Here is a 72089-nt window from a genome sequence, read left to right as displayed (position 1 = left end):
AAGAAACACAGATATTCTAAGAAGAGGGGGGAACCAGAAGTTGAAGTAGACAGAAAATGGGTTACCTTCATAAAGTGTAGAAGAGAAGCATCCTATTTGATTAATGAGAATATTAGAAGAAAGGGTGCCTAATGGATGTCAGAAGTAAATAAAAAGAATAGAAGAGCAGCTCAAAAATTCTGGAAGCATCTAAATGCAATGAGTAATAAGACTCGGCTAGAACAAAGGTTTATTGTTACAGATCAGGGTATTCTACTAGAAGGGGACGAAGCGATAAAAGACATAGGAACAAGGATGACAGTAAGATTTAAAGAAAGAAATAATGCACATAATTTATCGAAGGAAGATAGACTGGTTATTTCAATAGCTTCACTTGAACAAAGCGAGTGGGAAAGGGCACAGAAGAAGGTTCCTAGTGGCACATAAACAGGACCAGATGGTATTCCGACTACGTTAATAAAGAAGCTAGGACCAAAATCCAAGCAAACATTAATACAAGTAGTGAATAAAATGATAGTGGATGGGAACGTCCCCGATGAATGGCGATTAAGTAGAATGAACATGATATATAAGCGAAATGGGGGCAAAGCTGACGTAACTACCGTCCCATAACAGTGACATCTGTGGTTTACACGGTGGTGATGCCGATTATAAAGGACAGATTGCAGGCTTGGGTGGAGAACGAGGGGGTGCTAGGCGAGCTACAAAATGGGTTCCGGAAACAAAGGAGGTTGGAGGACAATCTGTTTTCATTGACGCAGTGTATAGAGATTGCTGAAAAGAAACACAGGCCCCTATGGCTAGCATTTCTGGATATTACGGGAGCCTACGACAGCGTTAATTGAGAGTATATGTGGGACATACTGGCCCCATTTGATGTGGAAGGCGGATTAATTAATCCTTGAAAAGATATATATAAAGGTACCAGAGTGCTTATAAAATGGGAGAAAAATGTATCAGAGCCTGTAGAGATACAGCGAGGGCTTAGGCAAGGATGTCCTCTGTCTCTTTTGTTGTTCATGTTGTATCTGCAAGGGTTGGAGGCCAAGCTAGAATGGAGCGGAGTAGGCTTCAACCTCTCTTTTTCAAGCAAGGAGAATTGATTAAGCAGTCATTACCGGGAGTAATATACCCCGATAAATATAGTGCTAATGGCTAACAAGGAATATTTACAGAAGTTGATAGACATATGTGGTACAGAGGGTGAGAGATTAGGTTTCAAGTTCAGTAAGGAAAAATCTGCAGTCATGATATATAATGACGAGGTCGGCGCACATACAATACCGGAGTTCACGCTAGAAGTAGTGGATGAGTACAAGTATCTTGGGGTGTGGGTAAATAACTGTGCTGAGTATCTGACAGAGCATGAAAAATATGTATTGAATAAAGCTAGTAGGAATGCAGCGGTAATGAAAAATAGGGCACTGTCGAATTGCAATAGGTATGAAGTGGTAAAAGGGATCTGGAAAGGGGTGACGGTTCCTAGCCTGACTTTCGGTAATGCGGTCTTGTGCATGAGACCAGATGTTCAAGCAAGGTTAGAAATTAAACAACGTGGTGTAGGGAGGCCAGCTTTGGGAGCACATGGCAATACACCAAATCAGGGGGTACAGGGTGATATGGGATGCGCGTCATTGGAGAGCAGAGAAGCTAGCAGTAAGATAGCATTTGAGGAGCGATTGAGAAAAATGGGGGAAAAGCAGTGGGCTAGGAAGGTATTCAGATACCTTTATATAAGGAATGTTTATACGAAATGGAGAAAGCGAACTAGAAAATTGACTAGAAAATATCTGGACAGCAGTAGGGGGCAAATAAGCAATTATCGTTTAAGAAAAAGGTTAAAGAAACAGAGAGGGCTCTGTGGAAAACAGGGATGCTGACGAAATCAGCTCTGGGAACCTACAGAATTTATAAGCAGGAAATTGCCAAAGAAAATATCTATGATAACTGTAGGGGAAGCTCTCTGTTGTTTAAGGCGGGGCGGGAGTTTTGAGGACTAAGACATATAGAGTCAGGTACCATGAGATAGACACGTTGTGCGCTGCGTGCGGAGAGGTGGAGGAAACGGCTCAACTCTTGATACTTTTCTGTAAAGGGCTTCACCCTACTGCGGAAAGCAGCGGGGCTGGTTTATCCAGGGTATTAGGGTTTAAGGACAGTGAAGGGAAAGTAGATTTTAAGCAGGTAGAAGTAGCCAAGCGAAGGTTTTCTGATTGGTGGCTAAAAGCAAGAGAACAGTAAAATTTCATAATTCACGGCTAGGTGGCTTGAGCCACCGCCCGATTTAAAGGGCTCAGCCGTATCCATCGATCCGTCTAATCTCTGCACAGACAAGAACGACGCATCTCATAATCTGGCAGCCAGGTCATTTCTGCGGCTTAGTGCCATTCATCAGCACATTTTATGATAGAAAATACTGTTGTCTATGCAATTGAATTATTTTACTGCGGGACATGCACAATTAAGATCACATTCAAATAATAGCTGGAAGTTCCGGCATGAAATAACTGCCTCCTGTTGCCAATTTTTTATTTTCTGAATAAAGCAATCAATGAAAAGGTCTGAATGGCAAACTAAATATGTTTACACCAGCATGGTTAGAAAGGCAAACCTCATATCAAGCGTTTGCATATTTCAAGTGTGCGCTTTGAGTTGGTTGCTAATATCCCAGCACATTTATACTCCTTACTATTTACTCTAAAAGAATGCAACGAACATAAACAGAGTGCTTTTCGAAATATTTCTTTTGTTTCTCTTCTAAAGCGAATCTGGCTTTTCTTCTCATTTTTTTATTTTTGTTCACTTAATAACTACTCCACATCATACCTTTCTTGGTAATGAATTTGGCAGCCTGCTTCTGATGTTCTCTTATGTTGTTAGAAGCGCCCTGCGTATTGTGAATTCAGGCAACACTTAAACACAGCTCAGGAAAGCATGTGCATAGGTGTAAATTATTTGCATGTTGGCAGCAGCAGTTGAGTGAAGGAGGAGGCTGTAACAGATGACATTCACAGATTATGTTGTCACCTAACAAGAATTGTCGAATAGCCAACTCTAAAGGGTCCTATTCTGACCTCTCTCTATTTCCTATGGGTGGACCAAGCTGTACATGAAAAGCAGTGCAGGAAAAGACAAGTCACATATCTGTCATAAAAGAAACCAGTCCTTTTTTTGGGCAGAGTCACGTATTTAGTGTAAAGTTTTTGTGGTTAATAGCAGGCAGTTCAAACCGGTCAGAACTGAAACGCCAACCAATGCGCACCCTTTTGTAAACATTCAAAATGCGTTACGGTTAACTGGTTGATTACTGCTCAGCATCAAATATTAAGTACTCCTTGAAATTTGCATTCTCATGAGATTATTTTTAGTCATGTAGAGTGAAAATGAATATTGTACTCTTCCTTTTGCTAATTCTTGTATTTTGTGTCTTGCTCTTGTTTCTGCTGCTTAATGGAGTGCAGACACCTAAGGTGTGTGGGAATGTTTTCTGCTTTGTAGTGATCCATAAGGCATTATTATACATGGATACAATAATTCCATGTATAATACCATGTGGTATTCTCGTGCGAAAGCTAAATTATCTACAATCGAATTTCTTTCTCACGCTGTTTCGGTTTCACAGCAGAACGATAACTGCGACATCAAATTATGCTCATAGGTCACGGGAGACATAAAGAAACTGGGACATATTCGCCTCTTTGTCATTTTAATTAGCTGCTATGCTAAAGGCAGCCGATCTCAACAGCTGGAATGACAACGAATGTCAGCGATATGCTGTTCTTTTCATTCCTCACGTGACCTATAAGCAGTTTAACGTCATATCCATTGTTCAGCGGTCGAAACACAAGCAGATTGACAAAAAATCACTTATAAATTCTACCACCTGGTGATTCATGCATAGTAGTGTCTTCTGCATCATTGTAGAGGAGATAACATGCCACCAGAATTAATTGTCTATATTATTTCAATGACAGGTCAGTTTAATACTGCACCGATCTCGCATTTGCTCTTCAAAACAATTTTGATCTCTTGATCATGGTAACTTTTTTTATTATGCTCACAGCACTTGGACAGCTGTAATGATATCCTTTGAGAATGCTACATAAAGCCACTTAACGCTTTCTATCTTAATTCCCGTACACTGAACATGCAGCTTGCCTTTTGCGGTGGCTAGAACTAGCATTTTGCACTTTATGCAGGGCATAAATGTATCAAATTTAAGGCAGGTTCATACTAAGAGGTATTAAAGGGGAAAGGCTAGGCAGTATTTGAGTCGGTACTCCGCTGTTTTTTTTTGTATTCTTGAAACATGCTTTCTTTCAGATGTGATCTTTGTTGCACATGTGACGTGGAAAATAATTTTAATCTAAAATTAATTGTCGCAAAATAAAATGTGCTGATACTGCTCACATGCCACACCTCCTACCAGTTTTCATCATAATTGCGGCAAATTACTAAGGCTCGCTAGGGGCTTCAAACATTTAGTTCCATAAGCTACTGTAAAAGTTGCGAATTGAAATAAAGTTACTTTATTGCGTACGGTGTGCTGTTGCTGTGAATTTCTTGCATGTTTACAGCATTAACAGTTGTTACAACATGCACTTACGGGCTGCTTTCCTTTCCACCTGGAAATAGAGATCAATGTGGAACCCCATTCCATTACAATGCTGTGGCCAAATGACTTACGGGATTTTTTCCAGATTCATAAGCGACACGCTGCAACAAAAAGAGTGGGAAAAAGCATTACTAAATAACTGCCGAAGAGCTTTCGGAAAACAGTCATTACAGTGCGTCTCTTGAAAGGCACTAGCTGAGCTCTGTAGGAATGTAGCGGCCATTTCATTATTGGAACTCATTACTCAAATCATATACAAAAACAAAAACATAACATTGGAATGAAATGAATGCATTCAAATGGATTTTTATAAAATTTCTTTAACTAGTTTCAAAATAGACTTTGTTTCTTTTAAAGGACATTAGCCGTATTCCTAGAACAGTGCGGTGACCAATTAGTGATTTAAAAACTGTACCCAAATTGCATAAATATTTAAAAGGAGCACATTGCAATGAAACCAGTTTGCTCTGAAGGATTTCTAAGCAGACTCTTCAAGGAGTTTCAAAAGCAAGTCATTAAAGTGTTTCTTTTAAAGGACATTAGCCGTGTTCCTATAACAACGCGGTAGCCAATTAGTTATTTAAACTCTGGACAAAAATTGCGTACTGATCTAAAGAAACACATCACATTCTATTGAGTACATTTTAAAAATTTTCGAAAGAATCACAAAAGCAATGTTTGTAAGGGAGGTGCTGGGCTAAGGGCAATGTGCTCGTAAATTGCTTTTACTTCCATAGAGCTTCGCTTCAGCGCAAGCAGTGGACGTGGAACGCAGTACCTGCTGCAAAATTTCGCTGCGTTTGCTCTGTAGACGACTGCTACGCGCGCTTCCATACACGAATGCTCTCATCTGCGGCGTGAGCTCGACAACGTCGAGTCGAGGTGCGCTGTCGTAGCAGCGACGGCGTGGGTAGCGCGGGTGTTTTCGCTTTGCTGTTTTACTTTGCCGACCGCAAAACATGTGTTTACAATGAGCAGACGGAACTATAAAACGCAGGACGGAAAAAATAAAATGTCGGCGCTTTAATTGCAGCTTGAGGTTATAACGAGGGATACAATTTTTCGAATACTACGCTCGCATCACGGTCGCAGTTCCAGCGACCAGACACGTTATCATCCTATTAAAAACTCTAGTTAGCACCCTAGTTAAAACCAAAACGCTATATTGGCACTGAACCCTTGCCTGGAAGAAGGCGTCTCCCTAAAATGCAGGGAAAACACCACTGTCTATCTTCTCTGCCAATCCGTTCTTCCTGCACCTAAAGGTGCCTTGTCTTCGGGCTGCTAGCAGTTGTTAAGTAATGGAATGTTGCTTGCTTGCTTTTTCATCTCGTTGACTGAAAAAAGGGGCCGCAAGATTAGTGCCTCGCTTCTTGTGACAATGTTGGGGGGCCGACATCCGAAAAAGCTTGCTCTGCAGAACCAGCTGCACGCAGCGCTTATCTCTCATGAGAGTTCTCTACAGGCGGGATAGTGGCTGGGGTGTAGCATGTAACATGTGTCTCGCGAAAATCACCAGTGTCTTTATAGGAAAAAGATGACAACGACGTCTGAATGAGCAGGTGAAGCACTCGCAGTGGAGCAAAGAAACACTTCCGCGCGCTGCGAACCCTTCTTAGTCTAGACCACGCCGCCACAGCTGGCGTCAATTTCGTGAAAATCACCTATACGTTATCATCTCGGAAGCTTGTTATGTTTGGTTCTTTTAGAGCGCGTTGTCAATCGTCGTTTGCGCCTTATGCGGTCAAAGTAAAAGACGTGCTGAGGACCCACCAATTTGCGGGCATAGTGCGAAAATTAGACCAAACCATATCCTTTCTGGAATGGCCATATTCGCGTGCTAAAACTTCTGTGGTCATCCAGATTTTTCATGGCGATCTAGGCTGAGGCCGATAGGCATTCTGATCCCGATGACTGCTGAGCGCACATGTAGCCGCAAAGCTCCAATTTTCTTTTGTTATCAGCACACGTTCTGCAACATGAACAATTTTCTAACTAGATATAATCTGCTCGTCTCCCGTCTTGGTGGCCGATAGTCTCAACTTGAAGGGAAGATATAGAACGCACGTGGTAAATATTCATTTCTGCAAGAGCCTGTCTTGTGTCCATTGGCCCACGACTGCGCGGCGAGCTTAATCATTTGAATGCATATACGCACACATGTGTGCACATAAATGCACCACGAATGCGCGTATGCATTCCACACGAACATGCACTTACCACAAGTTCTCCTTTGTCAAACGTCGGGTGGAAGCTAAAGAATGAGCGAAAAGTGAATTAAAAGCGAACGGATCTGTGAAGTGCAGGTAGACCACCGGGAAGGTTTAACTCCTGAAAATATTTAGTGTACGCGGAGGTCATTCTCTTTTAGACTCAGATTTCGACGCTTCGAGCAGCAGTTTTACTCCCGCGCCAGTAGAGGTTGATCGTTTTAGCACGCTGACGCGACAAATCACTTGCCCTCATGTACAGTTCGTTATTGCAGTGAATTTTGATGTCAACATTTTTATTGTGTTTATACCTTCCTGCTCTGACGAGAAAAGAAAAAGTTTATAGTAATGAATGAACGAATGAATTAAGAGCCACCCATGAAGTACGGGCTGCCCTTTAAAAACACAAGGATACCTAATTCCATTATGTGTTGGCAATGAGATCACATTAGCAGCTGATCATGCCTTAACAGGAAACGGTGGCACTTCTGGTCTGGTGACGTCATTTCTCCCAGGCAAAGCAGCGTGCTGTCATTTGGTGACGTCACAATCCTCCACCCAACGGGACTTCTCCGATGTGGTGACGTCACTCTCCTCCAGCAAATGATAATGCTCCGGCCTGGCGGCGTCACTTCCCTGCCAACGTATGTCAAAATACGTTACCAACAATATTAAATCATTACTGGTATGCATCACAAATTGCCATTCAACAACTATCCCATAAACGTATTACTGAACAGTTCATATAAGCTTCGTATACTGCCTCCACTACACACTGCACTGATGCAATATTCCGTTTCTTTTTCTAGTGCCAGTATTTTCCCATGTATGTTTCTTCTCTTTTTTTTTCGCTGTTGACTTTTGGAAGTAAAAGCATCGTTTGTCACTGCTCATGTGTGATGGGAGACTGAAACTTAGTCGCGCCGCAACAAAGCGGCTTTTTCTTCAGTCTCCTTTTTGTCGCTCTATTTTTTTATGCGAAAATAAATTTATTGGTTGGGTGACTGACTGATTGATTGATTGATTGATTGCTTGATTGATTGATTGATTGATTGATTAAACCAACGGGTGAATTTTGTGACAGACGGCGCATTTTGGCCCCATGGGGCTTCTAATGCGACCGCAGCAGAACTTAAGCCTGGAATCATCCGTGCTCGCGTGAACTGGTTCTCTTGCAACCGACTTGCGCGAGGCCCTGCTGCAGCGTTCCAATGAGAGCAGCTGGCGAGAATGGAAAGCTGCAAGCTCCATTTTGATGTAATTTTTCATCAAGAGGTTGCACGGGAGTGCACGGGAGTGCAGCACATTCTATGAACACAACCAGGAGTAAAAATAATATATTTAGGACGAATGCGCTTCACAGCAATGCTGTTTTTGAGTGCAGCTGCTGCAGTATTTGAACCACAGGCGGTCGCAAATAGAACATGCTGTCTCCTAGGAAAATAGCGCAAAAGACGATGTCAGAAAGGAAAGAAAACAACAGGACCAGCGCTAACCCACAATCAAAGGTTTATTCACAGGAAGCAATGAATATAAAGAGGGCAAACAATCAAGATAGCATAGCAAACACAGGAGTAGCTACGTGGAATCGAGTAACTGAACCGCACTCTCATGCAGGCATACAGACGGGCTGCTAACACACAATCTACTTTTTTTTTCCTTCAAAAAAGCCTCCATAATCTCTCTGGAGATTCCTGGATTCAACGTAGCTATACGTATGTTTCCTTTGCTACCTTGATTGTTTGCCCTCTTTATATTCCTTGCTTCCTGTGAATAAACCTTTAGTTGTGAGTTAGGGCTGGTACTGTTGTTCGCTTTCCTCGTCTTTTGCCCTATTTTCGCAGAAGTATGTATCACCAACTCGCCCGTCTTGGCATCGTGTGGAGCCTGCTGTGCTGAACGAAGCTGGCTGCGGGATTGGACTTGGGCAGCCCTCAGAGCTCCGCCGCTGCCCTCCTCTTCTGCTTTCCTCTGAGCGCTCTGAGCGCTGTGCTCCACTTTCCTTCTCTTGCATCCGGTTACACCGATGTTCACGGCGACGCCGCTCATTCCACGAACGGGCGCTCAAGCGTTGCGCTCTAAAACAAAGCCCGAAAACTTGCATAAAGTGAACGCCTAACAAGAAATAGATTTGAAATACACAGATATGTTTTATTGGCTCATCTCTCGGTGGCTACATTAATCCACAGGACGTTGCGAACCGAGCCTCACATGTAATGAAATATTGGGTGAAATACACCTAAAACCTCAACAAATAAAAATTAGCGCAATAAAAAAATCCCAGTGCATTGCCGCGAAGGCAACAGACATGCATGCTGCAGATATATGTATGTTCTAATGAAATCTGTAGAGAATTAAAAGAGATACCGAGAGAGACCGGGAAGGCCGTTGAGGTTAAGCACTCATAACCTTGTGCTGTTTTTTCATTTTATTTCCTATACCAATTGTCAAGACAGGCGCAATGGCTTATTCTCAACGGGAAAATAAATAACTTGCACGCAGACTTTCGTAAAACTCATTAAGATATCCTTGAGTCATCACGATGCGGTGCCGACTCACTTGCCTCTCTTGAACGAAAGACACAGAGGCGCTGAAATCTTAGAGCGCAGGCAGCAAGCAAAATGTCGGTACTGACAAGGCTCCGATCCGCGAGTGAAGATAGAATGCAGTCAACGAGAAGCGAGACGACGGTTTGGAGCCTTCTGTACCGAAAACATTGCAAGAAATCAGCGGAGGGCAAATAAATGCCTATTAATAATAATAATAATAATGGTTTTTGGTGGAAAGGAAATGGCGCAGTATCTGTCTCATATATCGTTGGACACCTGAACCGCGCCGTAAGGGAAGGGATAAAGGAGGGAGTGAAAACCGGCGCGGCTTTCCAAAAGTTTCGGTTTTAACGCCCATAGCGGGTTTGGACGAGCCACGCTCGTCATAGTCCAGCTGTCATTTTTGGCGCATGACGAATCCTGCTCGTCGTGTGCTTTCTGGTACTCTTATTACGATGTAGGACGAATTTGGCTCGGCGAAAGAATTTTTTTGGGGTTGCCGAGATATGGCGGCACCGCTACTGAAGATCTGAATGCTTTTTACTTGGCCTCAACAGAGACGCTTGCAGTGCACAAATCCACAGGGCGGAGCGCGAGAGCTGCGATGCCACCAACTAGAGTGATACTGAAGATTGCAATTTGTTTTATTCGTCACGTGAGGACAATGATAGCGAGGCACTCCCTTGCAGTGAAATAGAAGATAAAGACGACACAGTTGCCAGAGGCCATGAGTGTTGCAAAATTATTTTGAAAAAAATTGGCGATGGTTTAGCTCTGGTTAAACCTGGAGTGACGCGATAGCTACAGCTGGCCGAGTAGAACTTGGTCACGTGACCATCTACGTAGGAACTACGTGATCAGCCACAGCGCCGCGCCACTGGCAGCTGCTCTGCACCACTTGACCAACCACGTGGCAGCGTGGCGGTGTGGCCAAGCTGAAGGCTCGAAATGCTACCGTAATGTAGCTATCGCCACAAAACTCCGCTGCCCCACCACATCGTGCGGGAGAGCTTGAGTGGGACATGGTTTACACCAAACGTATTGCGCTAAAAAATGGAGACAACACTTACAAGGCAGGACTGGCGCCAACTTCGAGATAAGTTTATTAATGGAAAAACCACTTAATAACCGCAAGAGCAGGGAAAAAGATATTAGTGACAAGTACTAGTGAGAACATTGTCAATAATTGCAAGCCGCCATTAAAGGGTGAACAGGGTAAAAAAACAAGGATAAAGGAAAACAACCGATGGTTGTGATTCTCTGTATCATTGGCTTTCGCGCAACCTAGAGAAAGTGGCCAGCAGGTATAATATCAATGTGGTTCTTTGTGCTCCTTGCAAGCTGTCGCACGTTTCCACCTTGAACAAAGAAAGACTGGTTACGCACTGAAACAAGGATCACCAAATCCACGCCACAGAATGCGCGGCTGATGATGTGTACCTCCTGCTCTAAGATGCGGCCAGGAATATATCGTCAGACAGGTCAGTGCTTTAACGAAAGAGTGAAGCACCACAAGATTGCTATAAAAAATGGTTACGGCAGCCACATGGGCAATTACTGCAAATGCTGTCCCTGTTTTCACAGCATAAAATTCATTATAAAGTCTAAAGATAGATTAGAGCGTCAAATAATCGAAGCATATTACATCAAGCAGACGGGTCATATCTGCATAAGCAAGCCATCTGTGTCGCTGTAACAAGAGGAGATCAGTTTTCTTAGTAGGTAATTTCAACATTGTAAACATTGCTTTGGTCCTTTCGGCACCTGGGTCTTTATTGTCACCCTTTGCATGTCTTTGCTTGTTTCTTTTTGCCTGCTCTTGTGGTTATTAAGTGGTTTTTCAATTAATAAACTTAGTTGGATGGCGCCAGTCCTGTCTTGTGTGTGCTGTCTGTTTTTCTCCGCCAGTACGCTTTTGCGTAAACCATGTCATGCTGCAAGCAACGAGCTCAAATGAAAGTATTGCTGAGCAGGACCTCGTGGAAGAAAGCACTGTGTGCGATTCCGTGCTTTGAGCTTTGCTGCACTTATGAAAGCCTGGAATGGGAAGATCTAAGTGAGTTTGACAGTGCGACAAAGATTTCGTGACGTTCATAAATATTTATTTGGAAGCTTTTGCCTTGTATGCTTCGTTGCCATTACATAGCCAATTTCCACAACGCAATTATGCATATTAAAGATTTCTACATAGAAGAAAAACGATTTTTACGGTCTTTTTATGCTCTATACCAAACGATTTACAATGTTCTTGAATAAATAAAATGACAATTTTGGTACCACTTCCTGGAAACAAGTCTCCGTAAGAAGGTTAAAAGCTCGTAAAAATGCGATATTAATGACAATGCAGTATTCTGCTTAACCGCAACACAATGAGATATATAGATAAGGATCGAGGACACGAGTATGGGGATCTATCTGAGCGAAATAATTATGCCCCCTAAAGGTAATTACTCCGCCCAACGTTTTCCGGCAATAGAGGTGGAAATATGGAGCCAAAATCAGTCCTCTCTTTCGAGTCGGCGGCATATAGTCTCCACTTGCTATTTGTTTTCTCCCAAAATATAAGATATAGTCAATATTCGTTATTCAGGTGCTATTTCTAAAACAACCGCCAACATTTAACGTTACTAAGTCAAAGAAAAAGTTTTTTGGTTACAACAAATTCAATAGGCAAGTCTAGTTGAAGCTACCATAAATGGCGCCAGCTGCCGCCCCAGTGACGGTGTGATGGTACCGCGGGGAGAGAAACGCAGGACGCGGCCAGGCTCACCCGTCGTGCGTTTGAACTGTTTGGATGGAATTGCACCTGCACGAACGCTCCGCTTCCGTAGCATTCCCTTCATGCTAAGAAAAGCTGCCGTCTAGTGTAAAAAGCTAATTATTCATTTTGTTAGTCTACTAATTACTTCGCAAGTTTTTCCTGCTTGTGAGTGGACGCCGTGCCGACTAACACCACTGCAGAGTCAAAATTTTCATCACTGCACAACCAAAAATGTAGGTACCATTATTGTTTAAATTTTGGCGCTAGTAGAAAAAACAGCCTGCAAACGCAAACTATATATATAGTATAGATTTCTTACATTTCTGACTCCGTGACTAAGAGGCATTAATGTGCTGAATACGAGGTCATGGGTTCGAAGACCTGCAGTGACGCCCACATTTCTGCTGCAATGAAATGCAAAAAAGAACTATGTGCTGTATGATCTCGGCGCTCGTCACTGAGGGTCGAGTTGGTCGAAGTTGAAGCACATGCCTCCTCTTCGCCGTCTCTCATAACGTACATACAACGTCGGTACACTGACCTATGCTTGCTTTTCAATTAATTAATAATTGCGACCAGTGAACGGTACAAAAGTGTCTGCGACAGCTGCGAAAGTGTCTCTCACAGCTGTGTGGCTGAGCCCGTGACCGGAGGAGGCCGAGCTGTGTACGCACTGCTTACTTCAGCTCGCGACAGGCTCGGGAACTGGGCATTGAAGCTGCTCTACCACTGTACGAAAGGAGTAAGTCGATTTCGAAACAAGCTGTTAGCTGGTTTCAGCCGGAATATCGAATTATAACTGTTTCGTTGCCCGTTATGCTATCACCGGTGGCTGGCAAAGCCATATAATTGTTAGCTTTTCCACAGCTATTCTAAAATATACGGCAAGAGGAGATCATTTGCAAGACCCGAAGGGGTAACCGGTGCGGAAGTTTTTATTTTCGTTATAGTTAAACATGCTTTGTCGTGTTATAGTTTCACTTACTGGACTTTTCCCGCTAGGGTTGCATGAAGAAAAAAAGATGTGCAATGAGATTCCACAAATAGTTCCTTAAATTAAGGTAAACAAAACCTATATTAAGTAGAGTAACTTGAGCGCGGAAGTGAACACAGCTCTGAATATGTCAATCGGTACGCCTGTTGGGCAACACAAAACGAGCTAATTGTTGATTTTTTTCAATGATATTTCATACCACGGAGTTTGTGTATAACTACTGCCCAGAAAGGTATGAACCAGTCTCTTTTTGAGCTGGTGAATAGGTGTTACTATGATAATAACCAAGGCCAGAATTAAGAACAGGATCGAGAAAGGTGAACCGACGAGAACCCCTCTGTCGCTGTCTGCAGCCCTACACATGCTTCCCGGACTAGCTCAAGCTGCAGCCCTAGAGCTGGAATTGCTGTCAGTGTAACCAGGCTTTTTTGATATAATTGTTGAGTAAATCTGAGAAATCAGCTTTTCTTCTTCCCGCCAAACCCAATTATAACTTGGTGCGGGATAGTTGTTGAATCATCAACGAAAGCGGCAGCGCGAATCAGCAAGGGCAAAAAAGAAAGACGAGAACACAGGAAAAACGCATGAAGCAGCGCTTGTCTTGTGTTCCCGTGTCTCTCTTTCGTCCTTTTTGCATCGCGCTAACGCGTTCCATGATTATACCAAGCTAACTTTTTTATGTGTTCAGTAACTTTAATATATATATTTAAGCATATGCAGCTTCACAACCACAACTCTGTATTTTGCCTTTTTCTGGCGAGAGCATGCACAGGTAGGCTACATCACACTCCTGACGCTACTCTGGTCGAGGATGTTGGTGGAAAACGGTGCGTTAGAAGAGCAAGTTCTGCTTTCTTGCGCATCACTTGTAATTCTGAAGAGACTGTGGATTCCTGCAAGGGACTGTTATGGGCTGTGGTGCTCTAGGACCTTGTTTTAGCCATTTAAACTACGCGCGTTGCCTATACATCATCTTGGTGCGTGACCAAACACCGTGACCAAACAACTTTCGCAAAATTCGCGCTTGCCTCCGCCGCCCTCTGAAAAGTATCCGCTTTCTTCATTTCAAGAGATTTTGAAAACAGCGCTCCTAGCCAAATGATCTCGTCATTTGGTCTCGCAACTTTTCGCTTTTATACGTTTACTGCCTGGGTCCGAAGTGATGTCCAGGCCCCTATTGTTCGTCAGTTTACAAGCACTCGTTGCAACACTTCCTTCTGATCTAACGACAGGAAGCCAGCAATTTGCACACGCAACCAGTGAATAAAAACTTATTTCTTTATTTTAATTGTTTATAACATAGTGGAGGGCCGTGAGGTCCTAGCAGGAATGGATTACAGAAACAGATGCCAAATTGAGCAATAATACCAAAATGCGAACAAAACACGAGCAGCGAGAAATGGCATAGGCAGGCAAAAAAAAGAAGCCAGCAAAACAAGCTAAAAAAGCTAACAATGGTCACTTATCAGGTCAAGAGACCGTACACACGAAGCTGGTAAGCTGTTCTAATCACTGGTGGTTTGGGCAAAGAAAGAGTGCTGAAATAGGTTAGTCTTTGCAAAGTACGGGGTCAGAGAAAGGGGGTGATAGTGACGAGTTCGTATGGTGTTCTGTAGTAAAAGATAAGGGGAAGAATTTATTCCACCTTTATGGTTAAATAGCTAAAATAAGAATTTCAAACGAATAAACTTGCGCTGGGACTGAAGGGTTGGCATTGAATTTGAATGCATTAATGCAGAGACTGAACCTGTTCGACTGTATTGCGAAAACATGATTCGCACAAGTTTCCTTTGAATCCGCTCAAGTGCTTTTATGTTTGTGACAGTATATAGATCCCATACAGTGCATGATTATTCCAATTTAGTCCTTATAAAGGTTTCGTATGCTAGTCCCTTAACCTGAAGTTGTGCATCTTTTAGTTTATGGAGACACAGACGAAGTTTTCGTAAGGCAGACGAGCAATTCTTAGAAATGTGAGTGTTCCAGCTTAGGTTGTTTGTTAATTTTACACCGATATATTTATATTCGTTTACGTGAGTAATTGCTCCTGACCCGAAAAAAAAGAACATGTAAATGGATAAAGTTTTCTTGTACCACTTAGCTGGGCAGTCTTTTCAAAGTTAAGTTTCATGCCATATCGATTACACCATGGGTGAATATTATTACGGGACGTGTTTAGTATTGTCTGCACGTCAGCTGCCCGGATCTCATTAAAAATAATACAGTCATTAGCGTACATGTGAATCTGTACAGGTTCATCAACCACAACTACAATATCGTTGCAATATACAAAAACAGCAGCGGCCCAAGCACGCTGCCCTGCGGGACACCAGATGTGTCGGGAAGAGCAGAAGAATCATGTCCTGTATTAGTTCCGTACTGTTTGCGTTGTGTTAAATACATTGATACCCAAGCAATAATAAAATCTGGCAGTCCTATAAGTCCAAGCTTCTCAAATAATTTATTATGGGGTACTAGGTCGAAAGCTTTGCTGAAATCCCAAAAATTGAGCCTACCTGGCCGCCTCTATCCACGACGGAAGAAAGAAAGCGAAATATATTGTGACTAACTGAGTGTTCGTAGAAAACCCTTTCTTAAAGCCATGCTGGTGCTGCGACAGAATGTTATTTTCTTGAAAAAAATTTGAAATGAGGTTAGCCACGATGTGCTCCATGAACTTACAAGAGCATAATATAGATATGGGGCGGTAGTTGGATGAAGAAAGTGGGTAATCCTTCTTCAGGACGGGCACCACATGTACAGTCTTCCAATCGTCAGGTATGGACGCAGTTCTAATGGAAGCTTGAAATATAACTACGTGGAAATTGATCAGTGTTTCAGCGAAACGGCAAAGGAATGCGCCTGGTATACCATCTGGCCCAGGTGAAGATTTGACTTTAAGTCTGAGCAGCATGTTCAGCCCTCCTTCATGCGAAATCAAATCAGTGACATTCGGGAATTGTGACGGGAATGTTGAAAATGAAGGTTCAGCGGGCGTAGTGAAAGCACTGTGAAAATATTGGTTAAAGTATTGTGCAAAAATCTTGGGCTTAGTGATCACTGCACCGTTAGGAGATATTTGTTGCACATGCCTTTTGCTTTCCTTCATAAAGTTCGAGAAGCCTTGAGAGTCCTCAGATATGAAGTTCGGGGAGGAGTGTTAGAGTAAAAAGACTTTGCACGTATAATGGCGTCGGAAAGAGCTGCGCGAGCTTCGCTGAATGCATATGATGCTGTTCTTTTCTTGCGTAGGCGTTTGGCCTTCTGTTTGAAATGTATTATATGCCTGTTCCTCCATGTGGTATGTTTGGCCGTTTTCTTTATTTTGTCAGTTAAAAAATTACTCAAACGAAAATGGCATACATTCCTAAATTTGTTCCAAAGGACAGTACCATCATCATCAGAGAAGTCAGCAAACTGAGATTATAAGTAATCTAAAATGGCATCATCGTCAGCACGCTCAAAATTTGTCACTGTTTTAACCACTGGATCATTTTTAAGAGATCCGGGAGCAAGTGCTAGGAAAATAGACACCATTTTAGGATCCGATAAGCCGGAATCCACAGAAACTTCAGATTCACCAAAGCACAATCAAGAAAAACTGTCAAGAATATAACTAGACGAATTGCCCACACGTGTAGGCTTACAGATTATTTGAGCGAGATCATTGTCAAACATGGTATCTAACATAGTATTAGAATCAACTGCAGAGTCGGCGCTGGAAAGCAAACGGTCCCAGTCAAAGCATGGAAAGTTGAAATCCCCAACCACTATCATCTTATATTTCGTGTAAAGCGCCATATGGCTCCTACTCTGATGATCTATATAGTGCACACAATACGATCACATGCCCAATAGCTCCACCTTTAAGCATAAACATTCTACATCATCTAGGTCAGGAAGGCGAACGGTTTCTATTTCCGATTGCATTACTACAGCTACTCCACCGCCCCTGGTGGGTCTGTCTTTACGATAAAATTTGATCGCTGGAGGAACAAGATCGTCGTTGCTGACTGCACTGTGCAACCAAGTTTCAGTAATGACGGTGATGAGTGGATTATAGGTTAAAAAAGCTCCTTCAAGTTGGTTAGTCTTATTTACAAGACTCTTGGCGTTTATGTAAAGAAGCCTAACATGCTTATCCTGAATGCGTCATGTGGAAGATGCTTGGGGAGGTTCTCAAATTATCTGCCGTTCTAGTTTTGCCTCGTCCCACATAAATACATCGCTGTCGATGGAAAAGTTGTCATAAAGAAGACACACTTTCCGGCCTTGCAATTTCTAGAATTTTGCACTCTGCCACATCTTCCAACTTTTTAAGGTAGGCTGCGAGTAATCATTCTGAGTAGAAATATTAGAACCTTTGAGTTTGGTGCAATTTTTGAAGAGAGATGCTTTTTCTTTGAAATCCTGGAAAACGACGGTAACGGGTTCAGCTGACCTCCCCTTTCCCAGCCTTTAAATGCGACCAAATGACACACCGTTTGAATTGTGTTACATTATTATATATTGTGTTATAGCGTATATTATTATTATATTATTAAAACAAATGTTATAATGTTAGAAATAATGTTAGAAACTGTCGTAGGGGCTACAGTGCGTACCAGCGCCTGCGGATGCAGTGCAAATATGCACTTCAGCATGACTAGGCATCGTCTTGAGGTTGTCGGCTGGAACGCGACAACCTAGGGCGACATTTCAGTAGTGTTACTAACGCCGATAACCTCCGCGTGTTGGCGTTTGCCAAACATCCTGCAGGCCTTTCAAAATTCTTTAAAGGCATCAGCACGGGCTATCTCCGATTTAGTTATAACGCATCGCCGCTTAGAGTAAATTCATAGGTTTGAATTATTTCCGTAGCGTGAACATGTTGTCTAGCATGCGCATATTTTGAGGCGGAGGTGAAGTCACCTGTTTCTTCCAACGGTCCTGTCCGCTTCATTTTTAAGGCGATAGCGTTAAAAGCCCTGTTCTCCAGAAAATATGGTCTCGGCGTTACCCGCGCTGGCGTTGTCGGCGTAGTGAGCGAAAAATTTAAGGCGTGGCTCTGGTATGTGGCCCCCAGCGAGCAATATTGGAGGAAGGTGGTCCACCTATATCACCTCAATTTCTGGCGTCTTTAGGACCTGCCCACCTCATTTCGAGCAAAACTGCCCACCGTCGCCGGTGGCAGTAAAATTAATGATTGGTCGCTCGAGAAGCGCAGCATTGGACACACAAGGCTCACCGCTGGGAGCACCTGCCATCGCAGGGCAGTGGCGCATTGTTTATAGCTGCACCACTGCGCTAAAAGGGGTATGAGGACTCCCAAGGATCTGTGAATGTAAAGTAGAGAGCGAGCCTTTGTATGTATCGGAATTAACTTATTACGCACTCCTGTCATAGCCTTAAGTCTTAAGGCTCAGGTCTCCTCTTCAATTTTTTTTTTGTCGTAGCGCCGTGTACTGGGGCAAGGGAACAACGAAGCAACCTCGGTCGCGCCGCTCTTGCCGGAACGGCATTCCGGCTCCTAGCAATTCCGCGGCATGTTCCCACGTGCACAAGTTCGTTACTTTTGTGCACGAAGTGACCGTAAATGTCAGATTGCACCATTAAATTTCCAGCAAGAAGAAGGGTCTTCACTTTTGTGACACGATCGAGGTTCTCAGATGGTGTGCTTTTGCTGACGGTGGCAGCAGCGCATGGAGAGCCCGCATAGCGTACCGAGGAAGTTTCATGACCACAAAGAGCACTGAATGACTCTGACTACTTCTAATTGATTCAAAATTAAAGCGATTGCTCTCAGCCTTTCTTCCACCGTTTCGCTGTATGGCAGGAAATGACTCACTTTGTATTTGCTGAAAACTATCTCGACGTTATCGAGTCAGCTCGTGGAATATACGAACCCAATGCCTCACGTGACGTGGGTGAACGCGCTGATTTTATCATGGCAGACACGAGAAGAGGCATGCCTAATTGCTTTTTTTGCATGCTGTCTTATATAATACTTTCAGAACGTCGACGAACCGTCAAGGTTAAGCGGCGGTGGTACGGAGACTGTCTCATTAAAAATGACCACTAAAAACGGAACCAATGATCAACTACTGAAGGCGTTTAGAGAACCCAACTACGACGCAGCTGCGTACACAGTAAGTGCCAATGGTTGCTTCCAGGCAGTTTCAAACGCTCTCAACTTCTACAATGCAACGTTTAAAAATGCCGTTGAAGAGCCAGCAGAAGGCCAGGAGCAGCAGTTTCTTGACATTGGCTGTGGATGCGGCCGTGTGACCAGAGACCTTTTGTTGCCGAGTTGCCAAGGGCACACACGGAGGATCGTGGCTACCGACATATGCGGCAACATGGTGTCGCACGCAAGAACTCACAGCGCGCACCCCAAGATATTGTACGAGGAGCTCGACATTACGGGCGACGTGGCTGAGTTCGTGAAAAAGCACGCGCTGTTCGACCGGGTGTATTCCTTCAACGTGTTCAACCGAGTCACTGACCAGGCTGCAGCGTGGAAGAACGTGGCGCGGCTACTTCGACCTGGAGGAGAGTGCCTCCTGTACTACTCGGCGTGGTATGTCACACCCGAAATTTGGAGGATGCTGGCTCAAAGGACACGTTGGAGCAAGTTTCAAGAGGTAAACATGGAACTGGGAAGACGTTTGTAGTTTTGAAAAACTATGCTTAAGATAGTTATTATGTTATGACAGCTAATATTGCAAATGCTTGTTCGAGGTCAGGCTCATTGCGCTTCTCGGTTGCGCTGGAAGATTTGCGCAAGATAACGCTACCAGCCGCTGTATAAAAGAAAAAGCGCAACTGCAGAAGGAGTTGTCACCTCAGAATGCCATGATCAGGAACTCAAAAAACTGTGTTTAGTTGAATATTTTCCACAACAAGATCTTCATCATTAAAAATTTACCCGACGCTGAGAGCAGTTGGTGCCGTAATTTGCGCTCTCCAAACATTTAGACCCTATCAGTGGCCGGTTGCACGAACAGTTTACTCTCGAGTAAAATTTACCGCTAGAGTAAAGTCACATAGAACTAATTGCTTCTTCGCTAAGATAGTGATATTTCGCTCCATAGCGCTCCCCATATTGTCCCTTCCGTGGTGTGCATCATGGCTGCGCCCGGCAAAGTGATAATCGTCCGCTTCACAGCAGATTCGCCTTCGTTCGCTCTGAGCTCTTAGTGCGAACCAAAAACGAATGGCGGGTTAGACTATCGCTGCGTGTTTCGTGGTGGACGGACGGACGGACGGACGGACGGACGGATGGACGGACGGACGGATGGATGGATGGATGGACGGATGGATGGATGGATGGATGGATGGATGGATGGATGGATGGATGGATGGATGGATGGATGGATGGATGGATGGATGGATGGATGGATGGATGGATGGATGGATGGATGGATGGATGGATGGATGGATGGATGGATGGATGGATGGATGGATGGATGGATGGATGGATGGATGGATGGGCGGATGGGCGGGTGGGCGGATGGGCGGATGGATGGATGGATGGATGGATGGATGGATGGATGGATGGATGGGCGGGTTGGTGGGTAGATGAATGGATGCATGGATGGATGGATGGATGGGTGGGTGCGTTGGTGCAATGGCGTACCAGGTGGACTACAGAGTTGTTCTTTAATGCACAAGGAAAGAAAAATATGATCATTGTGTGCTATCTTTCATCAGCACATGAGCGAATTGACAGAGGTGGTTGCGCGCCTCAGTTCCGAGCATACATAACAACCGCTTGCAGTCACGTGTCAACAGTTCGAAATTTGTGCCTGTAGTGACGTTTTCGTTCGTATGTTCTGTCTTATTCGCGCAATTTAACCTTTTAATTAGCTGGATAAACTTGTCCGCATTAACGTTCTGCCACGATTAAGTATAGACTTCGCCACAGTGATGGTATCCTTTTTTCGTTTACGCCTACGTTTTTTCGCGTTAGTTTTATTCACCCTTTTATTTTTCTCTTTACTCAGCACTAAAGGTATTGGTTTGTGATTTCAGCTCTGGGAGAGCATGATTCCCGTGACTCAAGATATGTCCAACACAGAACAACGACTGGCGTACACCAGATCACTTGCTGAGGCAGCTGGTCTGACGGTGAGAAGCTGTGAAATGGTTAAATGCTCCTGCTCCCTGCAAGAATACATGGGTAAGTTTGACGAGACTCCATGACAAAGAAACAATAACGATTGACTTTGCGTCCTTGAACATACCATTAATGTGGTCGTGGGAGGTTCCGATCACCAAGCCATGCAACGACTAATCCGCTTGAGCGGCTTCTTGCCGACACTAGATTATTTTCTTGTCCACATCTTATATAGCTACGAACACCTCGAGCAATATGTTCGTCGTACAGGAAATAACAAGGCCAACATTCAGGGGCGGACTTTACTTTTAGTTGTGACAAAACAGCGCATAATTATAATATACATCAATCTGTATATAGACGGCAATGGTCTAAGCTTCCGCTGCCTGGCAAATCTTGCTTAATGTTTGTCCTGCACTCATACATAGTAGTTAAGACTGCCATAAAAAGCAATGGTGTGAGGTTTTGACAGCAAATAGCTGAAAATTTCGAACGTGTCGAGAGGGGATATGCGGATACGTTGATAGTATGGTGCAATATTACGATATGCGATAAAATCGAGTTCATAAGCAACTTGCTGAATAATTGCACATGTTGACAATTTCTTAGTATGTGCTGAAATTTGCTGACATTCGTCACATTACTGTGAACCGCTATGCCACGAATATGAACCACTATGCCACGAATATGAACACGACGAACACATACTTGAACATACCATTAATGTGGTCGTGGGAGGTTCCGATCACCAAGCCATGCCACGACTAATCCGCTTGAGCGGCTTCTTGCCGACACTAGATTATTTTCTTGTCCACGTCTTATATAGTTACGAACACCTCGAGCAATATGTTCGCCGTACAGGAAATAACAAGGCCAACATTGAGGGGCGGACTTTACTTTTAGTTGTGACAAAACAGCGCATAATTATAATATACATCAATCTGTATATAGACGGCAATGGTCTAAGCTTCCGATGCCTGGCAAATCTTGCTTAATGTTTGTCCTGCACTCGTACATAGTAGTTAAGACTGCCATAAAAAGCAATGGTGTGAGGTTTTGACAGCAAATAGCTGAAAATTTCGAACGTGTCGAGAGGGGATATGCGGATACGTTGATAGTATGGTGGAATATTACGATATGCGATAAAATCGAGTTCATAAGCAACTTGCTGAATAATTGCACATGTTGACAATTTCTTAGTATGTGCTGAAATTTGCTGACATTCGTCACATTACAGTCAACCGCTATGCCACGAATATGAACCACTATGCCACGAATATGAACACGACGAACACGCGAAAACCTCGAACACTGTAAGCTAATTGTGAATAAAAGCTCCCTAGCGCTAGATGTTGAAGCCAGGCCACTGGTTGTACCCAGGAGCGAGTTATACGCCCTGTGGCTTTTAACACGTGGTCCAAACATGAATGCAGCTACAAGATTGATTAGTTGATCTCTTTTTTTAAGCGAGATTTATTGCCTCAGGGCACCAATGGGCAAACGTGTGATCAAAGAAGCAGTAATGATTAAATGAATGGAAACTGGCTAGGTCATTTTATGAAGTCTAGTAGAGAGCGATGGTATGGTCCCTGCTTCCAGGCAATATATGAAGCAGGGCTGCTCGATGAAAGACCCGCTACCTTCAGTTGCCTGATCCTTGTAAGCTTGAGAGCAGGGAAGTCCCAGAGTAAGTGCTGAATGTCGGCATCAATGACGTCGCGTTTACATATGGGACACCCAGGCCGAGGAAATAAATCTCGGTGCTGAGGCCACTTCTGAATGACGGCAGGTGTGAGGGCAACCCCGACCCGGATCCTCCGAAGCGCAACCTCCTCTTCATGGGTAAGACCGCGGGATAGAGTTACCGCACACGAAGGGATGAGAGCACGAGTACAGCGCCAGATGAGTTCCTTTTTTGACGAAAGGAGGTTAAAGTTGTCCAAGTGAAGGGGCCGAGACAATCGTCAGCCTGAAATGAAGAGGGAGCTCGCTAAATCTGCCTGGCTTTGAAAGGTCGGCAGATTCCGTGGGACCCACTCAATACGTACTGTCTGCGGGATGCGTGCCGCGAGGCGGTGGATGTTTTGACATATTGTTGGGCAGCGGCTAACACGTCGTAGCAACCGGACTACTTGAAGGGCGGCAGAGCGGATGACACGCGGGCCGCAGAGAGCATAGTTATTGCGGCCACGGAGCAGATCGAGCGCTTCTTGAACTGCAACGAGCTCAGCACGAAAAGACGTAGGGGGTTCCGTAAGCTGAAACCCAGAGGTTTGATTTAGGGCAGATCTGCGCGGGCAGTAGATTGCTGTTGTTGCTTCGCAGGCTTGGATGCTTGCTTCTACGTAGACAACATTGGACCCTTCAGGCAGGCAAGCATCTTGTTCTTCAAATATTTGGTGAAGCAACGCTGCCAAATTAGCAGATGCTGGTCGGCGATTATCTGTTGGCTTGTTGTCGCTGAGCTGCACAAACTTGTGCCTCAGTAGCTCATAAATCATATTGAGCTGCACATTCTCTTGTAAAGCTATTACCGGCGTGATGCGTGGAAGGCATGTAATGGTCCTCATAGCTTCACTGTTCACGGCTTCAAGGCGATCCCATTGAGCTCTTGAAGGATCTTGAAATTGGGCTTGATAAACAATACGTGGCTGCAGAACTGCCCTCACCAATTGCGGTGCCACCAATGTTCGGAGAAATTCTAGTCAAACCCAATGTGTGAACACCTTGCCTTCTTGCCTCATAAAGCCACGCAGCCGCTGAACCTGATTGGTGAATTGTTCAGCCTAGGATTTTTACACTCGGGCTTTCTTGTAGTGGGGCGCCTGATAGACAAAGCCGGATTGGACCTGCAGCAAGCTTACGGCGTCTCCATCGGTTGGCGACCGACGTGTATGTTGTTTTATGCATCGAAAGTTGATGTCTGATCGATGATGCGCATATAGGTAACATCCAAAGCAGATTGAAGGGCAGCCGCCTGAGTATGCAGGTCTTGGTGAGCACACACCGTGATGTCATCAGTGTACTGCAGAAATTTTATGACAAGGATGTCAGGTAAGCTCCAAGCCAGCGGGGTGGAAGCATTATTAAATAACGTCGGCGACAGTACTCATCCCTTGGGAACGGCGCAGTAAGGGACAAATGATCCGACCGCTTGGTCGCACTCTCAGAGGGAGATAAGCATGTCAGTGGAGTCTAGAATGGCTGCATGACTGATTTTGTCATATGCCTATTCAACATATATTGCAAAAACGATACGCATATTGCGGCAAGGTAGATGACAAAACTGAAGATGTCAACATAGCCAACACGTCTTCTGTGCCAAAATATGAACGAAAGCCAATTTGTGTGAGGTGATAAAAACCGTGCGGCTCTAGCCACCGCGACAAACGTAGCAGTTAAGGAGATAGTTCGTAAGTTTCAAAAGTCCGTGGAAGGTTTCCTGGTTTAGGAATAGGAAAAACGACAACGGATTTACAGCTCTCGGGCACGACGCCATCCAGCCATACTTTTTTATGGTGTCTAATAGTTGAGAGAGTGCAGCGGTACTCAGGTTCTTGTACACCTCGTACTGAATATTGTCCGGGCGGGGCGCTGTTTTCTATTTCGCATCATCTATTGAAGCCGCCAACTCAGGCATAGAGAACAGACACGCAATTCCATTTGCGGCGACAGCAGATGGCATTTGATATGCATGCGCTGGGATATCCTGCCATACTTAAACTAGTAGCTGAAGAAGGCACGACATCGTATCTTGGAAAAAACTTTTGCGCTTCATTTTTAGTGAAATCGTCTGGCGACTGGTTAGCTGCGAAGCATTCGGTTGCTGCTGCGTCAGTAGAACGGCGACTATGTTCTATTGTACGGAACGTAAGCATGAGAGAAGCAGTCGAGGATTTTGCAGAAAGTTTTTCTACCATGCATGCCACTGCCATCGTGAGAGGTCGCGTTCATGTTTGCGTGTCTTAGCTGCAAGATAGTGCACTCGCGTGCGTGCCTGCGCCGAAGTAGAGTCTCGCGTAGCAGCCAGCTCGGCTTGACGGCGTGCCGCCCAGAAGTTAAGAAGGAAGAGGTCGAGTGCCGGTTAACCAACATCTGTCCAGGTGGAAGTTGTAGCACTGTTGAGCGCTCTTTGAATGTGCTCAACAAGGATTGGCGAATAATCTGTACAGAGATTGTGGAGACAGCAGGGAAAACTTTCCCAGTTGATGACTGAACATTTGTAGTGTAAAGGTCGGAAAAGTGAGGTATGGAGACCGATGACAATAAGGTAAGGATCGGTTCCCCAGCAGTCTGGCGCCATGTACCAGGAGGGAGTACGCGGACCCGACCAAAACGTCAAATCTGAAGCATAGGAAGCAGTGCGAGTTCAAAGCACTGGCCGTGTTGCTGTCCCAGGATTGTTGAGAAGAACAAACTGGGCATCTGTGAAGGCGTTCCGCACGCGCCTGCCACAAGTGCTCGAAGTGGGGTACTCCTAATCCTGGTGAGAGGTGTTAAGTCGCCTCCGACTAAAATTGAACATCCGGGGTACTGCCAACTGTCACTTAGTAACCAAGCAATAATAATATGGGAGGACGCGCCAACGACTGGTCTAACGTTTAATAAAACGACCACAACAGTTCGTTTCTTAAATTTTGAAGCCACTTCCACTACCTCTGGATATGGTGTGCACCAGTTTCCGAGAGCAAGGTGTACATGGGGAAAACCTGAGCCCATATATACCGCCGCCTTTCCCGGGGCAGCAGCAATGTGTACACGACGGTCTATCATTGAAAGAGACATGTAGGCACTGAAGCCTGAAATCGATGGCAAGGCCTTTGTTTCCTGTAGAAATAAAGCCCACACCTGCAGCTTATGAATTCGTAGTAAGGTTTTGAGCTCTGCCACCTTCGTGGAAATGCCTGTGCAGTTCCACTGCAGCACACCAGCACGAACGGAAGTTGCCAGTTCTTGCTACTAGCCCGAGCGCTGTATCATCACGGACGTCAAGTTGGACAACTGCTTGACCATAAACCGGAGCAAAAAAGTCGCAGATTTGTCGTGTGGCATTGCGGTAAACTAAGAAGAGGTGGCAGGAAATGACACAGGTGGGCGGGAGGAAGGCGATGTTGCTGCGCCATTGATAGATATGGCGGATGATTCCGCTGCCCATCTACGTGGAGCCAGCATTTCACGGTGTGGCCGGAGCTTGGTGACCTCCTCTCAAAGACGTTCGATTTTTTCGTTTACTGCGGTTATATCGTCCTGCCGTAGTTAGGGAATACTGCGCTGTTTTGTTGGCTGTTTTCGGAGGCGTTCGTTTCGCATATTACGTATCGTTGGAAGGTTGCTGAGCTGTAGGATCATGCGAGGTGTGCTCAGGAAGCTCCGGCCACTCGTGGTCATCCTACTGCAGAGCTGCGAACTGATTGGATGTCTGCAATGAAGTTATACTGTCAGCATTGGCCAATGCTTAGTCATTCGACGACGAGCCTTTTGTGTTGCCTTTTGTTTTGTCGGACAGATTGGAGATGTTACCTCGTGGTCGTCGAATTTACAGAGGCCGCATCGATAAGCCACTTTTCCTTCAGATGTGCCTTCACCGGCAAAAGTGAAGGGGCAGGATTTGCGCATATGCCCAGTAGGGGAGCAGTTATAGAAATATACCGCACTCGGTTTATATGGCCAAGGCAGTCAAATACACCCATAATAGTACAGAGAGGCTGGTAGTATAAGAGGGCCTTGCAAGGTGACTATGCAAGAGCGCCCCTGCAAGGCTCGCTCACGCCGGAGAGCAGTTTGATCCTCAGTGATGTCGACGTTGTAGACGATGAAACGCTGCAAGTGGAGCCTCCAACAAAATACAATTGTATTGGCACTGAGATTTCACTTGTGAGTGAAATACTCTGGAGCGTTTGCAGACGTTCTACGGCATTTGAGTCGGAAGCCACACAACAATGGTGTTGGACTTTGTGCTATTGAAGCCAAGAAAACCTTTCGTTCCGACTTACGCGTCCAAGTTAGCTTGTAGAATCTTGTTTGGCATATCCGTGAGGCTTTTTTTTTTGGCCAGAGATTTAATGGTCATTTTGTAAGGTGACGATCTGGGTGTAGATTCAACTGGGTTCTCGATCGTAAGAGAAGAGCGCTTGCCTTGAGAGCCATCACTTGACGAAGATGGAATTGGTTCACTGTCATTTCAGGGACGCTTGTGAGATGCACGAGGGCACTTTTGCGCGGGTAGAGGTGCCGATAAGTCCAATGGAATGCTCAGTTCATAATGCGGTTTTAGGCCAATCCGGAAGCGTGGAATGGATGGCCATTGGCCCTGGGGGCAGATCACTTACGAGCAGTTCAGGATTTCGGGAAGGCAGGAAAGGCGCATCTGCCGATGAAACGGGAGCACAAAGCTGGATCCGGCGCCGCGGATCAGGTGTCGACTGCGAGGCATGTCCTACCACGAGAGACGCCTGCAGAGCTACCTCTGCCAGCGTGGCAGCGGAGGCACTATGCCTAGCCTCAGTGTCCAGCTCAGCTGCAATCATGCATGGCTCCCAGGAGGCCCCTGACGCTGAAGGACGTCTGCAGCTTCTTCAGAAGGCGAGGATCCACTTGTCTTCAAATAGGGCGCGTATTAACGTGGATGGCGAGGTTTTTCTGGAGAGCGATGTGCAGCCACCTCCTGGGCTCTTGTTTTGACATGCACTTGGGTTTCCATGTCGGAACTGAGCAGCAAGGTCTCCCACGGGCGAGGGTGCGATAAATAGGCATTTATATTCTATTCTGAAGCGCAAGTGGGCGTTAAAACCACTGCAACTGGATTAGCCGCGTTCTCAGCGGCGGAAATGATATTCATTCCATCAAATCTTTCAAACTTCTGGTCAAAGCTTACGCACATATAAAAGAACTGCCGAGGATATAGTGCTTTTAGACTTTTTTTTTTCGTAAAACCTCGATGCAAAGACGTTTTTCCTTAAGATAAACTAGACACAATGAGCACCAAACTTAATGTGTAACGACATGCATTTGAAAAGGGTTGAGCCTTCATGCACCTGAAGCTTCTTCTATACAAAATCTGTTCGCAGAAATGATGACTGCTTTGATGCCGGGAAGCAACTCACTAACTGCTGAAGAGAGGTTGCTGCTGTCGCAGGATGCTGAAGAAGATTTGCACAAGTGGCTTCGAGGACGCAAACACCCGGTTTTAGCCAAGAATTTTGTCGTACATGCCTTAAAGCCAAAAAACGGGCTTGCTCCATAATATAAAGAAACGTTGTCAGTAGCACAGACATTATATTAAAGGGGGACTCTCCGTATGTGAAATTTGCTTACACTTGCAACTTTTTAAATGTACAGCTACAAGGGTATAGCAACAGCTAATCTGAAATGTTCCGCGATGTTTCCGAAAACAAGGCAGAATGGCTGTGGCACAGGGAAATAAGCATTTCAATAAAACAAACTACTTTGGTGACCTATAGAGTCGGTGCACATGCAGTTAGCAAGCCCTGAACGCGGACACAAAATGCTTTTTTCTGGTGGAATAAAAATTATTTTACGGTGGTATTCCTTCCATATCCTTAACTTCATCAGCTTTATTTCTAACAGCTGCCAAGATGCTAGTTTGCTACTTCCTGAAGCACGCCGACACCTCTAGTAATGACGTGTTCTTTCCCTGTTCACAGCATTTGAGGAAGTTTTTTTATCATTAAAACTAAAAATATGACCTGCTTATGGACACTAAATTTTCTATTACTTGCGATAGAAGTAACGCCAGATTATTTCATTAGATCGATTTGGCGATTTATATTTCCCGAAAGCCTTCTTCTTTGGAGAAAGTAAAAAAAAAATGGGGCGCGAATGCACTTCTCTGCCCGTCTATTGACTGTACTTGTACCAGATTATTCAATGCCAGCCATGTTGAGGCCTGCAAACAAAAACCTTTAAGATAGACCTGACGGGATGCGCGGCCCTGTGTACAGTACATACATGGCAGCATGCGGCCAACGTACATTAAGACACCAATAGGAGCACACCTAATCTTGCATACACCCCGAAGGGGATTCTGCTACATGCCAATGTTCGTGAGTTGTGACACCACGGGTTACTGAGCATCCGCAGGGTCATCTCCGTAGGTAGATGACGATGAGCTGTGCGTCACCATGAACCCGAACACCCGCGCTTAGCCGCAGCCAGGTCTGAAGAAACGGGGTCGTGGTAGTCGAGCCGATGCCAAGCATTTGGACATTTAAAGTTCCTAGGTGGAGGACGCACTACTTTGGGAACAGCTTCCTGTAGACGGAACCTCCAGTCTGACCCGACAAGGGGAAATCGGCAGTCGCCTTTTCCTATCCTCCTCTTCATCTTTCACTTTCCTATATTCTTTTGCACAACTCCCCTGTCTCTTAATCACTTCCTGTATTTTCCTTCTTCCTGTCGGCAAGGGTTACGCTTGTGGGACTAACTAGCCTGAGTTGCGTCTTTTTGGTTATAGTTGAGGGGCACAGCTTGCGTGGGCAGGGCTTGCTAGCAAGTTCCTGTCCCAACGTCTCGTTGGGCTCCATAGAGGGTGGCTGGCACTACAGCCGAACAATATAATTTTTTATGGCTCCTCCTCTTTCTACACAAACATGTCAGAACAGAATTCCTGCAAAAACTAAAAGAAATTTTTCCAAGAGGTACAAAGTAAAGTACCAGACAAGCAAGCGAGAATCATATCTTATTTCATTTTTTCCATATCGCTGACCCGTACACTGAGCCTTAGCTGCAAGATTACGAAGCTGGCCAACGGCGACTTTCTCCCCCAGATACGAGACGAAGCGCAGTTTTCCATGCTCTCAGATATAGTGCCCGCAGGTCCGTCAATGTTGTCAAAGGCGCTATTATCGAACACGTTTTCCTCATCCTGACTGAACAAGAAATGATATTTTTTTTATTCGAGAAGTGCGCCATGAGGCATAAGTTGAAAACGGAAGGGGGGTGGAGGAATGCATGGGATTGAAAGTTAAAAGAAGGAGTGAAGAACCGTTGCGTTGAGGTAGTCGCACAGGTTGTTAATGAAATAGTTGTCCATAGTCCACTTCACGTAGTCACTTTCGCGGTTCCACCGCAGGCCCACTTCTCTGAGGAGCCGTTTTCTGATAGCAGCCGTCGCTGGGCACGTCCATAACAAGTGCCGCACATCACAAATGTCCGGTGCAGCGCTAGAGTGAGGGCACCTGTCAGGTGCTGGCAGATCTTTGGCACGCCACCGATGACGGACAGATGGTGTCAGAGCCGCCCCTGCCCGAATCCGGCGCACGGATACCTCCTCCTGCCGAGTAAGACTATGGGGGAGAGGGTGCGAACACGGAGAAATTAGGGCGCGTGTTCGCTGGCGCAGAACTTCGGAATCGGAAACATGGGACAGGAACGGATCAGGAGGAAGAGGGGAAGGTGGCGGATCGTGTAATGTATGAATATGAGTCAGAGCATCCGCTTGAATGTTATGTGGATCCTGGGCATGGCTGCGAATCCAGTGTATGCGCACAGGACATGGATACTTTGCGCACAGCACATGAATTGATTGTGAAATCTGGAACGTTCGTCGAACTGCCTTAAGCTGTTTAAGGGCGGCGCGGGAGTCGGTGTAAATATGAACTGTATTGAATGTTGGAACGAGAGGAAGGGAAGCAATGGCATTATAAATGGCTTGAAGTTCCAATGCCAGCGGAGTGCACGTATCCGCAGTATACGTCGCGCGAGAGTTGAGATGCGGATGAGATGGACTATACACAGCAGTAACTCCCCTCTCTGCAGAATGTGATGCATCCGTGCATAATATGCACCCTTCAGGCAGATACGCTGCTGATACCGACGGGGAAACAGTGGGACGATTGTCAGTGAGCAGGCAATAGGACCACGGTGGAAGTGTATTTAAACGATGAAGCTTGAGAGACTGTTTTCGAGCTCTATTTGCCACCCGCTGGTCGATGATTTCACTGAGTGTATTAAGTTGTGCGAACTCTTGTAGCACAGGTATGGGTGTTAAACGAGGCAGATATGTTATGACGCGCATAGCCTCATGATTGATAGCTTTAAGAGAATCCCACTGTCTGCGGGTGAGACGTTGAAATTGTGCCTGATATACTATCCGTGGCTGAAGGATAGAGCGCACAAGCTGGCGGGCCGTATGAGCACGTGCGCCACCAGAGCGTATAGATATGCGACGAATCAGACCTAGAGTAGCGTGAGCCGATTTACAGGTGGCTGCCAGCCACGGGGTGCCAGTCCAAGATGTATGGAGAAGACCAAGAATACGAACAGTTTCTACCTGAGGAATCAAAGAATTATGTATCGTAAAATTTAAAGGGGGAGCTTTCAGTAAGCCGGCTTTATTTCCAATTCGAATGAAACATGATTTCTTAGTAGAGAGTGTTAGACCCAGAGGTGGGAGGCGAGATGTCAATACATCCAGCGCGTGTTGAAGGACCGACTGATGAATAGACGCATCTGGATGACAGCACCACAAGGTTATATCATCGGCATACGCAAGCACGCGGATAGAAGGAATGGACTCTAGGGCTCGAACAAGAGGTATTAAAGCCACATTAAATAATGTGGAGGCGAGAACGGAGCCCTTCGGTATTCCTCTATTGGAAGTGAAGTTACCAAAGGGCTTTCCGTGGACACGCACGCTGAATGTTCGATTTGCTAAAAAGGCGTGAATAGAGAGGAGGAACCGGTGAGGGAGACCAAGAGTTTGAAGGGAGGCAAGAATGGCAGAGTGAAGGATGTTATCATATGCCTTTGTTATATCTGTAGCGATTACGGTTCGTACAAGGTGACTCTGCGGAGAGTGGTCAAGCACGTCAGCAGCCAAAGTAGCAAGGCCGTCCTCCGTTCCAATTTGTGGGCGGAAACCAATTTGGGAATCTGGGAAACAATCATGGGGTTCCAGCCACCACGACAAGCATGCGGCTAGAATGTTTTCATAAAGCTTGCAGATGGTAGGCGTAAGGGAAATTGGACGAAGGGCCGAGAGTGATACTGGAGGCTGACCTGACTTGGGTATTGGAACCACAATAGAATGCTTCCAGTCTCCCGGCATGACGCCAGAAAGCCACACTTCGTTGAAAGTATCAAGTAGGGTTTGCAATGCCCTCCCTTCCAAGTTTCGGAATAAGGAGTTAGGTATGCTGTCGTGCCCGGGAGTAGTAGTAGTTTTTAAACGTTCAATGGAGGGCAGCAGCTCTGCCATGGTGAGGTCAGAAGTAATCCCATCGGAGGGCTCTGTAACCGATACGTCAGATGGAGACGTAGCGGTGCAGTCATGGTTTGGAAAAAATTGACTGGCCGCTTGTGAAAATGTGTCCTCATCCACATTTAGAGCGAGGCGAATGCTCTCTGTGTAATATGCAACCTGAGAAGGGCGCTCCATGGCGTGAAACACTCTCCAGAGATGTCGATTGCCCTGAGTAGAGGACAGGCGGGCACACCATGCAGCCGAGCGTTGCCTGCCAAGCCGCTTTGCATAGCGCCGCGCCCGTGCGGTTGCGCGGTGAAGAATAGGAAGAGTCGATGGGTCATAGGGGTGACGAGTAGCGTAAAGATCCGCCTGGCGACGAAGAGCCCACAGATTCAATAGATGTATGTCCGGGTTTGTGTCGTCCTCATTTACAGTAGTGGTAATAGTGAGAGTAGCGAGAACAGCAGAGAGAGTAGACAGTGCTGAAGAGGGGTTGAATGTCGATAAATGATTGTCTGCGCGTACAGAGTCCCATGACGTTATTCGCACAGTGCGGCGTATTTTCCGTAGACGCGAAGGCGTGAGGGAGATAAAAATAGGGCTGTGATCGCTACCCCAAGTATCAGAATCAACAGCCCAACGAGGGTTACCGGGGCCTATCCACCAAGTCAAATCAGGTGAATACGGGCCACCTCGTGGGCGGGTAGAATTATTCGGGCGGCTTAAATGTTGAAAGGAATAATCCGAAAAGCTCCCTTGGATGTGTGCACCCCTTGAGGAATCCGATGGGTAACCCCACGCAGTGTGTGCGCCGTTGAAGTCACCGCCAACTAGAATAGGGATACCCGGGTTGGTAGAACGTAGAAAACGAACCCATCCCAGATTGGGAGATGTAGAGCCAGGACGACTATAAAAAGAAACTAGGACAAGGGGTGTGCGTGCAGGTTTTACGAGAAGGGCGACAACCTCTTGACGTGTGTTGCACCACCGTGAAAGATCGAGCGGTGTGTGCGGAACTGAACTGTGAATTTAAATTGCAGATTTACCTGGGGTGAGGGAGAAGGCGGTGCAACGGCGATCAGGGATAGAGGGTGAATGGTATGCGCAGAAACATGAAAGGCGTGGGAGTGCATTATGCTCTTGCAGTAGGAACGCCCATGCCGTCAGCTTTCTTTCGCGAAGGCGGATGTTCACTTCAGAGGCCTTATTAGCGAAACCTCGACAGTTCCACTGCACCACCACAGATGATGATGCGCTATCCATGACGAGGCCGAAGAGCTTCCACGATGAGGGATGTCACCTGCTTCATCAGCGCTAATATCTTATCCACTGTCGGGGTAGCCACGGCTAACAGGTGGTCGGCACCTGATTGTGGGCCAGTGCGCACCCTAGTTGATTCCTCTGATGATTGCTCCCAAGTTATTATAATTCTTCGAGAGGATTGAGAACGACACTGTTCCCGGCACTGGGTGAGTTCGTCTAGCCGGCGGCGAGCCTCCGTGATTGCATTGTCTAAATCTGTGTCTTCATCTGTGGCATCCACATGTGATGGATGCACTGTACGTTTTGGCTTGCCATTTGATCCGGGAAGGTGAGCCGCTTGTGCATATGTACGCTGGTGAGGAGACTTATGGTGAGCAGCGGGCTCAGATAAAGGAAGTTCAGGGAAGTCGTTGTCGTTACATGCGACATGCGAGAGCTGCAAAGCGATTACTTGTAGGAACATCCATTTTTGGAGGCGACTTGTGAAACTTCTTCGCTTGCTTCTTCTTTGGACAAGCGGGAGAGCGAATGTCATGGTCCGGCGGGTTGCACAGGGCACAAAGATCTGTTGGTTCATTCATGTCGGCCACAGCTGCTGGATTAGGGCAGGTATTTTGCATATGTCCTTCTTTGTGGCAGTGATAACAAAAAATACGACGAGGTCGGAAGGGCTGTGGTTTGACGAACGCACCGTAGTAGGTAAGGTACTTCGGGAGAGTCAACGGGCCTTGCAGGATGAGCAGGTATGAGCCCCGGCGACCCATACCCCGTGCTTGCAGTACAACGTGAGTTGAGCAGCGAATATTTGCGCGCACCTCCTCGGGAGGGCTCGTGCTGTCGACATAATAAACCATGCAGCGGAGTGTGTCAGGACCAGATGCAAAATATATTTGCACCGGGACATGCTTGCTGTCATCCAGGGGGATCCGCGTAAATGCGCAAAGTTTCTGGGCGTCCGTCAAGGATGACAAGTTTACCGTGATGGTGTTCGATGGGCGATGGACGACAAACCCGCAGTAGTTCAAAGAGCCAAGAGCGTGGTCAATTGTGGCTTGAACATTCCAGGCAGGGATGGCAGTCATATGAAAGCGCAATGTAGGCTTGATGGTAACGCGGAACGAGTTCGCAGCAGGCGGAAGAGAGCCTTGACTCAGGGGAGGCATCTGTGGAGGAGGCTCAGATGCTGGTGACGGCCCTTGGTGGGAATACTGAACTGGCTCGACGGGCAAAGTTTCTTGAGGGAGTGCCACGGGCACGGAGGTGGTGGAGCAGTCAATGTCACAGGCCAAAGTCGTAGCATTGGAAGACGGTGCAGGCTGGAGGCCCAGAGGCGCTGACGATTACGTGGACGTGGAGGCTGCGTCAGGTGGCAACACAGCGGGCATCCGCGTAGCTGTCGTCGACAACGCAGAATCCATGCAGACGCGTAGCGTGGCCTCGCTCGGCAGCGCCGAGCTAAGCCTAGCTTGCCCCGGAGGGTTCCGGTTGGGTTTTCTCACTTGAGAATGCGCCCACCTTGCCGGGAATTTCTCCGCAGGGGCGTCGTCAGCATTCGGTCTCACGGAGGGCACTGTCCGACCAACGCCACACGCTAGAAGACAGCGAAAAGCGAAAACACAGACCTAGAAGGAAGGAAGGAAGGAAGGAAGGAAGGAAGGAAGGAAGGAAGGAAGGAAGGAAGGAAGGAAGGAAGGAAGGAAGGAAGGAAGGAAGGAAGGAAGGAAGGAAGGAAGGAAGGAAGGAAGGAAGGAAGGAAGGAAGGAAGGAAGGAAGGAAGGAAGGAAGGAAGGCCTAAGACGTTGCTGGCACATAGCCACTACGGGGGAGTGGCCAAGACACAGGCGGTTAATTACTGGATACAGGAAAGTTTTGACGGGAAAAGGAGTGGTAATAGTGTGTAGTGTGATAGATTGGAAGAGGGAAGGGAAGGGGTTCAGTTAACTTGGAGGTCAAAGACGGGACAATTGCTTAATGTGCATAATAGTACACAATGCCTGTAATGTTGCAATGTCGTACTGACTGAGGGCGGGAAAAACAAATTAGAATGGGAGTCGCTGCGTTTCTTGAAGAAAATTTTGCACAGCAGAGCGCACACTCCTGTCGCTTCGTCCAAGCAAAGAAGCGCCAATGGAAAGAACAACCGCGGAAGACACAGGCAAGCCCAGTTGATGAAATGGAATTTGCTAAAGACGCTTCCTCAAATGAGAAAAGTGGCGGCAGAACAGCAGGAAGTGATCTATCGTCTCAGGTTCGGCACAAAAAGGGCACAGTGGGGAAGCTGCCAGGCCAGATCTGTGAAGGTAGAAATTTAGAAGGGGAACCCGGCAACGCAAGCGCGTGAAAGAGACCTCTAGTCTGCGTGAGCGCCAGTCTTTGCTACTCCAAGGATGCAGAAGATGCTGATATTCGGGAGATGACGTAAGAGCCGAGGCAGCAAATTCCTGAAATATTCTGTAGCTGCGAAACCTCACCGCAGCTGTATATGCACACAAAGGCAGGACAGCAACAAATGGGCCGCTGAGAGAGGCTCTTGCTAAGGAATCTGCAACCTCATTTAATGAAAGCCCATGTGACCGGGTACCCAAAGCAACCTTACCGAATTTAGATGGAGCGGAATCAGTAACTTAAAGAGGCGTAATGGCCGAGAGTCAGTGGGTGAGGATAAGGAAGAGCGAATGGACAGAGAGTCTGTCATAACCACGACCTGGGAAACGGCACATTCTAATTTTCGTAAGGCTAAGATTACTGCTAATAATTCAGCCAGAAAAATTGGAGTGAAGTCAGGAAGACAGAGAGAAAAAGACCAATCCAGTGAAGGCGAAAAAATTCCCACACCTGCCTTTTCGCAATCCTGCGAGGCATCGGTTGCAATAAGAACATGAGAGGGAAAGGACTTTAGGTGGCCCTGCAATAGACCCTGAAGAAGAAGCAGACACGTAGCCACCAACTAGGTCTTCGTCTTCTACTTCGTCTCCAGAAATGATATTGAACAAGATGATAACGTCAGCGATGCCGATCGCAAAAAAATCCGAAAAGGCGACAAAGATATACCGACAAAACCTTGTGCTGCCACTTGTTCCAGCCAACTCCCCGAATTCATAGACGCAGGTTATATAAAAATAATTGTAAGACCATACATCTCAAACCACCGACGGTGCTTCAAGTGTTAAAGAATCGGCCATGGCTCCCAGAGCTGTCGCGGCGACCTAACTTGTGCCAAATGTGCATCGAATAAACACCAATCTGTTGTCTGCAACGCAGTGCCAAAGTGTGCAAACTGTGAAGGAGATAGCACTGCGTACTCAAGGTTATGCCCATCCCGCAAGAAAGAGAAAGAGATAACTATTCAAACAAAAGAAAGCATGACATTTCAAGGAATTTGAGAACGATTTGGATGGAGACAGGGGATGAATCTGTTCACAGCCAAAACAAACTTCGGCGATGTGGTGCGGCGGCGCGGGGCCCCAATTCAGACTTCGGCACCTGCCCAGGCGACACAATGAGCCCGAGGCAGGGCCATCCGCGCCCAGGGAAGATGCAGCAAAGGCACATCTAACAAATGGCTCACCGGCTTTTGTGTCACGAATCCGCAAGGCTACCTCCGATCACGAGAGGCGTGCAACTCGTGTACCCCGAGCTACTCTGCCGTCCTCCAGCGCCTCTAGAGATGCGATGGACACAGCGCCCAGTTCGTCCCCGCTTCAGGGGAGGCGCAGGTCTCTTGAGCGAAAAAGAAAAACTCCAATATTAGGCCCTAAGTATCCGGAGATTTAAGCTTTCAATTGCGCCCTCAAATAAGTCATTCAACATGGCATTTTTAATCCACAGGAATTGTCGTGGATTTTTAAAACAACTACAGCGTGGAACAGATGTTTTCAACTGCGTTCTATAGTCGCCCTCTGTCTGCAAGACACCATCCTAGGACCTCTAAAGAAGTATTTTAAAGAGTCTTTCGGTGTGACCGAGAGCAAGTGAATAGGCTCTCTGGGTCGGTGCTATTGTTGTCCAGAGCGGTGTTGCAACTCAAGAATTAAATCTTAACACCGAATATGAGGCTGTAGCAGTAACCATCCTTCATTTTAAAACAATAACAATATGCTCGAAGTATCTTCAGCCACATCCATGCATAACACTATATGACCTAGAAGCACTTTTTAATCAGCTGCCATAGCCATATCTGGGAGTGGGGAGTTTTAATGCACACTCCTGTTTTTGGGATAGTGAACAAACGAACACTAGAGGCCCTGTTTGAGAATATTGTATTCTGTTCAATAACTTGTGCCTAGTGAACACGAGAGCACACATACTGCTCTCCAAACAATAAAATAAAGAGCCGCTTCGACATATCTTTCAGTTCACTAGTTTTCACAAATTTTAAGTGGGTTGTTCTAGATAACCCGTACTAAAGTGATAATGTGGCTGTCAGCGTCAGCCTATCATCCTCATCATCAAATATCCGGAACAAATCCTCGGGTGTGGCGCGACAAACCCATAAATATAGTTTAGCACACAGAGGAATATCGAGAAGTCATAAAGATACAAAATCATTGGGCATTTTCTGTAGATACCCAACGCATTAAAACCTTATCTTTTTTACAAAGGCGAGAACACAGGCGCGGTATGTTCGGCGTAATGCCGAGAAAACTTCATGGAAAGCTTATGTTTGATTTATAAACAGTCAAACAGCATCTAAAAAAATGTGGCAGCAGGTTCGAAAATTAAATGGCAACTTCTCATCGTTCACAATTCCGCTTTTGACAACGCCTCGCACACAATAAAGAATACAGAAACAGGCGGACATGTTGGGGGAGCACTTTGCTGTAGTCGCCAATTGAGCACGCTATACGCAGTCATTTTTGAAACACAGAAATGTAGCCAAAATAGACTTGCAATAAGTGGCGGTGGAAACGAAGAACACAAGAATTAAATTACTTTCCCAGAAATAAATATAGTACTGGCTGCCGGACAAAAAAACTGCTCAATAACCCGACCAGATGCACTATGAAATGGTTGCCCATCTTTCTCAGCCTGACGTAGAAGCACTCATAAAAGTCTTTATTAAAATATTCATGGACTGAAAAATACCTAAAGCGTGGAACACACCCGTGATAGTGCCTTTCTTTCAACTTGGAAAACCACGAACTTCCTCTAGTAGCTATAGGGCAATAGCCCGTACAAGCTGTCTCGCCGAACCTTTTGAAAGTGTCCTGAATGTAAGACTAACGTTTATCCTTGAATCCTGCGAACTTCCAAACATCTATCAATGCGGTTTTAAAAACGCACGCTCAACAACTGATCTTCCAGTTCGCCTTTAAAACTCGAAGAAGGTTTTATACGCAAACAGCACTGTCTTGCTAACTTTTTCGAGCTCGAGAAGGCATGAGACACAAACGGGAGGTTCGGGATTCTTCGCGAATTAACAGAGCTCGGCATCCATGGCAGAATATTAAACTGCCTAACTAATTTTCTCTTCAACCGCTCCTTTCTCTAACGCCTAGGCTCAGCCCTCTTAAGAAACTTCGTTCGAGAATATAGAGTACCTCAATGGTATATTTGAAGAAAAACGCTCTTTGTTATAAAAACGAGTTCTATACCAAAAGTAATCCCGAACTTCATTATGTTGTCAGTCTCTGTTTACAATCTTCAAATCGCCTGCACGTCCTCAAACCTAGTAACACGCGAGAGACAGAGTTGACAGTGCGTAAACTAGTGATATGGGTAGATGGGAAAGGTTTCCAATCTTTCACGCAGTAAACAGTGGCCATTCCTTTCTCGCTCAAATGAGGCCTATAAACCGAACCATTCATTCACCAGAATGAAACCAAGCTACCCTTAAACATTGAGCATAAATTTCTAGGCATAAACTTTGACGAAAAACTCACTTTCCTTCTTGATACACTCAAATTACTGTCACGAAAACATTAAGGTGCAGACAGGACATGTCTTTTACAAATTTAGCGCTGTATAGTACGCTCTACCATGGATTATGGAGATATAGTGCATGGCTCAGCGAGACCATGATACCTTAAAGTTCTGGATCTAATACATAATTTAGATTTGCGTCTTTCTACCAGTGCTTACAGGACGTCGCACGTAAATCTTTATTTTGAAACCAATGAACTGTCACTTATAGACAGAAGAATGCCACATGCTCATATATTTTGGAACTTCATTCGCTGCCCAAACACCAAAGTTATCCTTTAGTTCATTTTTAATTTTGTAATTTTCATTCAGAACACTATTTAAGAAAAAACCACTAGCTATCCGGCCACTCCTCCTGCGTTTTGAAAAGATGTGCCAAAACCTCGGCGTACTAGATACGTTACCTGGCATTGCTCGAATACGAGATCTACTGCCTCCATGGTAAGATTTTCCTGCAATATTTGATTGCTCTCTTACGCAGTTCCGTAAAGAGCAAACTCCACAATAGCATATTATCAAAGAGGTTTTTGCTCTTGAGGAAAAATAGAATGGTTTCAGTGACTTTTATATTGATGGTTCAAAAACGAATGCTTACGTAGAAAGCGCAGTAGTGCGAGGGAGTGAGAAGGAAATATGACCTCCACAGTCTGCATTTATCTTCACATTGTGAGGAAAATCCATTAACCTTCAAATCAGTGTCGTTTATTTATTTCCCGCGCATCCATGGAGATGATCGAGTTAGAAAAGCGACAGTTGTGGCTTGACGTGCCCTTCGGCTCCTACATTTCGGGACAGCAAGAAGCTTACTAGGCATTTGAACGCAAACGACAATGCAGCTTCGCGGGAAACATGCAAACAACACCGCAACATGTGAAGAACCTAAGAAATCTGGCTTAGAGTAATAACAAAGCGAGAAGCATAAAAGAAATTATGTCACACAAAAATAGGTCTGGAGTTATCCAAGTCGGGTCAGCACTTCACAGAAGGAAAAAAAAGAATTCAGAGTCATTGAATCTATGCTAAAATCTAAAAAATCATTAAATACACTACCTCTTTCCGGCCTACTCGTGACACCTCAACATTTCCGGCATAACATGTTTTAAAAGACGCAGTAACACGTTTCCTAGGCTTTGTGTGCCATACATTGCGCGGCATATTGCCACAGTGCACTCTGGGTTTTTGGGTACAATAGTACATTAAGAGAAAGTCGAGCTAAACAGCGCTTGTAGCTGAGATATCGTTTTTTTTTATTTAAAACCATTAGAAGCCCTATCGGCACAAAATCCCGGCATCGCGCAAAAAGTGGCATGAGACGACTCCAACCACGATCGAGGCTGTTCCCGTCCAGACTTCTCACAGCAACGCTTCCTATGTATCCTAGAGTCACGTAACCCTAGAATGATGTTGCAGCTTATCCAGTGACGCGGTTTCGCTGCACAGGTTGCGACTCCCCTAACAGTCACACAGGCACGGGCTCAGTTTCGTTAGATTTTGTGCCAGATATTGCACAGAACTGCTAGCCGTAACGTAAGGCAGCTGACAACGTCGACCAACAAATGCAAAGATGTCTATGGGAGCCGGTCCGCCCTGTATCGCGGCCTTGTTGGTCTACGCAAAGCGATGCTGTCGCATTGCCACAAGTAATCAATACTTATGTGTCCTTCATTTTTTACTTGTTGTACCTTTCAGCCAGTTTAAAATATTACAGTTCAGAGATTTTTGAATCTTTGCAATTGCGTAAAAATCGCATGCGTTTATATTGTTACGTCCGGGGATTTATTCAGACCACGACGGGTGACTGAAACCAGCTGGGGTCCACTTGCCAGGCACGAGACGCAACCAACCACCTCGTTCTCCTCATCTTCTACGTACTTAGCGATGCCGACCAAATAGACTAGGCATCGCCTCTTCATGGCCGTCACGATATCATCATCATCATTAGCCTGACTACACCGACTGCAGGGCAAATGACTCCTATATCTCTCCAATTAACCCTGTACAATGCCAGCTGCGGCCAGCCTATCCACGGAAACTTCGTAATCTCCTCCGCCCACCTAATCTTCTGCCGCCGCTTGCTAGGCTTTCCTCTCTTGGAAACTATTACATTACTCTTAGGGACAATCGGTTATCATGCCCTCGCATTACATGCCCTGTCCAAGCACATTTCTTACTGTTGATTTCGACTAAGACGTCATTAACCCGCATTTGTTCTCTGACCAGCTCTGCCCTCTTCCTGTCTCTGAACGTTACACCTATTTATTTTCCTTTCCATGGCTCACTGCGTTGCCCTTAACTTCAGTTGAACCCATTTCGTTATAGTTCACGTTTTTGATCCATAGGTGAGTATCAGTAAGATGCAGCTTTTATATACTTTTCTCTTGAGAGATATTGGTGAGCTGCCGTTCATGGTAAGAGAGTACCTGCCATATATGGTCCACCCCATTCTTATCATTCTTGTTATTTAAATCTCGTGATTCAGAACGCCGGTCTCTAAATAGGCCTATTCCCTGCCCTAAGTAGTCGTATTTCCTTATCACTTCCAGCACCTCGCTGCCAATTGCAAACTGCTGTTCTCTTCGGAGACCACTGAACAAAAACTTTGTTTCATGTTCATTAACATCCGCCGACCGCTCCGCTTTCTTCCTGTCTCTGAGCGTTACACCTATTTATTTTCCTTTCCATGGCTCACTGCGTTGTCCTTAACTTCAGTTGAACCCTTTTCGTTATATTTTACGTTTCTGATCAATAGGTGAGCATCAGTAAGATGCAGCTTTTATATACTTTTCTCTTGAGAGATATTGGTGAGCTGCCGTTCATGATATGAGAGTACCTGCCATATATGGTCCACCCAATTCTTATCGTTCTTGTTATTTAAGTCACGTGATTCGGAACGCCGGTCTCTAAATAGGCCTATTCCCTGCCCTAAGTAGACGTATTTCCATATCACTTCCAGCACCTCGCTGCCAACTGCAAACTGCTGTTCTTTTCGGAGACCACTGAACAATAACTTTGTTTCATGTTCATTAACATCCGACCGACCGCTCTGCTCTCTTCCTGTCTCTGAGCGTTACACCTATTTATTTTCATTTCGGTGGCTCACTGCGTTGCCCTTAACTTCAGTTGAACCCTTTTCGTTATATTTCACGTTTCTGATCCATAGGTGAGCATCAGTAAGATGCAGCTTTTATATGCTTTTCTCTTGAGAGATATTGGTGAGCTGCCGTTCATGATATGAGAGTACCTGCCATATATGGTGCACCCCATTCTTATCATTCTTATTTCAATCCCGTGATTCGGACCACCGGTCTCTAAGTAGGCCTATTTCCTGCCCTAAGTAGACGTATTACCTTATCACTTCCAGCACCTGGCTGTTAATTGCAAACTCTGTTCTCTTCGGAGACCACTGATAATAACTGTTTTCTGCTCATTAAATTTAGACCGACCGCTCTGATCTGCCTCTCTAACTCATGAACAATGCTGCGCAGTTCACCTCCTGAGTGAATTAGCAAGACAATGTCATCAGTGAATCGAAGATTACTAAGGCAGTCTCCATTAACTCCTCTTTCCAACTTCTCCCAATCGAGGCCTCAAATAACTGCTGTATTCTTTCTCTGAGCTTCTGAGAGAGAGACCTCTGTGCGTCTTTCAGACGCTCTATGCTCGTCTCTGTAGGAGTTACAAGCAGTCATCAAGTGAGACGCGTAGTCGTAAGGCGGCGTTAAACGCTTCGAAGCACCTCTGAAACGCACACGAATGTTCTATGCTGGCGTTACATGCAGATAAAAAGAACGGCGCGGTAGCAACCTCACAGTGTTTGGACGCTTGGAACCTGCAGTGCAGGCAGGATTAAGAAAGGGGTTAAAGGGTCACAGACATTCACAGAAATTCGGAACAGCGCCCAGCCAATGCCACTAACTCTTCTCTTGGGCAACGACGTAGTGCAACATAAAAACGTTCACAGGTGAGAAAGACCGGACAACAGGACGCTAACAACTGCTTCTTCTGTTGACAGACACAAAGATTACATAAGCAGGCAGTCACAACGCCTATGAGCGGCAGAAAGCATCAGAAATGTGTGCAGGGCAATAAAGATGATAAAAAAACCAGTTTCACTTGCAGAAAGACTAAAAGCGGTATAAAGAAACAATAAATCATTAAAAGTGAAAAGTAATATGACACGTGCTCTAAAGGGCCAAATAAACATGTTGGATTGTAACGATGATTGACGGCAAGAAACTGAAAAAAAAGTGAATGAAAGATGAATAAAATACCTCAAAACAGCATAAAACATTGCAACTGACCGGTTTCATGAAACAGTTCAGACCTGTGAAAATAACAAGGCGTGATTATAACATAACGCTAACGTAATAATAGCATAGCAAGATAACATCACGATAACATAACAAGAAAAAGTACACTAGAAAAGGAGAAAAATTGGGAGTCTGTGTTCTAGGATTTATGGCCCTCGGAGAGAAAAGCAGGATCGAAAGAGGCTGCGGAGCGACATTTCGTTACTGTTCACATCGGTTCGAACCGGTTCATACGGCTTCAAGAGCAAAATAAGTTTTGAAAATCGATGCGTGTTTAATCAACCTTGCATTAATGTTTTCACTACATTAAACGTTGGCATAGAAAATAAAAATGTCAAATTTGTTTTCAAAGAGATGTTTTCACTCTACTTACTATATTTTAGTGTCCAAGGCAAAAATATAGGAATTTGTGGAAACAACCGGAAAATCAATTTACGCAAAATGATAGCTGAATTTGCTATGGATATGTTAGAATCCATCAGGTGAGGAACGTAAGCTTATATTCTGGTGGATTGTGAACATAAAAAAACCTGCTAAACGCTACAAAACCAGATGCAGCATTTTTGGAGGCTCCATTGAGAAAGTATAGGAGGGATATTTCTGAAACCCAGAGTATTTACGCGGGTGGCGTCAGTATCGCCGATTGCGCCCGCTACATTATTGCGTCCTATTGAGATCGGAAGCTCTCCTGTGTCGCAACTACCGAAGAGCAGATTTCCCTCGCCCCGAAACCGACATACCAATCGCCTAAAGATACAAAAAATTCAAGTGGCACTTTGTTGACTTAAAGTGCGGTGAGGCGAAAGCATTTAGGCAGTGCTACTGCTTTTGCCACTGATGTGTGTCTAAGATGTTAATTAAATACACAATTGTTTGTGAATCTTAAATGCTGGTGACGCTGGAGGGCTTTTGGGAGGCAACCGTCTGATTCGACGCCTTTCTGCAAACACTATCCAGTGTCCTAAAGAAGGAGAACTGCATATGAGTTGGCAGGGAGTAGCATAGTCGTTAGCACGCTCGGGCGCGGAACGGAAGGATAGTGGTCTGAACCCCGTCGTGCACAAGTACTTTTTTTTTATTAGCGTAACGGACAGTCCGACGGACGCGAGCATGAGCCATTGAAGGCTTTCGCCTTGGGGAAATACCAAAAGATGGAGTAGGGTTTGTAATGAGGAAGTAATTGCTTGTTAGCATCGACCCAAGCACAAACACAAACGGCTGCTAGGGAAAGTTAGAGAGCTTTCACAGAAACTTCTGAGTCGCAGAAAAGGTTCTTATGGAACAGTGTTCGACCCGGGATCACCACCTCACCAGGGCTGTCGTTCTGTCAAGTGCGCTAACCGGGCCGGCTAGCATATGGTAGGGCGAGTAATCTGCAAGTCTATCGAGATTGGTGTTTTTCCAATGTTTAGGAACATCCGCTAAGGAAAAGTAAATTTGTAATAAAAGAGTAATTACTGATTAGCATCGCCCCAATAGCAGCCATACAGTTACATGGATATAGATATGCAAAGTTAAACTTTTGTAGACGTATGGCTGCGCTTGTGTGGATGACAATGAGTTCAGCGTGGTGCCCATGCGTTGTTTGCATTATTTTGCCGAGAATGGGCGCTAAAAGAACTTGATTTCATAGAAACATCAGCCGACAGGCAGGTATTTCGTAATCAAGGCAAGGAAGGGGCATATTTAAAAGTGCTCGAAAAAATCTATCGGGCCGCACATCGTGAACATAATCTTGAAAAAAGAAAGTTAAAAATATAATGGTGGCGCAATCTATACATTGTCAACAGTCACATATTTTTAGAAGGCGTTCAGGTTTTTAGATTAGGAAGGTTTGGGTGAAACATCACGCTCATTGGTTACCTTTGATTTGTTGATTTCATTGCCCTGCGAAACAATTTGAAGGAATAAATACAGCACGTCAAGGTACAACTTTAAGTAGTATTGATGGTTTAGAATTCTTCATAAATTATTGCCCAGAATGGGCCAGTTCCCAACCAGAGTTTCTCCGCCCCTTAGAGGTAGTACGATGCTGGTCGCCACTGAGACGTTCGTTTTTGACTCTTTTGGTAAATTTCAGGCGCGTACTGTAAAAATCGCTCTCTGCGAAACGCTATCATTCCGCAGTCGTTGTTTCACTCTGCATCAGTGCGGACAGCGCTTTACCAACGGCGTGTCACACTAATTCCGTCATGTAAACCCGCCCTCACGGATGAAAAAGTTTTCACCAGCCTTTTGATAAAGCATGCCAACATCCACAATGCCAGCAACCCGAAGTGTGGATCTGAAAAGATTGCCTGCGAAGGAGGGTCACTGCGGCTGCTTGAACAATGCCCTGCAGTGCAGACACTGCGGATGTTGCGTAACAATGCAAACGTGCTCTCTTTTCGAACATTGGATTACAATCCCTCCTCATATTTTTAGGGACAATAAAAAAGAAAAGAACGAATAACTTCAGGAAATGTCTTCAACAGTAAAGATGCTAGAAGGGATATTTTGTTGAGATTTATTATAAGACGCAGTTCAAGAACAGCGCTATTCAACGCAATATTACAAGATGAATGCTGGCAGAAGTACTGGCCTGCTGAAAGATTGTAAGGTAAACTAAAGGCCACCATCCGTCAGCGAAGCTCATCTAGTGACGCGGGACCAGCTGAGGTCAGTTTATTACCTTAAAAATCCCCCGTAGAGGCATTAGATACGGGTTGGCTTTTAATACAAAGGGTATAAATATCGAGGTAAAGAAAGAACATTGGACGAAATCGTCGGTTACAAGTTACAAAAATATAAAGAAGAGCCCCGAATCTCCACCCCTCCTCTGGCCTTCCCAGGAGGAAGGGCCGAGAAGAAGGAGGAAAGTCCCCTAACAAAACAGTCCTGCTTCCCCTTCCCGCCCTTCACCTTAAAGTGATGATCCTGTTTAAAGCCCGCATTGATGAACGCTTTGCCAACATGAAGGCAATTCCTCTTGTCGAAACGTTGGCAAGCGCCGTGAATTTTTCCTCTTTTGTTCACTTTGTGATTATTAAACACCATCTGACCAACCTCTCTCTACCATGCTCCCGAAAAATGAGTTTTAGCTCGTTATGCCGTCAATGGGACATCCCGGCCGTGCAGCTCGAGAGGGAAGACGACGTGCACTGATTGGCGAGCCTCCCACATGTATGGGACCACAGTCTGGCAGCCGTGCACAATGCTGTCCCTTAGTAGGAAGGTCTCCTTGGCACTGCGGAAGAGCCACATAGGGCGGGGGCGCCCAGTCATCACCCAGCACAGCGATTTCGCCTTCGCTGCAGCGTATGTCTCGTCAAGTCCAAGGACCGTCGTTTCTAAACAAATCCACAAGCGCGACGTGGTGCTCCCATTTTCTTGTAATGTTTCGCGCGTCGACACCACTGAAGGGGTCGAATCTGTGGAGGAAGAGGTGTGAGCCGGCTTCCCACATGGAAACAAGCCGGCCGATGCTACAGGCAACCCCTCGAATCCGAGCTCACGTATATAAGCTGAACAAAATACGCAACCGCCTTTATCGACTTGAGAACTGTCGAGCGACCGTCGAAATCTGGGCAGCTTTTTGCGACTGTGGGTTTCATCTTCCAAAAGTAGGTCTCCACTGTCCAGCTTATTCTCTTACAGGCACTACCACGTCATGCCCTCCTTCTGTCTGCAATTAATCTTCAAGTTGAGCTGTTTTCTCCGATATATCCTGTAATGTATGTTCCCCGCCTTGCACAAAACATCGCTTTGATGTACTGCAAGGTCCTTTATGTGTGAGAGCGTTATCGTATCAGAATACTACTTTTCAAAAATATCCGCTGATGACCATCAGGAATTTATATATTATCAAGTCACTGACGAGCTTGAGATTAACTACTCTGGTTGTGGGGAACGTAAAATGAGCCTAATATCGGCCTCGCACAATCGAAACCTGTGATGAGGAAGGGGTCAACCTTTGAGATGTATCCAGGTGGAAGAAGGGCAACTAGCTTTGCTGCGGACGGCAGTGGCAGTTTTTTCTCTGACGTGGGATACTGCGGCGAATAACAGTTCACACCTCTTCTTTCTGTTAGGTCTGAGACGCGCTCGCAGAAATGGGATAACATGCACCGCAGTTCACCATGCAGCAAGCGCTTTTATTTGCGAGTGATGAATAAAAATGCAAACCGGTGCGTTGAGTTTATTATAACCGGATATTTCATAGCTACCTCTTCTGCCCTGTACCGAAGTCTACAGTAAATCCTGAGAAGGTGGTGGTAGTGAAAAATTTTTATTTTTGGAAAGTGTGACCACAAAAAACTATACCATTCCATGCCTACCACGCATACCGTATCGAAGCGACCGTACCATACCGTACCGTACTGTACCATACCATACCATACGATACTATACCATACCATGCCATACCATATCTCTTTAATGCCTGCATACTTTGAAAACGGTTGATGTTCATGCTTTTCTTGTTAGCATGGAAATAAAAATAGACGTTGGCGCCTTATTGTGGCGCTAGCTAGTCCTCTGACCCTTCTGAACATAAGAGTGCTTTCTTTTAAGCTTTTGAAAGATGTTCATGCGTTTTTGCTTCAGAGCTCGATTTGCCAGATGGTACTAGCCGCCGACGTAAAAAGCAAAAGAACGCTCAGAAAGCATTTGTAAAAATAAATGATTAAAAAAACGACTGAGCGGCTTGGAAGAGAGCATGAAGCCCATAAACGAATTGCAACATGAAATAACTGTATTGAAGCAATCTCTCTCGCAACTAGACGACTCTGATTATGAGCTGTTTTTTCCGTTTGGAAGAATTTGAAGATTGGTCGCTTCGCAATAACTTTATTTTTCATGGGCTCCTTGACACCATGGAAAGTTAGAAACAAACCGAAGAAACAATATCTGCTCTTGCTTCCGTCATTAACCCACTCCTTCCTGCCTACACTATTGAAGGTGCGCGACGCTTAAGAATTTTTTCGCCGACTAATATCGCCCCATCATTGTGAAATTTATAAATTACAAGACTACAGAAATAGTTCTTTCTTCGCGGAAAGAGCTGAAGGAAAATAACGTGCCTTTTGCCGAAGACTACTCCGTTTCTACTAGCATGGCTCGTAAAAAAAACTAATTGAGTTCTACAAAAGTCAATCAGGCTGTTTTTTAAGCATTACAAAAAGTTAATTCTAAATAAGAAAAGCTACGTGCAGTGCTCGAACTGTGATAGAATACGCGAGGTTGGTGTCACGGGACGAAAGCGCCGATACCCACGTGGTTCAACAGCCGGTTTCCCCCTAGGAAAGGGCGAGGGGGGGGGGGCGCCACTGTTCCTTTAGACCCACATTACGCGTAGTAGTCTTTTTGGCAACGCAAGAAGCACGCTTGAAAAACGTGACAGGCTTTTATCTCTGATTGACACAAGTTTTGATAAAATCGCTCTAACAGAAACCTGGGTTTACATTAATGTTCTTGACTGAGAAATGTTTCATAGAGCATTAGCTTTCACAATCTACGGTCGCGATAGAACCTTGCGCCATGGAGAGGGAGGGGGGAGGGGTCCTACTAGCCATATCTAAACACATATCATCCTCGTGTATTCGCCCTAAAGGGGACATGGTCGTTCGCCGTATTGCAGTTTTGTACTTCAGCAACTTATAAACGAGCCTATCATTGAATTTTCAAAATTCGGGTGCCGAGGACGCGCTTCAAATTAAAAGAAAATGCGATCGAAATAGAGATCGGGAAACTCCTCCCACTAGCAGCGACCGCCATATTGAATGCCGTTGTGACGTCACAAGGGCATACAAGGAGCAACGTCGTCTGCTATTGTTGCTGCAGTGCGAGGTCTCTTGCCCCCTGTTCTTTCACTGGCGATCCAAGTAGCAGTCGTCCCTCATGTATGAGTGACTGGTGGCGCAAAGGCTATAAAAGTAACGTAGTTTTTTTTCGGTGTTGGCATAGTCCCTTCATACTGGGACGATGCGACAGCGATCGACTGTCGGTGGTCTGGTCGGTATGCCGGTGCCGTCGCTGACGCACTGGTCTGTCACGCTAGACCGATGACGAAGCCAGCACGACCAACGACCGCGTATCGTGGTAGTGCAAAGAGTGATCTTAGTGGAGACCAAAAAAGGTGTCGGGGGGGTTGTTGGTAGGGCATTCTATAAGCTTAAAATTTTTTAAACTATTGGACCTCATACCAGCCAAGGTAACATATGCGACGTGCTTGCTACAGCGAAGATGCACTTTACATCGGTGCCTACGCATAGAACCGTACGGCGAGGCAAGCGACACGGGCAGAAAACGGTGCAGCTCATGGGCGTCGTTTGCTCTTATTTATTTATTTATTTATTTATTTACTTTTATTTTTTTATTCATTCATTCATTCATTTATTTAACAATACTACAGGCCTCAATTTCGGACCCAGCAGGTGTGGCATACATGAATTTCCAATGAAAGAAAGACAACATACGTCACTTGCGAAAGTAACAAAGATAGGCAATGTATTGGCAAAAATTCAGTTGAGCAAGAGCAGCACAAGCAAAAAGAAAAAAGAAGTTATCAGTACATGAAAGTAACTCACATATGAAAAGAAAGGAGCGCAATCACACACACAAAAAAAACACTATCTCGTAGCAAAGTATAAATTTTTGCAGTCCCTGGTGAAAGGCTGCGGATTCAGCTATGCATTCTGGGAGGAAATTTCAGTCTTACGGTAATCGCTAATAGAGTCAGGGAACCGTTAGACTTTAATGAAACAAATGATAGGGCAGGCTTTAATAAAGCATATTCCACAATACATCATATTCACACTATCGATCAGGTGATAGACACATGCGCAGAATATAACAAACCCCTATAGATAGCCTTCATTGATTACGAGAAAGCATTTGACTCAGTGTAAACCTCAGCACACATACAGGCATGGCGGAATCAGGGTGTAAAAGAGCCTTATGTCACAATACTGGAAGGTGTACCTATATAGCAATTGCACAGCTACTGTAGTCCCCCATAAAATCAGCTATAAAATTTCAATAAGGAAGGGATCAGGCAAGGACACACGATCCCGGCACGGCTATTCACCGCCTCTTTACAGCAGGTATTCCGAGGCCTTAATTGGGAAAGGTTGGGAAGCAGAGTAAATGGAAATTCCTTAAATAATCTGCGATTTGCTGACGACATTGCCTTGCTGAGTCACTAAGGAGGTGAACTGCTAAGTATGATGAATGAATTAGACAGGGGGAGTAGTACGGTGGGTCTAAAAATTAACCTAAAGAAAACGAAACTAATATTCCACAGCCTAGCAAGGGAACAGTAGTCGCACAATTGGCAGTGCGGTGCTGGATGTGGTAAAGGAATACGTCTACTAAGGGCAGGTAGTGACTGCTGATCCGGATCACGAGAGGGAAATAAGAATTGGGTGGAGCGTATATGGCAGGTTCTCTCAGATCATGAATGGCAGTGTACCAATATCCCTCAAGAGAAAATTGTACAACAGCTGTATATTACCGGTTGTCACCTAGGGACGGTAACGTGGAGGCTAACGAAAAGAGTTCAGCTCAAGTTAAGAACAATGCAGCGAGCTATGGAAAGGAAAAATTTAGGTGTAACGTTAAGAAACCAGAAGCGGGCATGATGGGTGAGGGAACAAAGGCGGGTCAGTGAACTCATAGACGAAATCAAAAGAAACTGGCTCGGGGAGGGTATCAAATGCCAAGGCAAGATAACCGCTGGTCCTTACGGGTAACGGAGTGGACTCTAAGAGAAGGCAAGCGTGGCAGGGGGTGGCAGAAAGTTAGGTGGGCGAATGAGATTAAGAAGTATGGAGGCATACGGTGAACGCATGCAGCTGCTAAAGCACAGGGTTAATTGGAGAGGCATGGGAGACGCCTTTGCCCTGCAACGGGTTTAGTCAGGCTGATCATGATGATGAAATATAACTTGCCAGTATATGCTCTAATAGCTTGAAGGATTTGCTTGTAACTGATACTGCCCTCTAATTAGATACCTTAAATTTATCTTCTCTTCTGTGTGGTGGTATGACACCAACTTTTTTTCAATCGCTGGTACTCTTCCAGTCTCTAGAGAAGGCGAAAAAATCTTTGCCATGAAAGGTGCTATATGAGCTTCATATGATTTTAAGAACTCATTATGAAGTCCATCTGGACTTTGACTTTTTTTTCGTCGAGATTGCGTAAAAAACTTAAGACACAATCAAACGATACGACAGGTGCACCCTCAAAAGTGTTTTGTGAATTTAAAAGGTAACGTCCTTCAAGTTCATTCCTAAGTTCATTTATAATAATTATACTGTCATCATTTACTTGAGCGTGATAACAGAAAAATCGTGATAACGGATAACGGTGGGATAACATTTTTGAAAACTGAGGAAGCGCTGTGCTTTATAGCGACTAGAACAAGGAGGAGAGCTTCATCGTCGAGCTCCAGGGTAACCTGGGCGCCGTCATATCTAGCATTGGGCAGCTGGAGACGGCCGTCAACATGATGCGCGGGACACCTCTGCCAGGACTCAACCCTGGACAGGACGTCGCTGCACACGGACTTTATCAAGTCTTATCGCTGGTTCAACAAAGTTCACAAGCACACGAGCCACGTTTCGGGCATTCCTAACCCGAAAAGACTAAAGCGCTCCAACAGCTCTCCATTCCCGATGAAGCGGATGCGGAGGCCGCTCAGCCAGGGCCACAACTTGCCGCCGCAAACTGTGGACGCCTTCATCAGCAGCGTGCAGTGGCAGTTCGTGGACATGTCCATCGAGATCCTGCGGCCGTGCGGCAACTCGGCTGTGCTCAATATCACGCTGAGTCGTACGCTGCGGGCGCTAGTGTGTCTGCGCGGCCTCATCATCGAGTGGGTGCTGGTGAAGGCCTTCAACGAGGACATCTACATGGATGACGACCAGCTCGACATGTGGTCCAAGTCACGCTACCAAGCCTTCCAGAAGGTGACGGACCACGCCAACACGGTCATGCTGCACTTATCGCCGCAGTTGGCGCCTTCTGCCGCAGCTGCCGCAGCTGTCAAGTACTTCCTCAGATGGCTGCACAGCTACCTGCATCTGTTCTCGACACTGTGCCGCCGCTGCGGAACGCGGCTCCAGCGCAACATGCCACCGACATGGCGCGACCTGCGGAAGCTGTACGTCTACCACGAGACATGCCGACCCTGACTGCGCGCGTTCGATTTCTCGTGTGAATGCTTTTTATTTTGTCCAGATGGTCAACAAGTTTTACCGTTTTGATGCATAGCGCATTAAACGGGCTTCTTGGGATGTTATATGTCTCGTAGTGCTTCAAGCGAAAGCTTTACGCTCGGTGAGGCGACGGCCTGAAAAGTTGCGCTAGTGTGTACTATATCAATATCAAAAACAGTGAGGCGAGCGAATGCATGTCATATCTTCAGACTTTAATAGTAATCAGCGCAAAACTTAAGCCAGATTCTTTAGTTTCGGCGGACCGACGGCACATTTTGTGACCAGGCCTAGCGAGTCCGTATGATTCGTGAGTGCGATTTCGGCGATTGCACAGGACAATTTCACAAGATTTAGCGCATATAAATAGCTGTCGAGCGTATTTTTGGCTAAAGTTACCTCAAAGTGACGACTGCCTACATAGCAGGGTGCGCTACAGTAAGGGAGAAGTGCCGATGTGACCCGGTGTGCAGAGCATATGCTGAAGGCAGACGGCAGCAAACGTCGTCGTCAACTGTGGGAAAATAAATTTGACTGTTTTCATTATTGCAAGCGGTGCCCGAACGTATGTTTAGGTAAAGTGATTTCAAATCAAGTATTTGGGACATCGGCGAAAGCGGATACAATCAGTAGGCAGCACCGATCCCACGTGAAGCGATTCTCAAGCAGGCGATAGCGTCATCGGCGCTTATTGGAGTGCTAATGTGGTATATACAACACTAAAACTACAGTTTTTAAGCAAGAATAGATAGTATTTAAGATAACGAGAGCCCATTTTGTTTACCATTCTAAGCAAACGAGCAGTACTGTTTGTGCACAGCTATGTAAACAACCTCGGCGCGGGACTGCAGCTGTAAATCGTCGCATTCCTGGAGAATTTTGCACAAGCGCAGTAAATATTAAATGCTGTGCTAATGTCTTCAAGAACTCATTCAGGCGTTGGCGGCTATTCGTCGGTGCGGGCAGTGAAAAAATTGGCTGTGGCTTAGCTCTGGTCAACCCTAGTTGAATTGCGAAAGCTTTGTTACCTCGGCACGTCGTCTATGCAACGTATCATTCCGACGCTCTCGAAAGCTCAAATCAGTCTCTTCCGCAGTTGAAGAGTCACTCCGGGACGTGCCACGACTTCTTCTAGCCGCATCTTCGTTATGACGCTTCTCGAGTCGTGCGGCGCGTTTTTCTGGCGTCTATTGATCACGTTCTCTCTTTCTCGCTTTTTTCTGTTGTTGCGTCTCTTTCGCGCTCTCCATAACGACTACAATACAGTGAGGGAGAGCGCATATATATATATATATACCCCGACACCTCCAGGCGACACCTCCTCTCCCTCTACCCCAGCGGAGCACATCTGGTGCAGCGAGCGGCGATGGCAGCGGTTTCGACGGCGGCGCCATCTGTTGGAGTGCGGCTGCGGCGTTGCTTATGATTAACAATTGGTTTTTGGTGGAAAGGAAATGGCGCAGTATCTGTCTCATATATCGTTGGACACCTGAACCGCGCCGTAAGGGAAAGGATAAAGGAGGGAGTGAAAGAAGAGAGAAACAAATAGGTCCGTAGTGGAGGGCTCCGGAATAATTTCGACCACCTGGGGATCTTTAACGTGCACTGACATCGCACAGCACACGGGCGCCTTAGCGTTTTTCCTCCATGAAAACGCAGCCGCCGCGGTCGGGTTCGAACCCGGGAACTCCGGATCAGTAGTCGAGCGCCCTAACCACTGAGCCACCGCGGCGGGGCTAACAATTATTAATTGTTTTTTGGAGAAAGGTAATGGCGCAGTATCGCTGTCATATATCGGCGGACACCTGAACCGCGCTTAAGGGAAGGGATAAAGGAGGGAGTGAAATAAGAAGGGACGAAAGAGGTGCCACAGTGGAGGGCTCCGGAATAATTTCGACCACCTGGGGATCTTTATTGTGCACTGGCATCGCACAGCACACGGGCGCTTTAGCGTTTTGCCTCCATAAAAACGCAGCCGCCGCGGTCGGGTTCAAACCCGGGAACTCCGGATCAGTAGCCGAGCGCTCTGACCACTGAATCACCGCGGCGGGTACGGCGTTGCTAGGCAAAGGCGGCTCAAGGTCGTTCGTCGCCCACGGCATACGGCTGAAGTGCGCGACGAGCCGAAATGGCTGACTGGCTGGCGCAGTAAAACTTCCGCTTTAAAATTCGAGTCGCGTAAGGTTCTGCGAGTGGCTTGGTTCCTGCAAAAACGCTTTACGAGTCGAACGGAATGCATGTTCCACTTACAAACTCTCCCATGAAGCGGGGAAGTCGTCGCACTCGGCACTTTCCTCTGTTCCACTAATACCGCAGGCTTACTCTTGTGCCGCCTTAAGACAATTTGAGTTTAATTATCAAGCAGACGATCAGCGGGCTGGAACTTACAGTAGCCAGCGACAGAACGTCACGCCCTTCATGGCGCACATCGGCGAAGGCATGTTCAGTACGTGTCGCTTTTCACATACAGGAGCACTTGACGGCTCAATGGAGACCACACTCATAACATACGAATAACATGCTTTTAAGTGTAAATAATAAAGCAGGGATGCATCTATTTCTCTTGCCTCAACAATCAGAAAACAGGCGCCACGAGAGCAAATCCATTTTCTGAAGTATCACTGAGCTCGCGTACTATGATGAAGGCTTCCCAAAAGAAACCTTGGATAATGCATTTTATTTCGATCAGCTAAAAAAAATAATTCCAGTTACCGCCATCCACGGTGTGCATGCAAGCACCTCAGCGCAGCCAACTGTGCGCAGCAGGTGACGTGGGACGTGTTTGCCGCTGTGACGTCAGCGAACAGAGTTTGTCAGACCAGCAAGCAGTTCGCAAAAGAAACCAAAAATTCGATTTAAAAATATACACAGCACATAATAGGTTCAAAGTTCGCGGAATTGCAATTTAACGTGTCTAGACTTAAATGCAATAAGAAGCACATGCTAGAAAATAGGCGGTCTTGGCCCCTTTAACAGCGATTTGGAAATGATATGGGCTTCGATTATTTCCGGGCAACAAAAAATATTCCTGGGCGTTTGTCTTCGTGCACTTTCAACCCTAGCCACTTTCTCTAACGATCTTTATGACTCAATAAATATTGTTTGTTCGCGCTTTTTCTCTGCCCCTTTATTTTTTCATTGTGATTTTAATTTCCGCAATATCGCATAAAACTGACAGCCACCTCACCTGACACCCTTTACTTCCGAGGCCGACGAATTTTTATGCCTATGCTCTACATTCTCCTTCCCTAAATTGGTATTGCAGAATAATATCTAACGTTTCGAGCACTCTTGACCTAATACTCAGCAGCCATTCTTACCACGCGTCTTCTGATTCATATCTTCCTAGCATAAGCGATCATTACATGCCCTCATTTTTCATCAATGCCTTTGTGTCACGTAACATCTCAAGAAGTCAAGGTATTGCGTAATTATAAGCGCGCTAACTTTGAGGCCGTAATTAACGAACTCTCTGCCTTCATCGACTTTCTGTTTGATGGTTTTGAGAACCGCTCTGTGGAAACTAATTGGGAAATTTTTGCATCGAAAGTTTATGTACTTTTCGAAAAGCGCATTCTTTGCTTTAGCATTACTACTAACGACAACGAGCTGTGGTAAAATGCACAGATCAAACGCCTATCTAAGAAAAAGAAACGCCTTTATCGTACGGCTAAATTTTCACGTACTGCTATCCACTGGTCCGCGTACAAGATAGCCTCTGATGCTTATGTCACAGTGGTAAAAGAAGCCAAATTCTATATATTTCCAACACTCTTCCATCCATGCTGAAAACAAATGTTAGGAAATATTGGCGAGTAGTTAACCCATCTACTTATGACCCTTCGACCTATGACCTATGATCATATAAGATTCATCGCATAACCCTTATCACACGAATCAGTGTGCGACCGTCCTTAACAACGTCTTCAAAAAACCTTTCTCGCGTTACAAGCCTTCTTTTGTCTCGTAGATTTCGTAAGGCATCTTTCAGGTAATTGAGAAACCGCCAAATTTCTCTTCCGGCAATGACGAAATAACCACCAAGTCTCTAGTAAATACATGCGCTTATCTTTCAGTTCTCAACAAAAAATTTTCAGCATTCACTGGATATACCCTCACTTCATACTGCTTGTAAAATAGGGAAGGTGGTTTCAATACACATATCGGGCGATAAAAAAATTGCGGACTAGAGACCCATTTCCTTCAACAGCAATTTCTCGAAGCTGCTAGAACATGCAATTTTTTCTTAGTTGAATAGCTTACTTCAATCAAACTCCTTTTCACCTCATCTCAGTATGGCTTCCGTAAATTATATTCGTGTGTAACACAGCTTATATCCTTCATGCACAAACTCTATGACATTTTTACCTTTCATCTCGTGCCGACTGTTTCCCACGACCTTTTCTTTTACAAATTAAAACCGTTAAATTGACTACAGTCTATTGAAATTAATTGAATGATTCCTGACTAATCGCTCACAGCTTGTTGCCGGCAAAGGCCGTAAATCCGGCCACTTCATGGACACTTCCTCGCGTATGTGCAGAGCGCTTGCGCGCCCAGCGCCGTGCCGCGATGGGCGTCGAAAAGGGGCATGCACCTCCATGCTCCTCGTGCTGGCTCGTTCCCCCTCTCGAGCCGACAGAAAGAATTTCAAGGTGTGAACAAAAGGGGTTTGGGGGGGGGGGGGGGGGGGGGGGCTGAAAAGGCAACTTAAACCGCGAAGAAAAGTGGGGGAACCTGAAAGAGCTCCATGCCAAAAAAAAAAGTCTCGAGAGCCCCGCGGTCCTCCTATTGCTGTAAACCGGAACCCGCTTCCGACGCGCGCGCAAGCGCCCGAGCGCAGGCGCGGATATCTGACAAGTACAGATATCTGCGCCCCGCTTCGTGCTTGCTCGCGCGTCGCTCCTCGCGCATGCGCAGACAGGCTTCAGCGTACGCCCATGGGCGTAGGCGCTCCGCCCGTCCGCCTAGAATGTGTCCATCGAGTTGGGGCTTAACTCCCCGCTAGCTCATGTGCATTCTGATGTACCACAAGGATCTGTTCTTGGGCCACTTTGTTACCCTGTCTACATAAATGACCACTGTGTCTTCTCATACTCATCTTTTTGCTGATGAGTGCGCAATTTTCCAAGCACTAAGGATCGCTAACGACGCTACAATTCTACAGATTGTCTTGACTGCTATAGAAAACTGGTGTAATACCTGGCTCAAGAAACTTAATACTATCGGATGCAAAGTCATGCACGTATCTCGTAAAGATTTCGGGCTCACGACTTACTACCCTAAATAACATTGCTTTGGAATCTGTTTGCGCTTACCGGTGTCTCGGAGTATAAATGACAAGTAATTTATCCTAGACTAGTAACATTAATTATATGAGAGAGAGAATCAACTTTATTGAAATCCTACAGTTGGTATGGCTACCCTAACATGGGTGCCGAGATAATTATATCATCAATAATTCTAATCGATGCTAGGTTACCTCCATCGTAATTTTTCCAGGGCTCCATCTTCCCTTAAGTTGCTGCTTTTTAAGGCCATACACGCCCGAAACTTGAAAACTCGTCATCAATATGAGTTTCTGCTGATGTCACCCTAACCAATTTTCTTGAACCTGTTCAAAATAATTGTCAGCTCATTTCTAATTACAACCGAACAGCCAACATCTCAACAATAAAAATTAGCCTTGAGGTTCCGTCTTTAGCGTCTCGCCTTAAAATATTCGCTTAGCATTATTTACTTAACTTTTCCAGCATCCCATACTGCGCACTAAACTGATTCTTGAGCCGTTTTATCGATCAGAGCGCAGAGATCAAGTTCTCAATGTTGGTCTGGGCCGTTATAACACTAACGTTTCTTTTCAGTCATATATCCCGCTTACATATCGCGAATGGAACCACCTTCCTGCTGAAATTTTGTCTGCTCATAATAAAGAACTGTTTCAAAATTGTTTAGCTAGCATTGCATGATTACGAGAACCTTGTGTTTTCTTTATAACGTTTAACTGCATTTATTGTTCATTGTATATTTTACCCATTTCTTCTGTAATGGTTCTGGGTCTGTGGGTAAATAAATAAAAAATGGGAGAAGACTTGAAGAGGTGACATAACGCTCAACAAAGCACAGCGACAACACACACAGTCTGCCAGGCAAGCAGTACAATGGACCTGCCAGAAATGCAAACATTTAATATAAAAAACGACTACAACTCATTATATTACCTAATGACACAAAGTAGGGATGTACTATAAGCAATGATATGTACTAATCGCAGTAAACGGAATAAAAACCACCTATCCGATATGAAAAGCAAACAATGAGCTGCTGCAAAAACGATGTCATACACATCTGATACATAATAGAGACACATAAATGAGCGCCAGGACACTAGAGAGCAGCAACAATGAGGCGTAACAATAACAATCACATACATCACACACATAAAATAAACACATTTAAATGATTTCCGGGACACTAGAGAGCACTGGCTGAGGCGAACAATCCCAGAATTTACACATACAACGTCTAGCACTTCCCGAGGATGCCACTGTCATTACGGATATATTTCAGCGCTATGATATATTTCAGCGCATGTATGGGCCATGGACCTAATACATATTAAGGACTGAAAGGCATTTTACAAACTGTGGTCAAGTTCCTCTACAGTCAGGTCCTAAAGCAGTCATGCTCTGTGGAATCCAGTAGCACATAAGGTAGTACGTCCTCATCCTCGTGACCACATGCACATCGTGGGTCGTCTGGTTGCCCAATTCTATATATCGAAACGAGTGATTTGTCCAGGCTGTTCCCAATCATAAGCGTTGATTGAGTTTCTAGACTTCTGTTGATTGATATTCGGATTGTAAACCATGAAAAGAGGTCAATTTGACAAAGTTTAGGAGTTAATAATTTGGGTGTAACCACATTTGTTCGCTAATACCGACTCGCATGTTCTTTAAAAGATGGCGCATTTCTAATCCTGATAATGGGAGGCCAGATGTTGAAGCATTAGTTTGCCTAGCCGCTGCATCTGCCTGAGTGTTTCTTTGGATAATGCGATATCTGGGTATTCATTGAAAGCCTACTAAATGCTGCACCTTTGATGCCTTGGGAGATTCCGCAAGTGTTTCTCAAGCCAAACTTGTCTACCATGCTGGAGAACATGTGCTATGGAGAGATTTCAATGCAGCTTATGAGTCAATAAAGATCACCCACCTACGTAAATCTCTTACTGATACAATGAATTGTAGTGCCGAATAAATTGTACCTATCTCAGCTTTCTCGCGTGAGCGACTTTCACTGCTCGTCTTTTATTCAGCTTTGTAATTACGAATGCAAATGTCAATGAATATTTGACTTGAGCCATAAGTATTTGCATGAATGTGGCCAGGATACCGCATGTATGTTGGTACATGGCTAACTGATTAGCAGCAAGTACTATCCTGTACTAATTATTCATTCGACAGCCAAATCGATCTTAATGGTCAAGTGAAGTGACGGGGGCACGTTATAGGTCTACTGTTCAATACACATAATTTGTAATGCTGCCGGTGTTCTAGGAACACTTGATGAATTTCGCTTCCTTCACTATCCTGTAGCGCGAAAACAAAGGATGTTTTTTTTATATTGGGACATTACACGGAAAATATGTGGAGAAGTCTCTATGGCTCGGAAGGCATTAAATGGCTGCCGTACCTCTGCAGTTACCACGCTTGATATTAATGCCGTTGAATGCCGGAAGCGGCAAATCCATAGTCTTGTTAGGAGTACCCGTCTCGTGCTTGCACCATTCCTCCTCGCTCTGTGCGCCTGAAGTGACTGATTTGCTGATCTAACTACTTGTCTTGTTTTTGCGAAATAATTGCAAGTAGATTCGTTTTCACAGCCATCCATCGACCGCACGGCGAAAATACGCACGTTTTTTCCCGCTCACGTAGCGTAAGACGACTTTTCAGGAGCGACGCGAATTAAATCAATGCGATGTGACGAAAACAGCCGACTTCACACTTTTTTAATACTAAGGACAAAGGAGGTCTTCCGAACAGTCCCAATATACTCCACGAAAACGGTGCCAAAAAGCGCCCTCTTTACTTCTGCTGCGTATTACAAACCTCGGTGTCTGCATCGTAATGCGTATGACCACGTCGACCAGTATGGACCATAGCTCTCGGGTACCTGACGTTCCGTAGAGAACCGATTTTCAGACGCTGGAAGTGCTTTTCAGCTTGGCACGTTGTGAAAAAGGCTAGAAATTACCCTAGTCCCAGATCAGCCTCTGTGGACAGTTTAAAGCTCAGAGGGTTTGTTTCTAATGCGTGTAGAAGGGCTCGAGCAGCGTCTATGGAAATCTTTACCTTCGAAGAGGGGAGGATTCCACTTCATCTTATCTTCATGAGATCTGAAGCCCTGGGAATGCATAAGAACCACATGGCGTTGCCCAGAAGAACCCCCCCCCCCTCCTAGGTTCTTAACTTTTGACACTTTGTGGGCACACTACAAACACAAATTAGCCTATATGGTATTAAGTATGCTGTCCTCAACCGCACTGCTTTTAGGCGCGTGGCATTCCGCACACGTCCTCGAGTATACCTCCCTAACTGAAAATACCGAAAACGCATGGTTAGCAACGAAAAAAAATGCCAAGATTTTAACACTCCTTCAAATCTCCTTAATTTTGCTAACCGCAAGACTTCCGGTGCCGCTTTAAAAGCCTCCTATTTCTAAATGCATTAAGTTTTGCGCTGCGAATATGCCTATGTTACCAAGAGCAAAACCAACCAGTTTCGAGACGGCGCCAGCCATGTGGAACGGAGCTGAGCGCGCCTCATGCAGCATGGTGGAAAGAAGCCAAGCCGCTTACCCGGCAGCTGCAGCCAAGATGAAATTCAGAAACCGGGTTGCGCCAACTTCCGCTTATATTGTTTCTAAAACCCTCACAAATAACCTAGGTGAAGGGTCCTTACGTATTGTGCTAGCGCAATTAAGCAGATTTTGGTTTAACGTAGTAACGCCATGACAAAATTACATTATTGAAATCGATGTCTTCGTAACTCGTCAAAGATGTTAAGCTTACAGCCTACAAGTCTCTAGTTTTTTTCCCCTGCTAGAATAGGGTAATGTAATATATGATCCATTTGGTTCTGTCAATATCAGTAAATTTGGAAGGGTGCAAGAGGAAGCAGTGCCGTTTATCTTTAATTAGTATGGCATCACGTCCCTTACTGAGCTCAATAATAGAACTGGTTTGTGGGCATTATGTGAGAGAAAGAAGGTTGCGCGCTTGCGTTTGCTGTTCAGACTTGTGAAAGGCAAACTAAAAAGCAACACTCACGAATATGTAAAATTTTGTTCTGGTTATGCTACGATACGCAGATATCATTTAACTTTGCCGCATTTTCAGGCAGGAAAAAAAATCTCCGGGAACACTGCCTCAGTGGTAGACTTAAGAGCGTTAGCTACGGGAGCTTCAAGAGTTTACATCAGTGCGCACAGCAAACATCGAAAAGACCAAATCCGAACATCCGCGGATGTTTCCTTTCCTGAAAAGAAACATCCCTTGGACGGACGGACGGATGGATGGATGGTTGGATGGCTGGCTGGCTGGCTGGCTGGCTGGATGGCTGGATGGCTGGATGAATGTATGTATGTATGTATGTATGTATGTATGTATGTATGTATGTATGTATGTATGTATGTATGTATGTATGTATGTATGTATGTATGTATGTATGTATGTATGTATGTATGTATGTATGTATGTATGTGTGTGTATGTATGTATGTATGTATCTATGTATGTGTGTGTGTGTGCGTGTGTGTGTGTGTGTGTGTGTGTGTGTGTGTGTGTGTGTGTGTGTGTGTGTGTGTGTGTGTGTGTGTGTGTGTGTGTGTGTGTGTGTGTGTGTGTGTGTGTGTGTGTGTGTGTGTGTGTGTAGGTATGTATGTATGTATGTATGTATGTATGTATAGATGGATGGATGGATGGATGGATGGATGGATGGGGCTGAACCTTTTAAATAGGGCGTTGGTTCAAGCCGCCTGGCCATGACTTGTGAAATTTTACTCTTGTCTTGATTTTAGCCACCAATCAGATAACCTTCGCTTGGTTACTTCTAACCGCTTAAAATCTACTTTCCCTTCACTGTTCTTAAACCCCAATGTCTTGGATAAATCAGCCCCACTGCTTTCCATTGCAGGGTGAAGCCCTTTACAGAAAAGTATCAAGGGTTCAGCTGTTTCCTCCTCCTCTCCGCACGCAACGCATAACGTGTCTATGTCGTGGTACCTTAATATATGTCTTAGTCTGCAAAACTCCCGCCCTGGCCTCAAACAACTAAGAGCTTCCCCTATAATTATAGATATTTGCTTTGGCAATTTCCTGCTTGAAGTTCCTGTATGTTCCCAGTGCCGATTTCTTCAGTCTCTCTGTTTTCCACAAACCTCTCTCTGTTTCTTTAACTTTTTCTTAACCGATGATTGCTGATTTGCCCCCTACTGCTGTACAGGTATTTGCTTGTCTATTTTCTAGTTCGCTTTCTCAATTTCGTGTCAGCATTCCTTAGGTACAGGCATCTGAAAACTTTCCCATTCCTCTGCTTTTTCCCCATTTTTATCAATCGCTCCTGAAATGCTATCTTGCTGCTAGCTTCTCTGCTCTGAAACGGCGCCCATCCCATATCACCCTGTACTACCTGATTTGGTTTATTGCCATGTGCTCCCAAAGCTTCCAAGACACAAGCAGCGCCATCTGCCTCAGGGATTCTGCACTACTATTGCGATTTAAAGCAACCTTGGCTATATGCGGTATATTTGTTCCTTTAATCAGTTCACAAATTTTATAAGCGTGTGCATCACAATACGACGAATGGTTTGGCACCATACGGAACCCCTTTCGACATACGGTTCGGTTGTAATGGCCGTATGAAGGTTCTCAGAATGCACGGTTTGGGAGCGGAAAGGTGGTCGGTGCGAAGCCCACATATATTTTGGGAATAATATCAATTAGCAAATTTATCCTGAGGAATATGCCAAGACATTTTACATCACTTCAGACAATGTGCGTGAAACGGGTGGTCTCCACATTTTATGCAAATGGTGGTCCCGGGGTGGGTCCTACTTCAATGACCGCTATACTGGCCGAAAGTGTAGGTATCAAGTGAGGCGCTACGCGTCCTCTGTTGCTATGTGATATAATCTTGTCACGTGGGAACTGCATTGGTCAATTTCACCTTCACTGCAGACAGACACATCCTTGACAAACGTAAGTAGTAAGAGCTAGCACTCTTCAAAATGCTTTCAAATACTCATTTTTCCACGCAAGGTAGTCGACTGGAACGGCCTTGGTATTACGTGGGCTGAAGCGGATAACGGGGATAAATTTCAGGTGTTCATGGTTTATTGTTTATGGGGAATAACTTTCCAATGCGACTCAGACTATAAGGGACGCCGTAGCGAGGGGCTTCGTAAATTTCGACTCACTGGGGTTCTTTAACGTGCACTCACATCGAACAGTGCACTGGCCTCAAGAATTTCGCCTCCATCGAAATTCAACCTCCGCGGCCAGGATCGAACCTGTGTCTCTCGGGTCAGCACCCGAGCAATATAACTAGTGAGTCACCGCGAAGGCTCATTTCAGGTGTTAATTGAACTTGATATGTGAAGACTGTTCCTTAACGTTTAAATTTTCTGAATGGTTTGTACTTACATTGATGTTTTTAATGCGTCCCTCATAGCCTGAGTAGCTATGGGACTTTAAACCTCCCATACACCATAGATAGATGTTTTTAATATTTCATTGCATAGTATCGTTTTCAAATGTTGTAGTTTTTTCGCTCTTGTTACTAACTGTGCACTATCTCGACGTCTACTGCTGTAGTTCCCACCCTGCCAAAGCTCGTATATACCGTGGGGTTAGCAGTATTGAACAAAATGATAAAGTCAGTGGTAATTTTTTTTATCCTCCTTGAAGCGGTACAGATTTTATTCTTGCACCTGTCAAATATAGCGGCCATATGCTCTTTAGTTTTTCAGACATCTGCGAGGGAACACACCTTATTGGTGGCGGCTGTTCACCACGTAGGCACATTTAGTGCGGATATCAGGTTCTTTGTGAAGAGTGTTATAAGTCTGAATTTTCATGTACTGGCAATTGTTATCTACTTGGCTGTTGTATTACTGCCAACTCGGCTTGGCCCTCAGACTGCAGTATTTTGAAAATAAGTAACTAAAAGTTCCGTTGGTTGTATTGTTGACATTGTTTGGACTATGTCATTAATAGCTTGCTTTTTATGGTCACGACATGTTCCTATAATGTGATCTTATATGTAATTACTCATTCTGCTAATGCCTTATATATACTAATTTTTAGTTTGAAAAGAGTTTTCCTTCGCAGTCTGTACATCGTGGCCGCGACCACCCTTAGCTTCCCGCAAACATATTGTCACGAATCTCAGAACTCTCGGGCCGAAAGAATTCACAATACGACAGCTGTACCCACATAGACTGACATTTATTAAGCCCTACACCACACAGACACTAGTACGAAAAACTAATCAATCAGTATAACACAAAACACAGGCTAACAATACGCGCAAATCAGGCGCAGTAAGAGCCTACCATCACTATAAAACATTTCACCCTTTTAAAGAGATCACACTGACTAACTTACCCTCGCAGCAGGTAAAATATGAGTTTATAGTGCACGTGCACCCGTCCTGCACCCTAGAATTCTAGGGGCGGGTGTGCACATGGCCAAAATATGCGCCAAGCGCAAGGGTGTTCCTTAAAAAAATTTAAAGCTTGCTTCACCTCAGTGCTGCATGCCCGACTAATTGGGAAAGAAAAATTGTAAAAAACAGAAAATATAGTCTTAGGTCTTGTACTGTATGGTTGTGTAAGTATGTTAGCGTAGCTTCTGTGCCAGCAGCACCTGCACTTGTGAAGCAGTAACATGCATGTTTGGCACTCTCCCAAGTAGCGCAGCGTTTAGGGCCCATCCGGGCCCCATGTGAGCAACGTGGGCTTGGGAAACCCCTTTTTTACCCTGCTCGGACCCTTGCGGGCATCATGTTGGCAAAGAAAATTTGGGCTGGCCCATGACAAGCCAATTATGGCCCCATATTGGTAATCTTGGGGCAATGTGAGCCCATGCTGCCAAGTTCAGGCCGCACAGGTCTCTTGCCGGCAACATTAGGGAAACCTTGAAAACGAGTTGAGTTCAGTGCACGAAAACTAGTGGCAAGCACAACTTGGGCAGCCCGCCTATTAGACCCCAATTGGTCCAACATGGGCTTTAAAGGGGCTAAACTAGTTTTCATCCCCCCAAAAAACCCGAATGGGGCCTTAGTGGGCTGCGATAGGGCTGATTTGATGCAGAACTGGGCTATACACAGAAACATGACGGGCAGCCCTAATTTGCACAGCCCCTCTTGTGCCCAGCTTGAACCCTTGTGGGCATCTTGTGGGCAAAGACAAATTGAGCTTGCTCATGGCAAGCCGATCAGGGCCCCATATTGGTAATTATGGGGAAATGTGAGCACATGCTGCTAAGTTCAGCCCGCATATGTCCCTTGCCAGCAACGAGTTGGGCTCAGTGCCGGGAAACTAGGGGCAAGCCCAACTTAGGCAGCCCGCCTATCATCCCATAGCGCTGGTCTACACCAAGTTAGCCCACGCGTATACCTACCAAAGCGCCATGTATATGTATTACATGGACACATGCACCGGCTTGCCCCTCCAGGGCCCATGTGCGACCCGCTAGGGTATTAAGTGGGCCATCCAAGTTGGGCCTGCCCGCGTTCTTTCTGCAGGCAGCCCAGTTACTTCACCGAGACCTTATGCGGGTATTACACGGCTTCAGCCCAGCTTGTATAGCCCGTGCAGAACCCATGTGGCATCCGCTGGGGTATTACATGGGCCGCCCAAGTTGGGCTTGCCTACAATCATTTAGCTTGTTAGATTTACTGAAACACCAATTTTGTAGCAAGCCCCTCGCTCAAACGCCAACGTGCAAATTTTGTTAACTTTGCACTGCTTTGTATGGGGAAACGAATTCTTTTTCCATGCTATTGGCATAATCCCGGCAGTTTGCAGGATCATGCACTAACTCTCCGCAAAGATGTTAGATAACGGTCATATCTTCGTCAACAGTTGACACGGTAAGCCATTATGACAATGCAAAGAGTAATAATTCAGAAATCTGTAGCATGATCTCAATTCAGCTGTGATTTTTTAGACTTTTGTAGTTGTCAACAAGACGTGTACTCCACTACTGAGAATTTTAAAGAGCAATCAGAGCTGACAAAATCTGTGAGTTAAAGATGCTGCAATGATATCCCAGCAACTGAACAAAAACAGCAGATAACCAGAAATGGATAGGATGCCACTTGGGGTGGCGCGGATGATTACTGCTACTTTCACTACAGCATGAGGTGTAATCTAAAAGAATGCGGTGAGGGGCTAGTTGGTACGACATTATGGAAACAATGAATACCTGCGCAAAAAGGACGGGACAAGAGAGAAGAATCACACGAGACAAGCGCAGACTAACAACTGGTTTATTGCACCAACGCCACCATCCTTCGACAGCAAAGCGCATGCGCACCAACCGCAAAGACAAAAGCCATAATCATCACGTCAAACCAAGAAACTCCAACTCCTTGCGGTACAGGTATATGGAAGCCTCGCTAACACATTTGTTAGGCCCTAATCTCGCGATTTCCAAAGCTTCGATAACCTCACGTTCTTTTTTGTGTGATTCTTCTCTCTTGTCCCGTCCTTTTTGTGCAGTTATTATTCATTGGTTCTATAATAGCATTAGTTGCTTAGAAACACTGCGCGGCAGATGCTAATCAGCTTAAGTAGATTTTTACAAAAGAAATAATATAAGCATACTAGGCATGGAAAAAGTGCAGAATGAACAGCTCAGTTTGCAGCACTCAATTGCATGACAATGTTCTTCGAGGCTAGTTCATTTCTTATATCCAGAATGTACTCAGTGATGTTCACAGTATAGAAAACCAAAATCCGAATCATATTATGTGTTAAAATTCATCCAAGAGAACCACTGTGACAGGTGTGCTGGAGGGTCCGTCCTTATATAGTTTAGGGCGGCGGAGACTGTAGAGTCTCCTACAAATTAGACGAGTGCGACGCGGATGAAAAAAACAAGCTAAGAACCAGGTGTTAAATTGCTCTTATTTTCCTTAGCGCGTGGCTCCGTGCAGCCGGAGCCAGCGCGTGTTGCAAGCCGAGACGGCGCAACACTTCTGATGGCAATTTAGTGCCGCTACACTCTTATATATCGCAAGACAGCTAGCCATATTTCTCGAGAGCTGCTGGCGCCAAACTATATATTGACACGTGTCATTTATTTTTATTGGGCGACCACGTTTCGCCGCCTAACAAGTGTTATCGCACAGCGCGGGACGCGCCTGCATCTATCCGAAGTTTCTGGCAAGTCATCGATGATTCTATTCGCTGTCTGTTGTAGACGAACCTTATGTTATCTGATTTCATCACCTGACGCGAATCGTGTAGAACTTTGTGGAAGGCACGCGGGTCCCAACGATTAGTCTGGAACATTCGACGACCGCTATATAACAGCCGATGCGCTTGACCCGCGGATCAGATTTTCGACGATCGCCGACCATGCTCGCCGCTACCGTTGTGCTGTAAGTGTAGCCTCTTTTGTGGGTACAGGTTCGCCCAATAAAAGTTAGTTTTGTCTTTCACAGTATTGCTACTGTGTTCTTCAACGTCACCACCACGTGACATCTGGTGGAGGTGCTTCTTTTTTGTTTTGTTCATGTACCACACGCCCCCGACAAGCCGTGATCCAAGCCCGGACCGCAAAGAGAACACCAACGTAGTCCCGGACAATCGAGCAAGCCGCCGTCTTCAACAGCTGCCCCCGGAGCACGGACTTCTACCTAAGAAGACCAAGAAGATTGTGGCCGAGGCAACCCCAATGGTAGCCCCAGCGTCCCCCATCGTGCTGCAGCAGCCCAGGGAACCACCGACGTTCCGCGGTTCCACATTTGAGGACCCGGAAAGCTGGCTGGAAACGTATGAGAGGGTCGCTACGTTTAACAGCTGGGCAAGCGACGACAAGCTGCGACATGTCTATTTCGCATTGGCGGACGCCGCCAGGACGTGGTTCGAGAATCGAGAAACCACCTTGACGACGTGGGACCTGTTCCGAAGCAGCTTCCTGCAAACATTTACAAGCGTCCTACGTAAAGAGCGAGCCCAAGTTCTACTGGAGACCAGAGCACAGCTGCCGAATGAGACGATCGCAATCTTCACTGAGGAAATGAGCCGTCTGTTCCGGCACGCCGACCCGGAAATGTCCGAAGAGAAGAAAGTCCGCCTACTGATGCGTGGTGTAAAGGAGGAACTTTTCGGCGCAATGACACGAAGCCCACCGACGACCGTAGAAGAGTTCCTTCGTGAGGCCACCAGCATTGAGAAGACACTCGAAATGCGGAACCGACAATACAACCGCCGCACGAACTCGACAAACTACGCCGGAGTTCAGTCACTGGCCACCGACGACCTGCGCGAGACCATCATGGCAGTCGTACGAGAGGAGCTTCAAAGGATCTTCCCTTCATCGCAACCTCAAGTGGCCTCAGTCGCCGAAATAGTCAAAGAAGTCCAGCGATCGCTGGTAGTTCGCGAGGTACAACCACAATCATCGCAGCCCCAGCCAGAAGCGATGACCTACGCCGCCGTCGCCCGCCGTCAAGGTCCCCCTCCACGACCGCGCCAGGACCCTGTAACGCCGCAATTCCGTCGACCACCGCCGCCGCCACCAACACGACCACCCGTCGACCAGCGCAGCTACCCGAGGAATACAGACGTTTGGCGCGCTCCTGACCACCGCCCGCTCTGCTACCACTGCGGGGAAGCCGGCCATGTGTACCGCCGATACCCATACCGCGACCTGGGATTGCGAGGGTTCGCCGTCGACGCACCGCACCCTCGGGGAGGCGAACGCCCTCGTGACATCACCGACTATCTCGCCGCTACTCAGTGGAGCCCTCGACGGCCATCCCGGTCGCCGTCACCAGGCCGCTACCTGTCGCCGCAGCGCCGTCCATACACTGGCCCAGCACGGGGCCGCTCTGCGAGCCCATATCCGGATAACTAAAAGCAGCAACCGATGGAGGTGCGGTTGCTGTTCTTCGAACTGACGAAGATCCTCCGCCGCCGACGAAGACGGCGCAGAGACCACCTCGACGACATAATAACGCCACGCCGCCGTCCCGACGAAGTCAGGAAGCCACGAATACACCGACGAAAGACGACTTGACGACGCGACGTTCCAACTTCAGTTCAACACGACGCAGCCGTGATCCGGCGCCAAAACCTAACTGCAACGCCAGACAAAGAACCACCGACCTCGACGTGTTTCTCGACGGCCACGCAGTTACCGCCTTAGTGGACACAGGGGTTGATTACTCCGTAATGAGTGTACACATCGCCGCCCAGTTGAAGAAAGTTAAGACCGCATGGGAAGGCCCTCAGATTCGGACCGCTGGAGGACACCTCATCACGCCGACTGGTACCTGCACGGCAAGAATAACCATTCATGTCCGCACTTACCCTGCCACCTTCGTTATCCTCCAACAGTGTTCACGAGGCGTCATTCTCGGTATGGACTTTCTGAACCCACACGGCGCAATCATCGACCTGAAGTAGAAGTCAATAACGCTGTCGGAAGATAAAGCAATACCGCCGGAGAGCCCTCGTAGTCACCACGCCTTGAGTGTGCTCGAAGATCAAGTGAGCATCCCGCCTCGCTCCAGCATTGTTATTTCGGTCGGCACCGAAATACCCGCTGACGTAGAAGGTGTCATCGAAGGCGACCAGCGTGTACTGCTAGACCGTGAAATTTGCGTCGCAAGAGGGATCGCTCGACTGCATGGAGGGAAAACTGAAGTGTTGCTGACAAACTTCAGCCAGGAGTTCAAGCACATCAACAAGGGCACGACGATCGCTTACATCAAGAAAATTCTGGAAACCAGTAATGCGTTTGTCCTCTCGGATTGCGCCGCATCTACCACTACGACCATGGTTCCCGAACCAGACTACAGCATTAATCCAAGTCTCCCCGTGATTAAGCAACAGCAGCTCAGAAGTCTGCTCCGACGATACAAAGGCTGCTTTTCGACGTCATCGAGGATTCGACAAACACCAGTCGCCAAGCATCGCATAATTGCCGAGGAGTGCGCTCGACCACTCCGCCAGAGCCCTTACCGAATTTCGCCGCGAGAACGTGAAGCGATAAGAGAACAAGTCGACGAAATGCTGCGCGACGACATCCTCAAGCCGTCGAAAAGCCCGTGGGCATCCCCAGTTGTCCTGGTGAAGAAAAAGGACGAACCCTCCGTTTCTGCGTCGATTATCGTCGTCTGAAGAAGATCACGAAGAAGGACGTATACCCCCTCCCACGGATAGACGACGCATTGGATCGTCTCTGCAACGCAAAATACTTCTCGTCGATGGACCTCAAGTCTGGCTATTGGCAAATAGAAGTCGACGAAAAAGATCGCGAAAAGACCGCCTTCATCACCCCAGACGGCCTCTACGAGTTCAAGGTTATGCCATTTGGACTGTGCTCGGCGCCTGCAACGTTCCAGCGCGTGATGGACACGGTTTTAGCAGGATTGAAGTGGCAGACCTGCCTCGTTTACTTGGATGACGTCGTTGTCTTCGCCGCAAATTTTGGCGATCACCTTAGGCGACTTACCACAGTACTAGAGGCCATCAAGTCATCAGGGCTCACTCTGAAGCCAGAAAAGTGCCGCTTCGCTTACGATGAGCTTCTGTTCCTAGGCCACATCATCAGCAAGTCTGGAGTCCACCTTGACCCACAGAAGACAGCTGCCATCGCACAGTTCCCGCAGCCCATCGACAAGAAAGCAGTGCGTAAATTTCTTGGCATGTGTGCCTACTACAGGCGA

General features: G+C 45.8%; 2 protein-coding genes and 1 pseudogene across 2 annotated transcripts; all 3 read left to right on the top strand.

Moving 5' to 3' along the window:
* Positions 1-19179: 19179 nt before the first annotated feature.
* LOC144123851 (juvenile hormone acid O-methyltransferase-like) lies at positions 19180-21313 on the top strand. The gene is made up of 2 exons (XM_077656580.1): positions 19180-19752; positions 21143-21313. The coding sequence occupies exons 1-2, from the start codon at positions 19180-19182 to the stop codon at positions 21311-21313; spliced, it is 744 nt and encodes a 247-aa protein (XP_077512706.1).
* Positions 21314-25476: 4163 nt separating this feature from the next.
* On the top strand, positions 25477-53101 carry LOC144123850 (mediator of RNA polymerase II transcription subunit 27 pseudogene; annotated as a pseudogene).
* Positions 53102-68926: 15825 nt separating this feature from the next.
* Positions 68927-70273, top strand: LOC144123102 (uncharacterized). The gene has a single exon (XM_077656007.1). It carries the CDS (start codon positions 68927-68929, stop codon positions 70271-70273), a length of 1347 nt encoding a protein of 448 aa, XP_077512133.1.
* Positions 70274-72089: the final 1816 nt, after the last annotated feature.

The sequence above is a fragment of the Amblyomma americanum genome, chromosome 3, assembly GCF_052857255.1.
Source record: "Amblyomma americanum isolate KBUSLIRL-KWMA chromosome 3, ASM5285725v1, whole genome shotgun sequence".
NCBI lineage: Eukaryota > Metazoa > Arthropoda > Arachnida > Ixodida > Ixodidae > Amblyomma > Amblyomma americanum.
The sequence above is the reverse complement of the archived record's forward strand: the minus strand, read 5'-3'. Positions and strand labels throughout refer to the sequence as shown.

What these genes read in the sequence shown, in the direction of transcription:
- LOC144123851 (XM_077656580.1), top strand. Translation starts at nt 19,180, where the DNA reads ATGACCACTAAAAACGGAACCAATGATCAACTACTGAAGGCGTTTAGA. An exon ending in GTTGGAGCAAGTTTCAAGAG is followed by an intron (nt 19,753 to 21,142) that starts GTAAACATGGAA and finishes TTGTGATTTCAG; the next exon opens with CTCTGGGAGAGCATGATTCC.
- LOC144123102 (XM_077656007.1), top strand. Translation starts at nt 68,927, where the DNA reads ATGTACCACACGCCCCCGACAAGCCGTGATCCAAGCCCGGACCGCAAA.